Genomic DNA, 72,089 nt, shown 5'->3' with positions numbered 1-72,089 from the left:
ATAGTATAATAGACACTAAAATCTGTATAATAGGAAGGGTGAGTTGTACAGTATCTCACACACAATGTGCATGCGTCAAAAGTGGGACCTACAATGAAAAACAAAAATTCCTTTTAAGTGAAAAAAATTCTTCTGATATAAATGGTGCTTCTATTATTTTTATTGCAGACACATATCTCTCAACTCTCACACTTTTTCATTGGACCATATTAATGTTACACTTACAGGAGATTGGCGATTGGTAATATTGAACTTGTGGGGGCACTAGTTAGGACCTGCAATGTGCGATTCAAAGGTCAAGTAAAAAAAAAAAAAATTCAATATTTTGAATAGACACAAGCCTGATAAGCTTGCTTGACTAATTGAAAATCTAGGCATAAACCAAACTAGGCCCACCAGTTGCCAGTCCTATAATTAGGTGGAATAGTCCAAATAGCTGGTGATTGAGCAATCCTAACTATCCCTATTTGATTATACTAAAATAAGTGTTTTTTTAAGTCACTCTTTTAAACAATGTGTTGTGAGTTTTGCTGATTGACTGACGTTGCTCTATTTTCTCCTTCTTATGGGGCCATGATGGGATGGGTACCACAACTTATTTTGTGGTGGCCCACCAGATCAACAGTGCCAGTCATTACCATGTTTGACACGTGCAACATGAGTGAGCTGCATATCACTTGCAGAACCCTATCCAATTACAAAAAAGGCCATTGGGGAATGCAATCATCCTAATCTAGATGTGGTGGTGGCGGCGGTGGTGAATCCCTGATCGTAGGGCTCATCATGATGTATGTATCTTATATCCATGCCATCCATCCATTTTTCCATAAGGTATAAGCCCAAAAATGAAGTAAATCCAAATCTTAGGTGGACCACACTACAGGAAACAGTGGTGATTGACCATTAAAAACTTGGGGCCACGAAAGTTTTGGATCAAGATGATATTGTGTGGTCCTTTCGTCCAGGTCTTAGCGACCTTATCAACAGGTTGGATGACCACTAAATATTGGGTGGTCCCCAAAATTTTTTAGTTGTGAGCATTCAATCACCATTGTATCCTGTGGTGTGGTCCCCCTGAGATCGATTTGGATCTGCTATATTTTTTGGATCATACCCTAAAATGATATGGGGAAGTAGATATGAGACACATATTAATGTGGGCCACACAGTTAGGGATATATCAACTGTGGATCCCGGACGCTGTTTGGCTAGTGACGTTGCCACGTGGCTAGTGGTTGGTGCTCTGTGGGCTACACCATGATCTATGTGTTTTATCCACACGGTCTATCCATTTTTAAACATCATTTTAATACTATATCTCACAAATTAGGCAGATCAAAATCTCAAGTGGACCACACCATGGGAAAACAGTAGTGATTAAAATGTCTACCATTAAAAGCTTCCTAGGGCCCACTGTAATGTTTATTTGACATCCAACCGATATATTAGGTCATACAGACCTGGATGAAGGTAAAAAACAAATATAAGCTTGATCTAAAACTTTTGTAGCCCTAGGATGTTTTTAATGGTAAGAGATCAATCAACACTATGTGGCCCAGTTGAGATTTTGATCTACCTCAGTTTTGGGTTAATAGCACGAAATTATCAGTAAAAATGGATGGACGTCATGGATGCAATACATACATCATGTTGGGGCCCATAGAGCATCCACTGCTAGAGGTGTATGCGAGTCTAAATGAGTTGAGCTTTGGCAGAGCTCGACTCGGCTGGGCCACTGACCCTAGCTTGAACTTGACTCGGCTCAGTCCTCGAGATTGATTGGCTAGCTCGGCTCGGTTCGATCAGTAACTTGGGCCAGTTTGAGCCGAGTTCGCCCGTGCAGCATTTTAACAAACACATGGACTATATTTTCTAATTCTCACTTTATGTAAAATAGAAGCAGTGGTTTTACCGATATTTCATCAAATACCTTATAGGCAACATCAAAATCTAAGGAAAAAAAGGTATTTGTTTCATATACATACCTTCCTTGCCAGCAGCCGGCACTTCATTGAGGCATTTCATCAACACTTAGTGAGCAACATCAATATCAAAGTAACTAAGTCACCGAATTGGTTCGATCCGAGTTTGATTCAAGTTAGCGTTTGATCTGAGTTGGTTGAGCTTGGTCAGGCTCGAACTCAGTTTGAAAATTTTTCAAGCTCAAAATATCAACTCGAGTATGAACTCAATTTCAAACGGAGTTGAATCAAGCGAGCTAACCAAGCTAACTCGGTTCGTGTACAGCCCTACCCACCACTAGCCATTGGCTAGTGGCAAGGTGAGTAGCCAATCCGTTTCCATGGATCCTGGGATCCATTGGAGCCACCTCGGACGCGAATTGGGTGCGAGCCCACCTGTCTCTGGCTAGGAAAGAACATGTCCTTTGAGGGGGCACCGTGATGTATGGGTTTTATCTACCCAGTCCATCCATTCCACCCCCTTATTTTAAGGAGTAAGCCCAAAAACCGGGCAGATCCAAGGCTCGAGTGGACCCACAGTGGAGATTGAATGCCCACCATTAAGAACTTCTTGGGAGCCACATAAGTATTGTATCAAGCTGATATTTGTGTTTTCCCTTCACCAGTGTATATAGCCTAATGAACAGGTTGGATGGCAAATAAACATCACGGTGGACCATAGGAAGGTTTCAACGGTGGTGTCATTATCACCCTGCGGACTATGGTGTGGTACATTTGAGCCTTACATTTACCTTATTTTTTATCTTCTCCCCTAAAATGATTTGGCAAAATGGATGGACAGTGTAGATAAAATCCATACATCAAGGTAGGCACGGGTAGTACCCAATCCGCCTCCTTAAAATTCATACCTAACAATTGTAAAAATAAGAATAAAATAGTACTATGCGGTGGCTATGCTTATGTTTCCTGCTGCCTATATTTCCTTAACAGTGATGGCTAAGAGACGTGGAACGAATGCTGCGAGAGAGAGGAAGTGGATTACGTACCGAGTAGTGAGTAAACTCTGTGGGGCCCATTGTGGACGTATGTGTCTTATCCACACAGTCCATCCATTTTTCCATATCAATTTAGGGCACTGTTTAGAAATTGAAGCACAATCAAAGTTCAAGTGGACCACATCATAGGAGACTGGGGATAATGATGTTGACGGTTGAGGCCTTCCTAGGCCTCACCGTCATGTTTATTTGTCATCAAACCTCTTCTAATGTAATATATATATGGAAATGGTTCTCTACAGTCGACCTCATGGGAATTTCCCATAAGGTCGAGCTGTGTGGGCCACTGTGATGTGTGTCTAACATTTACCCCATCAGTAGCACCATTCCATGGTGGGACTCAGGCTTAAAATCCAAGCCAATCCATGACTTGTGTGGGCCACACCACATGCAAAAGTTGAGAGGGGTTATCCTCCCATTAAAACATTTATAATCATTTGTTAGGCCCACCAAGATGTGTTTCACAAATCCATCCCATCCATTATGTGTGTCCCACTTGGATAAGGGGTTGGACCAAGTTTCAGACGCATCCAAATTTTAGGTGGATCCCACCGAGTGATTTTATATGTTTTAAGTATGTCTTCACATGATTTTAGATGGCATGGCCCACCTGAGTTCCATATACGGTTGATTTTTGGGATATCCCATAATTTAAAGGGGACCCATCAAATGCATGGTGTTAATGTTCGACACGCATCACAGTGGGGCCCAAACAGCTCGACCTCAGCATAGAACCATTTCCCACCCATATATATATATATATATATATATATATATATAACACAAATATAAACTTTCTCCAAAATATCTGTAGATTTTAAACCCTAAACCGTAAACCCTAAAAATGTTCAATAGTAGGCTTCCAATTCAAACAATTTCATATGTAGTCCACTTGAGCTTTGGATATATTTCAATTTTGGAATCTTGCCCTAAAATGATATGGAAAAACAGTTGGACAACATGGATAGACACATTCATTTTGGTGGGCCTTATAGAGTTTACTAACCAACAATTATTATCGTTATTTTGATAAAGGTGTACCGGTTTGGGCCACATTAAAATTCCCAACTGAAACCTAATTGGGTATGAGAGACTAATACAGCCTGGTGGGTCTACTCGTATTTCCATCCGTGTATATTTGCTCCTAGTGGGTGGTGTAAGGAAGTGTTGGAGAGAAAAAAGAAAACAAAGGGAAAGAATGTGGCTTCATGCAAAAAGAGATGTTTTACAAGGAATATATATTATTTAATGTTGGAAATTATACAGATTAATGTATTTCTGTATAATATGGAAACCGAAAAGTGCAAAATAATCAGAAATCAGGACAGGCTGAAGCACGTCTGAAACGCTGTCCTTAAAGCGTTATTTGCCCCTACTCAAGTGAATTGAGTATGCTGGTAGGTTACAGGCAAATAGCTTCTAGGATACGACGAGCCTGGTGTGGGTCTGCGTTCAACAAACACGAAGGCCCACCAAATGGAACTCAATTACTCGCTTTCTGGCAGTGTTACAATATAAAGGAAAAAATTCCAAAAGAATAAGAAAGAAGAGAAAAAATTTCTGCACTGGTCAGTTTAAATCTTCAGCTACTGGTTCAGTTGAACCGTTCTAGACCACACCGCTGGTCTGTTCTTCAAGCTAAGGTTTAAGCCTTGCTATGTTGCTGGAAAACACTAGAATATTTGAGTGGAGAGGGGCTGGCTGTCTCAGTTCGTATGGGTTTGCTGGAGTGAGTTGAGATGGATTGGAAACCCATCCAGGTGCTCCTTTTATAGGCTAGGATGGCTAGGGGGTTATGGTCCAGAGACTTAAATTCCATTAAGCCATTTCTAGCTGTTGGAAAACTAGCCGTTTTATGGCCGTTTTTTGACTGTTGTGCATGGGCCATTAAGCTGCTGCATGCTGACTGTTGTGAGACAACAGCTAGCCGTTTTCTAGCTGTTGGGCTAGCCATGCAGCAGTTACAGCTGGACCCTACACTAATGGCTCAGCTGTTACAGTTTTTGCTGCAACAGCTCTTTTCAGTCCCTCTATTTATACTGAGAGATTTCTCTCTCAGTCCTTTAGTCTCTCTACTAACCAGCCACCCGCCATAGCCACTTAGTCGCACCGCGACTCGCACACGTCTCGCTCCGGTTCGCTCAAGGTCGCGAAGGAGCGACCCTCTGCGACACGATGCGGACGTGCGAAGTGCGCCACTAGCGCCTCTACAGCCACACTGCCTCACATGCCCACGCCCTCGCACCGAGCCCGAGCCCATGACCGAGACCGAGACCGAGACCGAGACCGAGTCCGAGTCCGAGACCGAGACCGAGCCCGAGCCCGTGCCCGTGCCCGTGCCCGAGCCTGAGCGCGTGCGTGGGTACGCACTGGAACACGCAAGGTCCATAGTCCACGGACTAGGTAAGTAAATATTATAATACTCCACTTCCTTCATATAAACCACAGGTTTTTCTCTTCTCTTTTCCATGTGGGACTATTCCAAAAACCCGTAGAAAAGTGTTTTTCAAAAAACAACTTTATATATTATATTATATTTTATTATTAAAATATTTTTATTAAAATCAATATTTTTGCAACAATCCCCCATTTGATTTTTTTATTAAAATATTTTCTCGGTTAAACAATACTGCCAGAATAATTTGTTTATATGCATAAAGAAAGATATCTTTCGATTTTAATCTTTCCTTAGTGTAAGTATTTCAAAACTCTGTCGAAATGACTGGTAGCCGCAGCTTTGAACCAGTTATTCCTAGATAACAGAATTGGAAATACCACACACATATTCGCTATGTGTTTGTTAGAGTTCCCACAATCTTGCTCAGCACAATTAATGGCCATGTGCTTATCCTAATTCATGAACGATCCCGAGAGAAAAACTCCTAACTCTCATGAGAGACGGCACCATCTCTATGTTCATATAGGTGAAATCCTTCCAGTATCTCCGTTACTATAAGATACTTGTCCTTATAGACTGGATTTCATTAAGAGTTCTAAGACTCAACCCTCTATCGTAACGCTCAGCACTTATCTATTATGGATGAAGTTTGTTAATTTTAGTATTGAAAAACTTTCCACATATCAGTGACTTGTTCTTACCCATTAAACTTAACATCAGAGATTTTCTGACTTTAGGTTGGGTTACCATCACTGGTGGAACTTTGGTTGAAGAGTTTCAACCCCATCCCTCTAGATGTAGCCTTTACTATCTCTCTCGGTAGAGGTTTAGTGAAAGGATCTGCCAGGTTATTGCTTGATTTCACATAAGAAATAGCAATGATTCCATCTCGAATCAATTGTCTGACATAATCATGTCGAAGGCTAATATGTCTAGACTTACCATTATAAGTCCCGCTATAGGCTCTAGCTAATGTGGCTTCACTATCACAATGTAGTGACACAGCCGATATAGGCTTTACACAGAAAGGAATTTCTAATAGAAGATCCCTTAGCCACTCAGCCTCTTTGCCTGTTGCAGCCAGGGTTATAAATTCAGACTCTATAGTCGAATGCGTTATGCAAGTCTGTTTCTTGGATCCCCAAGATACAGGTGCACCTCCTAGGGTAAATACCCACCCTGTAGTAGACTTGTTGTCCTCTGCACTCGATATCCAGCTCACATCGGTATATCCTTCCAATACGGCAGGAAACTCTGAATAGAATAGTCCTAAGTCTTTGGTTGCTTTTAAGTAACCAAGGACTCTACTTATTGCATTCCAGTGTTCAGTACTGGGGTTACTAGTAAACCTACTAAGTTTACTTACAGCATATGCGATATCAGGTCTAGTGCATTGCATAGCATACATAAGACTCCCTATAGCACTCGCATATTCTAATTGTGCAACTATTTTTCCAGTATTTTCTTTTAGTTTGATACTTGGATCAAATGGGGTCTTTGCTTCTTTTATATTTAGATGGTTAAACTTGTTTAGTATCTTCTCAATATAATGAGATTGACACAAAGCACAACCCCCACAATATTTTTTAACTTTGATACCAAGAATGGTATCAACTTGTCCAAGATCCTTCATTTTAAATACGGAAGATAGAAATCTTTTTGTTTCAGTTACACCTTCCATTTTATTACTTATTATTAACATGTCATCAACATACAGACAAATAATAACGATGTAACTACCATCTACTTTAGAATATATGCATTTGTCAGCTACATTATGCATGAAACCATAAGAAAGTATTTTAGAATCAAACTTCTCATGCCACTGTTTTGGTGCTTGTTTTAATCCATACAATGATTTGACTAATCTACATACTTTGTTTTCATTATCCTTTGACTCCAAGGATAATGAGTTCTCAAAGAACTCAACATCTCTTGATTCTATTATTGTATTAGACTCTATGTCAAGAAGTCTATAAGCTTTACTATTTTGTGCATACCCTACGAAGGCGTACTTAATACCTCTTGGTCTTAACTTAGTTCTTTTTGGATCAGGGGTTCTGCAATATGCAAGACACCCCCACACTCTTAGATATCCTAGGTTAGGTTTTCTACCTCTCCATGTTTCATATGGAGACATTTTATAATTTTTAGACGGAATTCTGTTTATTATATGGCATGCTGCAAGCAGTGCCTCTCCCCATAGACTTAGTGGCAACTTTGCTCTTATCAGCATTGAGTTGATCATTTCTACTAATGTTCTATTCTTCCTTTCAGCTATTCCATTTTGTTGAGGTGTATATGGTGCTGTACATTGATGTATCAGTCCATGTTCTTCACAGAAGTTATCGAATTCATTGGAGAAGTATTCTCCTCCTCTATCGCTATGGAGAATTTTTATTTTCTTATTCAGTTGATTCTCCACTTCTGCTTTATATATTTTAAACATGCTTAATGCTTCATCTTTACTTTTTAATAGGTACACATACACATACCTAGAGCAATCATCTATAAAGGTTATGAAGTACCGTTTACCTCTACGAGTAAGAATGCCGTTTAACTCACAGATGTCACTGTGCACGAGATCCAATATTAGAGACGATCTTTCAACACTTGGAAAAGGTTTCTTTGTCATTTTGGATCTTATGCACACTTCACATTTTTCGGTTTCATTATCTGTGTATGAGATTAAACCATTCTTAGCCATGAACTTCAACGTACTATACCCTATATGGGCTAGTCTATCATGCCACAGTCCAGCGGATTCAACCATATACGCAGAAGTGCTACTTTCATTCAGAGAAAACTTAACCATTCCATTACAATCATATCCCTTTCCGACAAAATTTTCATTTTTGGACAGAATCAGTTTACCTGACTCATACACCACCCATATGCCTGGTTTTCCCAGAAGATCCCCAGAAACTAAGTTTTGCCTCATGTCTGGGACGTGCAGTACATTAGTTAGAATCACTTTCTTTCTAGAGGTGAATATTAATTCGACAGTTCCTTTGCCGACGACCTTCGATCGCACTTCATTACCCATTTGGACTTCTTGACCATCGGTCAATTCCTCATAGGTTTTGAAGGCTGATTTGTCGTAGCACACATGTACAGTAGCGGCAGTATCATACCACCAACCTGGAACTTTGCCTTGGATGGTATTCACCTCAGTGATCATAGCCACAATATCGCCTTCTTCTACTGCACTTGCCTCTTTTTTAGATTTGCGATAGCGGCATACTAGAGCATAGTGCCCGGTTTTTCCACAGACATGGCATGGGCCTTTGAACTTTCTGTTCTTCTTTTGGGTGTTCTTCTTGAATTTCTTTTTATTAGGTTTCAGGGAATCGTCCTTCTCGGGATGTTTGTTATTAGTGTTTTCTACAGCATGTACCTTGGACGAGGTATTCCCGTTATCATTTTTTCTATCGCGATTACGGGATTCTTCCTCAATCCTGAGGTGTTTCTGGATTTGTTCCAGTGTATAATCCTCGGTTTTATGCAACAACTTCTTTCTATAGTCTTTCCACATCGGTGGCAATTTGGCGATTATAGCCTCGACTTGGAATGATTCAGGAAGATCGATTTTTATCGCTTTGATTTTGTTTACTATTAGCTGCAATTCTTGGATTTGGGGCAGCAACGGTTTATTATCTACCATGCTGAAGTCAAAATACCTAGCGATGAGAAACTTGTTGGTGCCTTCTTCTTCAGCCTTGTATTTGAATTCCAAAGCGGCCCAGATCTCCTTTGCTGATGACGTCTGTTGGTACAGATCGTACAGGCGGTCGGAGAGAGCGTTCAGAATGTGTCCTCGACACAAGAGTTCATCTTCGACTCTTTTAATGCGGGCAGCTACTTGTTCAGGTGTGTCGTTGTCAGATGCTTCAGATAGTGCTTGCAAATTTGGATCTAATATGTAATAGATCTTCAGTGCCGTCAGGAGAAATTTCAGCTTGTCTTGCCATCTTGTAAAATTGGTTCCATCGAACCGATCAAGACGTATCAAGTCCTGATTCATCAACTTGATGGATGAAACACTGTCGGCTTCCATCAGTAAAATAACGCTTTAAGATTGTTGGAAATTATACAGATTAATGTATTTCTGTATAATATGGAAACCGAAAAGTGCAAAATAATCAGAAATCAGGACAGGCTGAAGCACGTCTGAAACGCTGTCCTTAAAGCGTTATTTGCCCCTACTCAAGTGAATTGAGTATGCTGGTAGGTTACAGACAAATAGCTTCTAGGATACGACGAGCCTGGTGTGGGTCTGCGTTCAACAAACACGAAGGCCCACCAAATGGAACTCAATTACTCGCTTTCTGGCAGTGTTACAATATAAAGGAAAAAATTCCAAAAGAATAAGAAAGAAGAGAAAAAATTTCTGCACTGGTCAGTTCAAATCTTCAGCTACTGGTTTAGTTGAACCGTTCTAGACCACACCGCTGGTCTGTTCTTCAAGCTAAGGTTTAAGCCTTGCTATGTTGCTGAAAAATACTAGAATATTTGAGTGGAGAGGGGCTGGCTGTCTCAGTTCGTATGGGTTTGCTGGAGTGAGTTGAGATGGATTGGAAACCCATCCAGGTGCTCCTTTTATAGGCTAAGATGGCTAGGGGGTTATGGTCCAGAGACTTAAATTCCATTAAGCCATTTCTAGCTGTTGGAAAACTAGCCGTTTTATGACTGTTGTGCATGGACCATCAAGCTGCTGCATGCTGACTGTTGTGAGACAACAGCTAGCCGTTTTCTAGCTGTTGGGCTAGCCATGCAGCAGTTACAGCTGGATCCTGCACTAATGGCTCAGCTGTTATAGTTTTTGCTGCCTTTGTAACACGATGCGACGTGCGAAGTGCAAGTGCGCTACTAGCGACCCTTTGCGACACGATGCGGACGTGCGCCAATAGCGCCTCTACAGCCACACTGCCTCACATGCCCACGCCCTCGCACCGAGCTCGAGTCCGAGCCCGAGCCCGTGCCCGTGCCCGAGCGCGCGCGGACACGCAAGGTCCATAGTCCACGGACTAGGTAAGTAAATATTATAATACTCCACTTCCTTCATATAAACCACAGGTTTTTCTCTTTTCTTTTCCATGTGGGACTATTCCAAAAACCCGTAGAAAAGTGTTTTTCAAAAAACAACTTTATATATTATATTATATTTTTTTATTAAAATATTTTTATTAAAATCAATATTTTTGCAACATTTAATTGTTGCAATCAGAATCTAGGTACGGCCCACTCTAACGTTTGTGAGAAATCTACCAAAATCATTTGCTTTTCCAGCTCATGTTAGAATATGAGTCGAAAAATGAGGCAGATTCAAAACTCGAGTGGGCTGAATGATATCAAAAAGGGTCTTCCATGATGTGTTTATATGCCATCTGTATTGTTAATAAGGTCATTCCTACTGGCTGGATGAACTGAAATAAAAAATATTAGCCAGATCCAAAACTTCAATGGCCACATGAATGTTTCAATGGTGGATGTTCAAATCATGTCTTTTTCCAACTCATGTTAGAATATGAGCTAAAAAATGAGTCAGATCCAAATCTCAAGTGGGCTGAATGATAGGAAAAAGTGAGTAAATGCCTAATGTTGAAAGCTCTCTGGGTCTACCATGATGTGTTTATACGCCAGCGTGATCCAAAACTTCAATGGCGGCACGAATGTTTCAATGGTGGATGTTCAATTCATGTATTTCTCAAACCCATAGGTGGTGAAATCCCACTGGGTGTGTGGCGGGAGCGTGTGAAAAAAAAAAAATCATGTATTTCTAATAAATATCTTGCTGGGCTCCACCTAACTTCCGATCGCAAGAACGCACCCCTTTATAGAGGGAGTTATTGATACTCAAGTAGGATATCATGGCATGTATCAATTCAAATTAAACTAACCAATTTGTGGGGTCCATTACTGCCTGAGTCACAGCCACAAAACCAGATTGGTTGATCGAACCTAACCTCGGTAGGAATGTTGGATACATTTAATTTTTAACCATCCATTTTCACGCTGTATCTATATGTTACAATCATATAATTATTTTATGATCACATACAATTCATGTAGACCTACCTATCAAATGATTTTATGGATCAGTGCACTAACTTGGGCCCGCATTAAATTTCCCGCAGAACATTTAACAAGGCAAGAAAAACCAGTACTATATGTGGTGGTTCTACTCATGTTTCATGCAGCCTACATTTTCTAAGTACCAACTCCTAGTAGGTAGTGTGGGGAAGGGGAGAGAGAAAAATAAAATATAGAGTAGGGAAAAGGTACGGCTACAAATAGGGAGAGTTTATTTTATGGAGGAAGTTCTTTTGATACTCTGGTAGGATGCCATGCTTGATGCACAAGGGCTCGGGAATTAACAAATGGTATATATTAACTCAAATTAACCTGACCCATTTGTAGAACCATTGTCTGAGGGACGTATATTGCCTGGGGTGGGGCCACTGTGATGTTTGTGAGAAATCCAACATATTCATCCGTTTTTTTCATATCATTTTAGGACATGGGCCAAAAAATGAGACATTCAAAACTCAAGCAGGCTGCATGATAGGAAAAAGTGGGTAGGGAAATGGCTATGGTTGAAACCTCCCTAGGGTCCACCATGATGTTTATATGCCATCTATACCATTCGTAAGGTATTGGGATGAACTGAAAGCACACAAAAAATTAGCCTGATCCAAAACTTCAGTATCCCCACGAATATTTAAATGATGGATCTTCAATCCCTATTGCTTCCTGTCATGTGACCCACTTGTGTTCCAGATTTGCTTCATTTTTGGGCCCACTTCTTAACATGCTTTGGAAGAGCAGATAGAGTGGATTTCTCACTCGGGTCCTTACTCTCACTCCGGTGGTAGACTCTTTGGAGTTTCAACACCTGGTCAAGGGTTCCAGTACCCATAGGTGGTGAAATTCCGCCACAGCATGAGTGTGTGGGGGTATGTGTGTGTGTGTGTAAAAAAAAAGAGGGTGAATTTCTCATAAACATCACGGTGGGCCCCACCTAGCTTCGTATTTGTCCTAGAGTCACATTTGATCAAACCTGACCTCTAAAGGAATCTTCCATATATTTCATTTTACACTGTTCATGCGTTTATTTGTATGGTTCTGATTAAGTCATCTACCAAAAAATTTACAGTGGACCCACCAATAAGATGATCTTTATTAAAGGCGAACCAACTTGGGTCCACACTAAAATTCCCACCTAACACCAGATGAGGTAACAGCTAGTAGTATGTGTTAGCTCTGCTCGTGATTGGTGCAATGCATATTTCCTCAGTGCTAGGTACTGTCTCTCTCTCTCTCTCTCTCTCTCTCTCTCTCTATCTCAAATCTCAGGTCTCTGTCAACCATTTCTTTAAGAAATGTATTAGGAGTTTGCTACCATTATCTAAATTTTGGTTATCCGCGGACATGTATTATCTATGTAGGGAAATCAAAACCATACAAATTATAGGCCCCAAACATAACCCAAAAATCACATTAAACACACAACACTAACCATTCGAGCAACACATTGACTTGGGATCGCTGGCCAGTCATGTTACTATTTTAGGGGCTAAAACATAAAAGACCTTAGGGCCAGTTTAGCTGCAAGTAGAGATTTTATACAATTTCGTACGAATTGTCTGGGTTATGTTGTCTTATTCAAGCCATTATATTCGTTGTTATGGTATATGCAGTGCACATGAAGATTAATGATGGCACGTATGGCACCATTGGATGCTTGAACATGGATAGTTGCACATGTAGTACATTTAGCTATGTCCCGTGTATAAAACGCTATGTTCTTGAGCGAATTAGACGAGGGATAACCTTTCCTGGCCTTTTTTTTTTTTTTAAGAACATAGATGGATGCACATGTAGCACATTTGACTGTCACACGTGAATAAAACATTGTTCTTGCTCTTGCTCGGGTGGTAGACTCCCAGGAGTTTCAACACCCGGTCAAGGGTTTGAGTATCCATATGTGGTGAAAGTGTAACGCCCTGAAATTCGGGGGTCGAGCAGGAGCCCAACTCTCGAGTTCCAACACATCACTTATGCAACATAGATAATGATGATTAAGTGTTGTTTGTATTAGTGCCTTAAACATGAGTGAGATTATACCAAAATAGCATATCATATTTCAGAGACAGTTAAATGTCGCAAGCGGAAGACTGTGATAGATATATAAAGTATATAAACTAATGTAGGTCTTCAGAGTGTGAATATGTTACCAGGTTAAGTATATACATGTATACTCCAAAAAATGCACAAAATGAATATACATGGGTGTTCCAAAGTGCAAAAAAAATGACAAGTGTAATGGGGTCTAATCAGCATCCTTGTAACCCCGTCGATTAAATTACGGTCTATATAGACCCGCCTGATAGCTGCATGTAGGAGAACTCCTCCTCGTTATCGTAAAAGTCCGGCTCAGCCTCGAAAGCATCGCCATCATCTACATCTACAACAGGGTCTGGTTGGTGTTTAAAACACCATACCAGAATGTGAGAGCAAGTGATCAACTCAATGGAGCTATAAAGCAAAAGTTAACATGTTATCAATTCAGTCAAGCAGTAATGATAAAACAATTCAATAATCAGGTCCTAAGTACTTTTATTAATGCAAGGATGGTATGTGATAATGATGCATGTCCTTGCCTACACTCCCTCTACGACATCATCTTATGATCGCGGCATGCACCCCTTCCTCTATGCACTTCCTTGCCAAAGCACCGTGTAATGCGATGCATGGCAGTGTTAGCCAAGTTCTTAATTAGCCACATTCATACAGTAGGATTGAGAAGCTAAGGCACCTCCTTTTATATCATATCCCCAAACATTGATCCTTCTAGGGTCGTCAATCCTAGTAGTCACATACAATAGGTAGTTTCTAGGTCGCTACGGAGCGGCTTGTCACCTCAGCGCAGGCCTGGTTTATACTCGAGGTCACTACGGAAAGGCTCGTCACCTTAACGTAGTCCTAGTGTATACTCGTAGTCACTACGGGCTCATCACCTGATCATAGGCCGACAGCTCGAATACAGTATCCCATACACCACTATATTCAGCTCATGAGTTTGGGTTGCTCACTGGTCACTACGGGGAGGCTCATCACCCTAGCGTAGGCCGATAGCTCGACCACGGTGTCTTATACACCACCATGTCCGGCTCATGAGTCTTATCGGATCGAGGTACCAAGGTTAAACGGGATCTTCACTAGTAAGTTGGTACCTTAGATTCAAGCAGTAGCGTCCATACATGGTGAACATAGATTTGGCCAATCGGGTTGCTTGACAAGCTCGACTGGTACGAGCGTACGTCGAGCTGATTGACATGGAGCACGTAAGCACTCCGCGTGGCCTAACCACTGTCGACTAGCAGTGTACGACTCGGATTCCTCGAACCTATCTGGTGTGGCGAAACGACCTCGACCACTAACTCAGAAATCATTACCGATTGCCTGGACTACGTCGTAGCCCCAAACACATCCCAAGTAGTTGTATACACATGTAGTAGCCAAAGACAACATGTGACAACTAAAATCAAATATAGATCTTACTTAAGCAATTCGACACAACACATACTACACATGTTAACGTACATAGGCATTTCATTCTTAATTCACATAGTAGTAAGATAGGTTATATAAAGGATACTATAACCATAGTTAAGGGAATTGAGAATCCTATCTCAATACCCTCATTACATGCGTTTCAACAAGCATTTTCACATTCAGGCATTTTATCAAACACTTAGGCTACACATATCATATGCATGTAATAAAGTAATTATAACGGGTATTATAATTCCTTTACAAAGGGTTCACCATACATACAACAATCAAGTATTCTCAGTCAATGAACATGACAAGCATAAATCATAATTTCATACTCATTCAATCACTTAAACAAACACGTGGAATGCATTAAAATCAACATAGTCTACACACACATATATAGTATATGGAAAACGTCGTATCTACGCATATGTGACAATAATCAAGTCAGTCATAAATCATTACTGACATTGAAAGCCTTGAAAACCATAACCTAAACATTTATAGTCCGCACCTTTCGCCGGTAGACTCGTAACGAATTCAGTTTAAACCCTAAGTCTTTGTCTACAGCATGACGGCAACCTATAGCATGAAATAGATTAGCTATTTCATCATTTACTCTATTTGGATTCCTAAAACAGATTAAGGTTAGGATTTCTTACCCAAGTACGGAGTTAGAATCGCTGGGATAGCGATATAGACAAACTGATTCGGCACGTGGAGTGATGGGGTTGAATCTCAGGAACTCTCTCACTTTCTCTCTTTCCTTCTCTCTTTGCTCTCTTCTCTCTCTTAGGGTTTTGTAAATTCGTATGGAATAGGAGAGAGAGGGTTTAAGGCCCTTATATAGGCCCAGAACTAATGGGAATGGCCCTAGGGCCATGGTATCCTTAGGTTATAGCCAAAAGTTGGCTATTTTGATCCAAGGGAGCACATTTGAAAGCCCTTTTTCTGCATATGGTCCCAGGAAAGTCCCTTGCCATTGGATTTTGGTTAAGTTTTTCGGTCCGATTGGATCTACAGATCGATCGCGGAGGGTCAATTTCAGTTCAACGGTCATCGACACTCGATCAGGGTCTTAAGTACACTGACATGTGTTGGGAAATTTTCCTGATCCGAGAGTGTAATTGGGTCAGAATCTGACGTTCTAAATCCTTAGATTTGGCCTGCAAGCGAACGACTCAATTCACTTAAGTTTCAGTTCATTTCCTAAAGATATTCGCATTTCTCACACACTTCGCTCCGGGCTTATGTTATGCGTTTCCGGATACCTTTAGGACTTGATTTCTGAGATGGTTGCCAAGTCCAGCAAGGCGGTCATAACCGTATAGATTTGGAAAAATCGGATTTTCGAGGCGCGATCCAGGTCCGATATGGAGTTTCGATGCGCTCCCAAGAGTAACTGGGTTTTGAGATGGATCCTAAGTTTTTAGGCAATGTAGCGTTAGCGATCCTGCAGATTTTGGGTCATACAGATCGTATTTAAAGTGATTAGTGCTAATTTTATAGATAATCTAGTTTAACACCTAATTAATCCACATTTAATTTCTAAAGGAATTTAGTCCTGAGTGATTTCTGCCTGAGGTGGTACTCGAGTATTTGTACGAATTTTTTCGAGAGGTTACAGAAAGCGTGTGTTAAAAAAAAAAAAAAAACATTGTTCTTGCAGGAATAGAAGAGGAATAACCTTTTCTCATCTTTATTCTATCTTTTTTTAAGAATATAGATGGCTGCACATGTAGCGCATTGTTGTTGATGTCTTAAATCTATAAATAACAGGGTCTGTTTATACTATCGAAGTGTCATCGAGCAAGTGTCAATGCCATCAAAGTCCCATCGAGAAAATCCATGTTGGTTGGTGGAACTTTTTAGTGTTGCTACTCGATGTCATCGAAGTACGTTCAATAACATCGACAGATCGCCGATACCATAGAAGAAACAATGAAAGATGAGGATCAAACATGTATTATGTTGAATTCTCTCATGACATCGTATGAGTCATTCAAGGACTCATTGTGCACCAGTATAATGACCATCAGTGTCGAGACCGTTATCTTAGCCCTTCAGTCGAAAGCGATGAGAAAGAAAAATGATGACATGAGTGCTTCTACAGATGCACTAGTTACGAGGGGGGGAAATTCTAAGCAGGACGGTGGATCTTCACGATCGAGGTCCAAATCCAAGTGCAGGGGCAAAAGAAAGTTTAAGTGCTAAAAGTATGGCATGACCGGACACATGAAGAATGATTGTTAGAATCCTAAGTCGAGGTAGGAGAATCCAGGTAGTTCTTCTAAGGAAGTCAACATTGTGGAATCCAGTAAGAAAGCGAATGATAATGATATACTGACAGCATCAAAATTCGGATACTTCAATGAAGAATGGATTTTGGATATAGGGGTTTTGTACCACATGACCCTTCATCAGAGTTGGTTCACTGGTTATAGTGAGTATGATAGTGGTCGGGTGTTTATGGGTAATGAAAATGCATATAAAGTGGTAGATGTTGGAACGGTGCGCATCAAGATGTTTGATGGTATGGAGTATATCTTGACTAAAGTGAGACACGTTCTTGATTTGAAGAAGAGTTTGATATCTTCGAGGGCACTCGAGGCACTAGGGTGCAAATTCACTAGGTTTGATCATATCCTTAAAGTTTCAAAGAGGGCATTCAGAGTCATGAAGGCGTAAATGAATGGAAACCTTTACAGGTTTATCGGGAGCACTTCATTGTGTGGAGATGCAACATCTATAGTAAATTCCACCTCTGCACGTATGTGGCATGCACGTTTGAGCCATATGAGAGAGCGGGGCACGAAGGTACTCTCTGACCGTTATTTAGTTTCAGTTTTTAAAAGTTTTGATTTTAGTATATGTGAGCATTGTATATATGGTAAACAGTCAATATCATCTTTTAAATCTAGAGAACATGTATGTAAGGGAGTTTTAGATTATGTGCATTATGATGTGTGGGGGCTGGTACCCGTAGTTTCTGGTTGAGGGTCGTCATACTTTGTCATATTCATTGACGACTATTTCAAAGATGGAAGGCGATGATGGAAAAATAGTCAGGGTGAAAGGTTTAAGTGTTAAGGACAAATAATGGTGGGGAATTCACTTATGGGGAATTCAAAAGGTATTGCAAAGATAAAGGGATCATGAGGCACAACACAATGCATCACACACCATGACAGAATATTGTGGCTGAGCAGATGAATCAGACTCTCTTGGAAAGGGCCTAATGCATAATCAGTAATGCTGGGTTGGGCAAGGAATTGTAAATTGAGGCCGTTAACATGACTTGTTACTTGGTGAATTGGTCCTCTTCTATGACATTGAATGTAAAATTCTAAAGGAAGTGTGGAGTGGTAAGCAGGTAGACTACTCGGGACTGCGTGTATTTGGTTGTGATGCTTACTCTCATGTACTGTCAGTTGAGAGAGATAAGCTAGATCAAATGGCTAAAATACATCTTTGTCGGATATGGTGGTAGTGTGAAAGGTTACAGGTTGTATGACAGGGTCACATGGAAAATTATCCTCAGTCGTGACGTCAAATTTGACGGAGGATCCTTGTTTCGTAAGGATGAACATAAGGAATGAAAAAAATTAGTTGTGGACGTTTAGTTAGACAAATATGAGACACAGGCTGATACATAGACGTAGACAAAGGTACAGGAGCAGGTGGAGTAGCCACCTGTGAGAAGGAATCCGCCAAGGGATCATATGTCACTGGTGAGATACAAGAATGACTCAAATATCGCATTTGCCCTCATTACAGATGAGAGAAACCCATCTTTTGTCTTCATTACAAATGAGGGGAACCCGTCTACTATGCAGAACGCTTTTAATGAGCCATATGCCGAAAAATGAAAAGCAGCGATGGATGATGAGATAGACCCATTTTATAAGAACAAGATGTGGGAGTTGGTGGAGCTTTTGGTCGGCCAAAAAAAAGCGATTGAGTGCAAGTGGATCTTCAAAAAGAAATAGATAAGTACAAGGAAATGTTGATAGCGAAGGGATATGTTCAAAGAGAAGGTGTGGACTTCACTCAGATATTCGCACATGTGGTGAAACAAATATCTATGATATTCGTATTGACATTGGTTGCCCAATATGATCTCAAGCTAAAACAAATGGATGTGAAGACTACATTCCTCCATGGAGAATTAGAAGAACAGATTTACATGAAGTAACCAGAAGATTTCGAAATACAAGGGGTAGAGAACAATGTCTGCAGGTTAAAGAGGTCGTTGTACGGCCTGAAACAAGTTGCTTAGGCAGTGGTACGGAAAATTTCATTCTTTTATGATGAATCAGAAGTTTACTAATAGTGAGTATGATCATTATGTCTATTACAAGATACCGAGTGATTGAAAATTCATTATTTTGATATTGTATATTGATGACATGCTTATTGCAAGTTATAACATGTCTGAGATTGACATACTAAATACTCAGTTATCAATGACATTCAAGATGAAAGATCTGAGGACTGCAAAGAGGGCTCTTAGCATTGACATACATAGAAATAGGAAAATCAGCAGATTATAGTTATCTCAGGCTAAATACATTTGGAAGGTATTGATGCAATATGGGATAGACAAGGCAAAGCTGGTCAACATTCCTCATACAGCTCATTTTAAGCTTTCATCTAAACAATGTCGTAAAACTGATGAAGAAAAACATGATATGTCTCATGTGCCTTATTCGAACGCGGTTGGTAGCTTGATGTATGACACGGTGTGTACAAGGCCGGATATTGCACATGTCGTGGGTGTTGTTAACAGATACATATCTAACCCTGTTAAGCAACACTTGGAGGCAGCGAAATGGCTATTTCGATACATTCAAGGTACGTAAAACTATGTCTTAACATTTGAGAAATAAGAGGACAAGCTAATAGGCTATGTAAATTCTGATTACACAAGCGGTGTGGATAATATAAGGTTGATTTTCGATTACTCGTTTATGCTAGCAGGTGAAGCGATTAGTTAGATGTTGAAGCTTCAATCTAGATAGTACCCAATGCAAGAACCTATCAGTAGTCCTTCAGGCATATGATGTCCGACGGGCCGATTATGGATGGACCATGTCCTAAAATCTCATTGGTAGTGTATTCCTATTGGTTTAATTTGGATGTATAATCCAATGCTCTGGGGCGTTTGCACAACATCATTGAAGTTTCAGTTGGAGTAGAAGAGGGACCCATGATTTAAGTGTTCTGAATAGTTCATATGATGGGCCTGATGGCCCATGCACTGAGAATGTCCAAACTGGAAAATCTAAGCTATATTATGTTTGGCCTTTCATGGTTGAATGCCTATTCATTCGGCTACTTATTTAAAGGATAGGAATTTTCAACTGAAAGATTATTATTTTTTCAATGTTTTGTTGGTGCATGGACCACCAAGAACAGGTCCATGATACCAATGCTTTGAATGTTGAACCATGGGTGCTACTACAAAATGAACCCGAATGGTCATGTACTAAGTTACTGTCCAAGGAAACATGTGTTTTCAATTCTAACGAGTGGGGTCCATCGTTCGATCAAGACCATTGGTCTATTGCCTCCCACCATGGAAGGACTGCACATTAGATTTCTCCTCTGGAGGAGAATCTTAACCTCTCTATTTGTGACCTACAAATAGCAGGTCAAGAAAAGTTGCAACAATGATCCACATTCAGCCGAAAAAGATCTCACCAAAGGATGTTGGAATCTTCCCATCTAGGAGATTTTTGGGGCATCCTCAATCCAATGTGGACTTCAATAAACGGTGACGAGCTTATTGAATAGATGCTCTGAGATGATGACGTGAACAAATTTTATCTGCTTGATCTTGACTGCCTGCTTTCATCCTATTTAATCAATGGTTAGAATCATTCAATTGGTATGATTTTTGCATCATAAATGGCTAGCAGTGGTACAAAATGAGTGGACGGTCCAGATTGATGGGCCACCCATGTGTCATTTAAAGGCTCTGGGTTATTGCTAAAATCCCCATGAAGGTCGGAAATTAGTATTCCCCACAAATACACACATATCATGTCTTTGGACAACTTAACAATGTGGGCCAAAATGACACATATTGGTACTTTGTTTTGGCTGGATTACACATATTGGGTCAACCAAGTTTTCTTCAGCCATGGCTGTGAAGGACGTAAGAAATCCATATTTTTGTATGGTTTAAGAGGATCTGAGCATCTTGCTCACAACTTTCTATTGTATATTTTTCTAGTGAAGAAGACTTATATTACTCACAAGCTCACTTGCTTACAACTTTCTGACGTTTCCTGAGGTTCTCCCTCAGTGTCTAGTTTTCTAGCTACCATACATCAATGGTTAGGATAAACACATGTAGCATTCATCCAATGGTTAGGAATATTTTAGAAATTCCCCAAATGATTCTGCACAAGTCTGGCTCCCAACGGTGACTAAAGAGCTCTAGGAACTTCACATGATCTAATCTTCTCTATAATTCTCTGCATGAGAGAGAGAGAGAGTAGGTTCATGAGTAAGCCTCCACACCTGTCACAATCCAGACCTTAAAGAAAACAACAAGGGCGACGACAGCAGATTTAAACCCGTCTAAGGATGACACAATAATGATAATGACACAATTCTCAATCATAATAGTTCATGCATTATAGCGGCAGTTAAATCACGTCTCTGTCAAAATTCTTTGAGAAAAGCTTACCAAGGGTGAAATCTTTTGCATCATGATTTGTACACAATCCTTCCAGTGGAAGATGGAAAACCATGAACATGTCTAAATTCTACATATGACGACTTGATAAAGTGTCGGGTGATGTTATTATACTTCGAAAATCTGCCAAGGTTCACAAGAATCACCACCTGTTATTTAATTGTAAGAAATTAATAGCCAAGGAAATTCAAACTAGACACAGCTATGATATTGGGGGGAAAAAAACCAACAATTTCTAATGCAGTAAGGGAGTGTTTGGATGCACTATCAACTCGAAGTACAATTTTTTTTTTAAATGACAATAGCGTGTCCCTGCCCCCTTTTAAGGTGAGACTATTCCTCGTGGATGCACACAATCACCTGCCAACCATGTGCATCGGGAAATCCACAGGTAGGGGAATCGAACTCGTATCTGTGGGGAGCAAAACCACAACCCAAGCTGTCTGCCCAAACCGTGACGGGTAACTCGAACCACAATTATTAGTTCAATATAGTGAAAAATGAGAAAATTGTAGCATTCTTCTTTAGCATGCATATTGGTGGTCTGGGGACCATATTGCAATTATTCTACTTTCAAGTTGTACCGGAAAGACACGTAACTACAGTTTTGAGGGCTACTTTGTCACTATGAAAGCTAGGAAATATCATTGTTTTACCATTTCCCGGTAATTAGACTGAACGTTTAGCAATTCAATCAGTTGCACTCCCAATAAAGCATACGCATCGAGTCCTGGAAATGAGAGGTACACAGTTTTTGAGCAACATGAAAAGTATTCATTTGATTCTTAATCCAATCAAAGCCTGGTGTAATTATTTACATTTTATGTACAGATTTTATGCATAGCTGACAAGCAAATGGAATTATCTAGTGATGAGTTGCTTCTTTTTCTAAATTATTATAATATTCATTTCTTTTTCTTTTTAAAATGTTAATTTATTAAGGAAGATTACCATTACCAAACAACAGATAATTATAGGACTACCATAAACAATTGAAGAAACTAAAGAAAAGCTTACAGAGATATTTCTTTAAAATTCCAAAATGTGAAAAAAAAAAAGGTATTTCTCTAGAAATGGAACAATTCCAAGAGGAGAAAAAAAATGGCAAGGACCTCCTGTAAAAGAAATTGTTTGACCTTATGCTTTAAAACTAAAGCACAAAGAGGCCCACAAAGAATTCTTACAGTTTTGAACACTTCAAAGTGTATATAAATTGGCATAGTGTTCTATCCTCTCCAATTTTATTTTATTTTTTCTACCCTCTCCAATTGAATTAATGAAAATCAAAATTCATCTTTCTAGCTAAATCAACTGGTTATGATGCCTACTCTGCCAGGGAAAGACCGGGTTAGAGTCTGGTCAAGGGTCTCCTGCTGGAACTGTGTAGCAGGTTATGGACACCTATTCTCTGGGGACCCCATGTGGGCCCAACCACAAAAAAGACCAAAAAAAAAAAAAAAAACCTCTAATGAAGCAGCTCCACTTTCAAAAACACGAGCTTCTTTCAATAATCAATGAATTTTAGAGATCAAGAGTAAAAGAAGGTACAAATATCCATCACGGAAGAATGTGAATTTTGAACTATGTTAAACATTTCAATGTATTGGAAACTTTAAACAGATGCATTGCCATGGTGGAAATTGTTCACAGATCGTATTCAAGATTTTCTGGTGAGAAAAGTAAACTATACCTTTCACAGCTCCATAGGGCAAAGAGGATCACTAATAGCCGACATTTATAATTGGAGTTTCTTCAACATGGCCTCAACAGAAGCCTGAACCCTGTGCATCTTCCTCCACTGATTCTGTCAAAAACTGGAAATTTGAAACTCTGCAACAAAAATAGGTTTCGAGGGCTCCTTTCACCAGCCTGTCCAGTTATGCAACATCACAAATAAGAAATTTCCCCGGAAATTGGAAACCAGAAAATTCTAATTATATTCAATCTAGATGGAGATCCTGCAAGGATGGGAAAACTTATTCTACCCCAGAAGGAAATTGTGGATGAGCAGCTATCTTAAGATTAAAGATTTTTATGCACCGACGGTAGATGGCAAATCTTTTCTTCATGTGGCCCAAATTCACGAGTATGCTTTACATGTTTGGGCTTCAGTTATTTGTTCTTTAGGCTCCAATCCTGGAAACTGCCCAATTTCATGCCCATCAATTGGTTGAAACTCATTCTGTAGACCAATAGCAAATTCATCCGGCCGCAATCCGCCACTCTGCAGATAATCTGCAATCTGCTTTCAAATCCAGTCAGTAGTTTGAAGAGTGCAATCATGGGGAATATGCAAGACCCTCACATCAATCTCCCTTCTTTGAAATATTGAAGTAAAGAAGAGATTCGAAGGTCAACATCGATTATGTCAATACATAGAGATTAAAACATTGAAGATATATTACAAAGGGAAACTTCAGATATTCATCAAAATCATAACAACAGATCATAAATGAGCCAAGATTGCCACTTTAATGAGAAATGAAGATAGATTATAAAGGGTCCTACAAACTGCAACTGACCAATACGACTCTCAATTCTGAAAGATGTTTTTATGCTCAAGGAAAAAAAAAATGACTTCCATATTATCTTCTATATTCATTTATTTCACATAATTTCTTTGCAAAAATCTAACATTATCTGAACAGCAGTGCATGCATTTTAAATGTACATGATTTTGTTGTCAATCTGTGAATCTTTAAAATTACAAAACAACAGATTCCTACAGGCTGATGTCAGTTTGGAAATTACAATTACTAGAGCTATGTTTAACCTCATCAGAGGTATTTACTTTTGCCCTTTGTTAGTCAAATATACTGTTTATTTTTTAAGCATTGCTTTGCCCTTCTTTCACCTTACTAATGACGTCATGACAAATTCAAGAAGTCACAATAAATACCCTGTCAACCTGATTGCCAATTCCATTTTAGCAGAAGTTTCAGGAAATTCATAAACAATTTTAAAATGAAAACGATAGGAAAACCTCTTTTTCCTAAAATAGAGAACGTCATGCTTTCTAAAACAACCATTCCCTTGCAACTCAAAAGAGGTATGTAACCTAAAAAACCTACAAATGCACAGGAAAATATAGACCAATTGCTGACAATAGAAAACATGTTAAAAAAAGAAACATTGCAGTGAAAGCATTCTAGCCAAGAGGATCCTTACTCTTGCTCCGTGGTAGACTCTCAAGAGTTTCAACACCCGGTCAAGGGTTCGAGTATCCATAGGTGGTGAAATCCCACTACGGCGTGAGTGTGGGGGTGTGCGTGCATGTGTAAAATAATTAAAAAAAGCATTCTAGCCAAGAATGGTACATTTAGCTACCTGTATCGGTGTGAAATGTTTCGGCTCGTTCCCAAAACAGAACAAAATTCATAACTATAATGTTGCCAATAATGAGCCAAATAATTTTCATTTCATGAACTGCCAAAAATTAACCCAGAATTTTTCAGAAGTTTCTACATTCCGTCACTGCATCTAGTGTTCGTTGCATATATTAACATGACTTCTACAAGATAAATTCTCAACTTCCTTTTCCTAGGAAATCATCCAATGCGTTTCTTGCCTTGGACAATTCCTAAAACCACCACCCCACCAGATTACATGCACAGCCATAGTGCATCTTTCTTTTTGGCTTCCGTAGCAATAAGTAGGCAGTTGTTAGTGGTACATTCTTATTACTAGTGTCCTTCCACTATGAAGTATAGAAATCCATATATAGAGGTTTGAGCCTGTAGCAGAAAAGTAGGTGTGGCATGTCTCAGTATTGAGGTCTCATACATACATAGACATAAACAATGTTCAGAGTATCGGCATCGGTACATGTATCGATGACTAGAGATACGGAAACATGTATCAGCTTCATCGATATTATTGCTGTCTGATACAAACATTGGGGAAACATTATGAAAAAGGTTGAATCTTTCAATGCAACTTCAAGAGATGTTGAAAGACATGTTTACATATGTAGGAATCAAACTATTGCAAAAAAAAAAAAAACAAAAAAAAACACTATGCATAGTAAGTTTCCATTTTATAAGGGTCTAACCATTTGTTGTCGAAAAAAACAAAATAAAATAAAATTATAAAATATGTAGCCTATCAATAGATCAGCCGACATTCATATATAAAACTTCCACATTAATAAACAATGAAAAACACATATTTTCCAATATAAAAATGGAAAATTAAGATTTCACCAATTTCCCCCATTTTTCGCTTATTAAATTTTCGCCACAAATCCATTGCAATCCATGTTAATATTTGAAAAAGAAGAAGTTTCTAATAATTTTTTGTCACTTTGAGTTCTAGCTCATCTTTGTTTTGAGTTGAGATTTCTCCCCATATCAAACTTTGATTTAATAAAAATTACGAGTGATCGAAATCACACCTAAGGAACAAAAAAAATAAAATTTAAAAAAAAAAAAATGAAGATCTTTTGGAATTTGGGAAAATTTCCCAATTTTCTATTAATTTTCACCTATGTACGAATGTTTTACCATTTGGAGATATTATTAACATTATCAAGGATATCATCGACACCTATATAGGGACCTTTTATAAGGGATCCTTCCTGAAAATATTACTAATCTTGATAATATTACCGATATTATCAAAAATATAGGTGATATTTGGAACACTGCATATATATATATATATATATATATATATATAGAGAGAGAGAGAGAGAGAGAGAGAGAGAGAGAGAGAGAGATGTATAGATGTGCGTATGCGATGTATGTATGCCTCTGTGTATGTATATACAGTTATACACACCCACCAATCTACTCACACAAGCATATAATAAGGGTGTCTCTAACATCCCCTACATTGGTGAACTTTGTTAAAGTTCACCAAGATGATATTTTCATCCATTTAGACTGTCCAACACATGATGGCCGCTTGGATAAGAGAGTCCAAAGTTCATACCAATTGGATGCTCCAAAATCTCAGTAGATGGACTTCAAATCAGTGCCCTTTGTGAGCTATAATACAAAGAAGAGGTGGGCTATCAACCAGACAGTGCAAATGTCATCCTTATTCACCCTCTTGAGGGATGATAGCAGGCCATCAAAGTTTATAATGTGCCCCATCACACAAGCATGCATGCAAGATCATTAGCATCCCTACGAACATGAGAACAAGGAAATGTTCAACACAAAGCCAAATGCCAAACTTCAACACAAATGAAGAAACACTGAGCTGGGACTGACCAAGGAAGCACAATTACTGATGTTGCTAGGGTCACCTTCAATAATTCACCCTTATATAGTATGCTAGAAAAGATGTAAGACCTTAACAAAGAGCAAGCCTATCCACACCTCAAAACCCTTTTCTATTCATAGCAGTAAATAACAAAAATATCAAAAATATATTATGCAGAGGCAAATATAGCGCGTACGACACTTACATGATTGGCAAGAGCCATGCCGCTCAAGGCTGCAGCCTCTAAACTTGACCCCAGCAGCCAATCCCCACATATTCCAGCACGCCCATGAGGGTCAAAGATGCATGGAATGTTTGGAGTATTAGTTGGAAGAGCTGCACCCCTGTGCGTTCCCAGAGCATAGGAAACAACAAGTTCATTATAACCATATCCAAGAAGCAATTGACAATATCAATTAAGAGTGCTTGCACACCATAATTGGACTCTTGCATAGAAGGGTCGCTGAAGTGATCCCTTTGATAGCCCCAGAGCCATCTCAACACCTCCAAGCATGCCTTCCTTCACCTTCTCTGCTGTGACATTTGGAATATTTTCCTGATGAAATACCACTAAATTAATCATACATTTCTTACAAAACCTAGCCATGTCAATCTGTCATCATCAAGCATGATACTCCTATTTGGCCAAAGTATCCGAGGGGCAGCGACACAGCGGTCAACGGCCACATACTCTAGCTGTACCATGTTCTATGGAAACATCTAGGGCTGTCAACAAGTGGGACTCAGGTCAGGCCATCCCGTTAAAATTTTGGGCCTGAAAGTTAGGTCCATCCCTCACCCTGGCCCACGGGCTTAGAAATTTAAACCCAAGCCCCACCCCAAGCACCATGGTGTGCCGTAAAGGCCATTATGTAAATGTAATGGTGGCAACCGTTACATGTTACGGGGTCGTAATGCTCGAAACAGCCATTATGGAAGAAAATGACCTATAACTGCCGTTAACGGCCCATTAAACCCCCTATAAAGGCTGTAATAGCCCCGTAATGTTCTGTTATAGGGCAAATACAAGTTTTTCGGATTTTTTTCAATGTTACGAGGTTGATACGGGTTTTTTGATTTTTATTTTCTTTCAATAATAAAGAGACAATAACGGCCGTTACGGGGGCCGTAACAGCCGTTACAACCCGTATCATAAAGGTAACGGTGGTGGCCGTTATGGCCACCATTACCGTCATGGAATGCCTTGCCTCACACCACATGCTCTTTGAGTTGATTGGGCTCAATTGTCAATAGTAATGTGTAATAAAATCTTATATGCTTCTAGTTTGATTTCATCCTCCGTGCTACATTAATCCCCTTATCTCCCACATGTTTTATTAATATTAAGTATAAATACCTTCACTTTTTTCTTTTTTGAAAATGGCTAACCACATACAAGCATCATATTCATAGGCCTGAAAACTAACAGGTGACCCAAGGGAAAAAAAAAAAACTACAGCTACCGAATGGTGGATTCTTCTTATTAATATGGAAAATTGAAATTATATATAGTCACAATGTTTTCAAAATCGTTATTGTATTGCAAATCATAATAGGTGTCGGATCGTATTGGATCGCAAATCATATTGTAAATCATAAGATTTTTTATGGTCTTCTTAAAAATATAAATAAATCAGGAAAAAAAAAAAAACTCAGCAATCATCCATTTGCCATCAATATGCACCAAGCAATACCACATCATGATAGTGTTAAAGTATTCTTATCTTTAAGTCTTTCAAGATTTTTTCCTTAAAACATGCAAGGATCCTTGAATAATTATGTTCTTGTTAACTTTCTCAAATGTAGAAACACGTTGGAAAAGCGGCATTTGATTCCGTAGACTCGTGAAAAAAGATATTTTGGTTTCAAACCATCATTCCACAATACATATAAGTCAACATGACTGTAACCATCCATAAAACTATTCCAGGTAAGTCATACATCAATATGGTGTTTCGACTAGTTAAGAAGTAAGAAATCATTAAAACAACAAGGAGCTCTACAATTTAACGTTTAAGAGAATATATATCATTTAATTTCTTATAAAGAACAAAATAAAGTAATATACCTTTTCTCAATGATTCTGTTTTTTATTTATTATTATTATTTTTTAATTGAAAGGTTATTTTCTAAACGATTCTTAAAGCCCCCACCAATTCAAAATCATAAAATGAAAGCCACGTGAAGCTTAAAATGAAGAGAACAAGTATAGTTTGATTTGTAAATCGGGATTTAAATCGTAAATCGTAGGATTCAAATCATAAAATCGTAAGATTCATATAAAAAGGGATTCAAAGGTGGCATTCAAATGTTTTGCTTAAGATTCAACTCAAATTGTATATCGTAGGATTTTGACAACACTATATATAGATGCCCATCTCTCCAACATGATGATATCATGTTGCAGTTTATAGGTAGCTAACCTGTGGAACTTTGTTTCTTTTCCCATAAGCAGCAGTGCTGAAAAAGGTCCAGCAATGAGGGCCCTTGCTCTGGAAAGGAAATAGTTTCTTTGTGTTGTTTGCCATCCATGAAACAGCATCGACCCCTTTTACAAAAGCTCCTTCAAAAGGAGTTGTATCTGTGCTGACGGAAATAGGAAGAGGATCTTCAAATGCTGCAAGAAGTGCCCAGATAGAACTCAGTTCCAGCCTCTGCAAACACAGAGAAACAAGATGAAGCAAGAAACCGTTCAAAGCTAAACCTTAGATGGTGGAAGCCAAATAAAGTAGAGGGTCGATTAAATTTCATCAAATCATAGCAAGCTTGAAAGGTTTGGGATATACCTTCATCTGTCTAGCAATCAGAGGTAAACCAGATGATGCAAGCAACCGATTTGCGCATTTTCCTGTTGGGGACAAAAGGTACAGCAATCAGTTAATTGATCACTGCAAACTAACAATAAGCCCTCCAAGATAGATTGATGTGTGAGAAAAGGCACCGATCAAGAAAATATACACTATGAGAAAAGAAAACAAGCATATTACAGAGGAAGGATGATTAATTTACTCCCGTCTTAGCAAACCAAGCTCAAGACTGCAAACTGATGAAACCAAGATTCCAGATCTGAGCACCGCAGAGACCAGACCAAGCTTAAAGGTGCAGTGAGATGCTCGACATTGGATTTCTGACAGGAGTAAAAAGTAGTTGGACAAAAGCAATGATAGACAGAGATAGATCCAAGTTCGATGAAATAACGTATAGGGGCCATTTGGATTGAGGTTATGTGAATTACCGACAATTGAGATAACCACTATCGTAAGGATTTTGATGTTTGGGGGATGTGGGGAATTGTAATAACCAGTAATTTAAATTACTGTTGGGCATTACAGTATTCATCATGTGCCAGTTTTGTTTTCCAGAAAGGTGGAATTTCACCCCGATTTCCACATCGTTTCCCTGAATCTCTCCCTGTGATTTGCGTAACTCATCTTGCCCATCGGACACCACCACTGTGCAACAAAAACTTTGGGAGGCCCATCAGTGAGTCTGTGTGACATCCACTCTGTCCATCAATTATGACGGATAATGTTAGGCCATGAATCGTAATCCCAGATTCATGCACGTCCAGAACTCAAGTGGGCCACATCACAGCAAGCAGTGGGAATAGGGACCCACCACTGAAACCTTCACTGTATTTAACGTGATTTTTATAAGACATCCAAACCATTCTGAAGGTGAGTCCCACTAGGATGAAGGGAAACACAGTTATGAGCCCAAATGAAAACTTCTTTTCACCCCAAGAAGATTTCAATGGTGGATGTTCCCATCTCCATTGTTTCCTCTGGTGTGGACCACTTGAATTTTGGATATACCTAATATTTGCACGCATTTATTAACATGAAAAGGAGAGACGGATGGATGGAGTGGATGTCACACATACGTCATGGTGGGCCCCACAGAGCTCCTTGATGCACAGGCTCCCTACAAAAAAAAAAATCTTGGTTCTTCCCCCACCGTATTTTCTCTCACACAGAAGAGGCCATTGCTTCAACAACTTTGTACAGTAAGCCTATTCTAGATCCATATGACTGGGTCCACCAAGATATAGAGCTCATCCACTCTGTACATCAGGTGTGCCCCTTCCAGTTCATTTTATATTTGTAAAATCAGACCGATCCAAAGAACAGGTGGGTAAACCATAGGGAAGAGTTAGGATGGAGACAACCCACATTAAAATCTTTTACATTGTATGTGGGGCCCACTTTGTTTTTTATATGCCATCTAATACATTCATAACATTTTTCCCTTTAGGATGAATGGAAAATTGGGGTCATTCCAAAACACAGATGGGCCATGCCACATGATTTTATTGGTTTGAGGCATGATTTTACATGGTGTGCGCCACTTGAGTTTTGGATCGTCCCAATATTTAACCTCCAAAGAGAACATGAGGGGGCAGACATGATGGACAAAGTGGATTTCATGCAAAAATCACAATGGGTACTACACACTTACTTGTAGAGTAAGCTTATTCTACACATGTTATAGAGGAACCATGTGTCAAACTTGTACAAATCCAGGGCCTAAGGATGCAATGTGGATCCTATGTGTCCATGGATGAGCAATTCGAGCTATTTGATTTGACGGATGCTATTGTTCAGTGATCCGACCCCTATTCATGTGTGACCACCCAATCAGACTAATACTAGTAAACAGGTCTGGTCCACCTGATAAAAATCATCTACCTGATCATGCATGGGCTACCTAATCACGCATGGGCCAACCACTATATGCACGTGCAAGACAGAAAAAACCAATATACACGTGTAGACCAACCAATATACACATGTGGCCACTTGATCATAATCATCTCATATTCATATGTGGGCTACTGATCATTCAATATATGTATGGGTGGCGTGTGGATGCCACTAATTCATATCCTATCAATCAGATAAATTCATGCCCATCTATCTGGACGCCGTGATTCATACCATTCTATCAATTCATTTGTACTCATGCATCACATGTGAACAAACTTTGCACACGTGGACTGCATCCAATCCGCTCATAATGTTGATCACACAATTTACAATTTGAGTTCAATCATGTGAAATGGTGGCCATACTCAATTCTTCAATTTGAATTCTTCTTGAAAAAAAAGAAGAGAGTATTAATTGTAATTTTACTTAATAAGCGAGCCGGGATGCAAACAATCCAATTTCTTGGATTCACAATGCCCTGCTACAAAGTGTCAACCGAACAGAGAAATCACAATTGATAGCAATGGCAATACCTAGGTATTAGATGCATGGTAAATTAAAATATCCAGGTCATTCAAATATCCCCAATCAAAATGACCCATAGAGAACTCTTGAAGGGGAAAAAATATTGAAAATCCCAGCTATTAGGATTGACCTGATTACTGAACCATCACAAATCATCACGACTCATCTGAGGCTAAAACATCACCAAAATTGTCCTTGCTAAAATATACTCCAGTGCAAACCTTACCTCATAATAAATGGTATTCTATTAAAAAAAAATTTAATTAAAATTAAAAAATGTTTCTTCTGTACAATGAGTGAAAATTTTCTTTTCATACCCAAGGAGGCGATATTTATCATAATTCATAAAAGATAAACCTATTTCTGTCTATCTTGGTATTGTGCATCTACGGTTTCCTTTTTTGCCCACTATACATGCATTGGTTGTTTCTACAGTCTTGAGGGCACTTGGTGTAATTTATCTCTTTATTTTAGTGCAATCCACTCATCTCCCTTCAATTGTGAGAGAATACCAAACCTCTACATGCTATCAGAGCAACCACAATTTCTGAGGCTAGAAATCATCTGATTCCTTCAGGTACACAATCAGCCATTCCTATCATTCCTCAGTCTTCTTCCTCCTAGTCTGTCTTCCTAGTATTCCTCTTCTCATCTATTGAGAGCTTCTTTTCAATCCTCTCCTCTTACCTTTTCTCATACAAAACAATCCAGAAAATACTTTCCCTCTTTCTCCTCTTTTCTCCTACAAAATATCGCCAACCATCAAAATCTGTTTACCATTTTCTCTCCTTTGTTCTTTTCTCCATGAAAAGAGGTGCACATTAGCAAGCGGTGCATGTGAAACAAGTTAGGGGTTCCATCTCTTTCACGGCCACACTTAAAGAGGAATGATAAGAGATAAACCTATGCCTGTATACTTGTATTTCTGTATTTAATGTTTCTTTATTTGCTATCTGTATGACTGTATCTAATGTTTAGTCTTGAGGGTCTTGGTATAATTTGTCTCCTTATTTAAGTTACTGCACCAATCATATACTTTTATCAGTGGTCCAAAAAACATTACTCATGCACCACAGTCATCTCTCATCGATTGTGAGAGAATGCCAAGCTTCTATAATTTACCTGCATAACTCAAGAAAATAGGTTCAGTTTGATAAAATCATATGACAGTTACGCAAAAGAAAATATTCAAAACCAAAAGGAAGCTGAGGAATATAGTTTTTTTTTTCAACAGCAACTGAGGAATACTGTTACCATTGTGTGCAATAACAATTGCATCAAACTGGCCACACGGTTTTCCATTCTCACTCAAGTGCCACATCCCATTAAACGGCTCGAGTTTACTAATCCAGCAAGGTCTCACCACATTAACCATACAAGTCTGCACTAATGATCAAACTTTTATTCAGCAATGAGGCAGGCGCATTACCATAGCTAGCCACAGTGAAAAAAACAGAAAAATCAAAAGATAACAACAAAAGGTAATGGGCTATGTCACTAAAAGAGTTGAACAGCTTTGCCATATTAAAAAATCTACATCAATCAACTCAATAAGCTTATTTAATCATTGGATCCTCTAATCAATGTTCTGTGTATCAATGATATTGGCACATATATCGGCTGATACCATCGGTATCACAGGTCAGCGATACAACATCTCAAGGGAATACGAAAAATACATTCTGTCAATGTTGTTTTTGTTGATACATACCAATATATCACAATATTAGAAGGCCCCATGTGCTAAACTTGCACTATATCAATTGAGTCGACAATAACAGTGTGTATTGCTTGAAATTCTGGAAGAAAAATCAAGAAAAAAATTTAAGCATCTTTGGGCCAATTTTTTGTGGTGCAATTTGTTTTTTGTTGAGGTTTAACAATTCCATTCAAATTGTTTCGCTTCAAAACATTAATTTGGAGTATCACAATCCAAGAGTGGGTTCAGGCCGAAATCCCAAAGGTGAGGGAAGTTTGTTTACGATACCCTTTCCCAATCATCCGGCTAAGGCCATTGTGTGAGTACACTAACAGATATGGATAGGGGAATGGCTATAGACAAATATATCTAGGATGAGGATATGGCTATGAAGGTCTCCACACTCCAGCCATACCTACAAACCCAGCCACAGTCAGTGCCACTAGATGAGACAGTAACAATTACAGTGACTGCTCAACATCCAGTTATCCACAAGCATACTAGTGTAGGGGAGAATCAGTATCATCAATATGTTAGAGAGTATGTGGCATGGCATCCTCACCTCATCAGCTGGGCACATTACTACATTAATGTAGAGCAGCAGCCTGACAACCGCCCCAGTTCAGAAAAGGATGACAACTTTGAGCCGCCTTGGAACTCCATGTGGATTTAGGCCAAACTTTATTTTTTGTTCTTTTTAGTATTTGGTTGTATTGTTTGTGTTTTATTGCTTGTAAGGTGTGACATTTGAATGATATGAACTCATTTTTTATATTACTGCATCATTTATGCCTGACAAGGCATCACACATGCTATTCCAAAGGAAGCAAACACTTTGTTCCACACCTTCTAAGAGAAAGGACAGTGAATAAACAAATGATTCACCATTGTCGCATACATCCAAAACAACACAGCAATTGTGCAACACTATAGTGCTCTTCTAAAGGTTATCTAACGTTAACACACAATTCCTTCCCACCAACCACATGAATGCCGTGATCTTAGTAGGGGCCCTGTAAAACCACACAAAACGCAAGAAGGCTTCCTTGCACCCGACATGGAGGAACCAAGCAATTATTAGAAGAGTTGGACCAAGAACTGACTCGACTTATCCAATGACCAAACCATTGCGTCTCTTGCACCCAGAATAGGGGAAAAACCATGAAGATGCTCCAGCATTTGCGCAAACTCATTAGCTTCATCATCCATCAAATTCCTTCTACAAGGGGGAGCACAAACCATAGCATTACCAACATAGGTGAAGCGCTGATTTGGGGTGACACCCAAATCTAGGGCCAAGTTGGCGAGTCTCAGAAAAACATTTCTAAGAGGACGATCCCCAAACCATAAATCTTACCAAAAACGGATTCTCTTGCCATCAGCACATGAGAAGCGAACAGCTTCCTTGACCTTATTAGTCAAATTGGTCACCCCTCTCCACCTCTCTGGAGAGCTTTAGCAGGGTCAGGGCCCCTCACCTTCCCTTCCTTTTCCCAGAGCCATCTTCCCAGCCCACCATCCCCATCGTGGGCATCGTTGCTGGCCTGGTTCTCCTTGGAGCTGTGGTCACTGGAGCTGTGGTCGCTGCTGTGATGTGGAGGAAGAAGAGCTCAGGTGGGGAAGGGGTGAGGAGTGGAGTCTGAGTTTTCTTGTCCCACTGAGATCGGTTGGCGTAACGGTGACCTCCAAAACCGATACGGATACGGGGTCGTAACAACGATACGGGGGCGTAACGGCCCGTAATGGCGTAAAAAAATTTTTTTGCCAAAAAAATATAAAAAAATATGTATTAAATCCGGAATATTCTAAGCATTCCAAATATGCATTCATTTATAAATTGGAATATGTTTATGGTGGTGTAACGGTCCACTCTTTGGTGAGAAGCTGTATCGGACTGTCTGATTAATTTTTGAACCAGGTAACCTGAATTTGACTACAAAATGTATATATTTAATTTTCTAAATATCTAATTTATATACTTAACAATTTAATATCTTTCTCCCAGTAGTTCTTTAAAAAAATGAAATTAAATTCAAGTAGATGGCGTTGCCAATTTCGGGCTGACTTGGAGGACCAATCTATGTCCCAAATTAGCCTCAAATTCATGCAATTTATTGTTATTATCCCACTTATGTATTAGTGGACATTTATTGGATAGTGAATCATGAAAAAAATCAAAAGGCCCTATTTTAAAAAATAAGAGTACACAAGATAACAATTAAAACTATTCAAATAATTTGATTTTGGCATTGTGAGTTAGCAATTGCAGTTTATAATTTAATTGGTAAATTTTAAGTTAATATATGTCTTTCGTACAAATTTTTAAGGCCCCAAATTAGGCAGGACTCGGATTGTGAAGTGTAGCACACATGTCAAAGTTTTTTGGGCCCCACCCATGATGAATATGTTATATCTAAACCGTCCATTCATTTGACGAGATCGTCTTAAGGCTTGAAACGAAAAATAATACAGATCTAATTATCAAGTGGACCACGCTGCAAAAAGCAGTGGGGGATTGAACGTCTACCATTGAAAACTTTTTTGGGATCACAGAACATTTAGATCAATATTATGAAATTTGTTTTTCCTCTTCATTCAGGTCTTTTTGACCTTATGAACAGATTGGATGGAAAATAAATGTTACGGTGGGCCTACGAATTGTTTAACGGTGAAAATCATCATCTCCGCTGCTATTTTTGGTGTGGTCCAGACGATCTTTGGATACGATTCATTTTTTAGGTAATGCTCTAAAATAATATTTAAAAATAGATGAACGGTGTAGATATAATAAATACATCACTGTGGAGCCCATAAAACTTTGATCTCTTTCGAACCGTTCGTACAACTCGGAGCTCGAGGAGTGTCAGCGCTCGTCTCAGCGTGACACATACCTACAGCAGCTTACGCCTGCAAAAAAAAAGAAAAAGAAAAGGAGAGAGAGGGAAACCGAAAAGAAAAAAGAGGGAAAGAAGAGAAGAAAAAAGAGGGAAAGAGGGAAAGAACAGAGAGAGAGAGAGAGAGAGAGAGAGAGAGAGAGAGAGGAGGAGGAGGAGAAGAAGAAGAAAAAGAAGGAGGAGGAGGCCGCAGCCGCAGCCGCAGTAGGGCCATAGCAGGCCGAGAAGAGGAAGAAGAAGAAGAAAGAGAGAAGACGAGGAAAAGAAAGGAAAAAGGTAAGGTTTTTTTTATTTATTTTTTTATTTTTTTCCAAGGCCCGTAATAGCCGTTACAGGTCAGTAACGGCCGTTACGCCCCTAACGGGCCCGTAACGGCCGTTACGTGTACAAAAACGGGACTCGGGGAGACCCGCTTCAAAAGAAATCTAATTGATGTAGAATTTGTTGAATTTATGGGTCTTATGGAGAAGTCATACGGTCCAATTGTTACACTATTGGACCATGATAGGTGGTTGTGGAGTTAGGGCAAGTTGAGCCAGTTCTCCTTCGAGTCTTTCAATTTAATTATCTTCTCACCTCTTTCTAGAAACCCAAATTCCATTTATCAAATATGGAAGTTCCTGGGGCCTCCTTGGGGCTTTTTCTTGGGTTTTTTTTTTGCCAATGATGGCATCAACTCCTCAAACCCTTGACATAATAGTGTGCAAAGCCATTATATAGGGCCCCATTGTGGTTTTTGCTTGGTTGGTTGGTAAAAACGGAGTTCCTATGATTGACCACTTGAGAAATAGAAATGCAATTATTCATAATGGTTGCGTTCTTTGCCTAATCAATACAGAAACGATAGATCATTCATCCATGCATTATTCCTTTGCATTGGAGATTTGATAGAATTCTTCAAGTTGTTCAATGTGGAATGGGTGATGTTGCGTTCAATTGGGGATTTCTTCCATGTACGGCCATAGGGTGTGATGCAGGACGAAAGTCCTAAACTAGTATGAATGCATTGAGATCATCAAACAAGTTAAACTAAAGTAATTAGAACATAAAATCAGGCTTTCCTTCCACAATTTAATAAAATTCATATTTACAACTAGCATGAAATTCAGACCATAAAAGTTCCCACAAAGAGATGATCATAAGATAAAGAGGAAAATGGTCCTATGGGAGATGGAACTTAATGCAGGGGCATTTTCACACCGGGCTTGAGTGGGGTAGCCTGTGGGATGCGGAGACACACTCGAGGCAGGTGGCCCGTGTGAGGCTCATGTGAGGCGGGCCCACGTGAAGTGAGGCTCACAATGAGGGTTCAGCTGACGTCCTAATCCGTGGGATGTGGGGCCTGAGCTATGAGATAAAGGAATTGATTCACCACACTCTATCAGTTCGAGCTTTTAGAGCAAGCGGCTAATTGTCCTACATCAAATTGGTATCAGGGAGGGAGGTCTCGTGTTCGAGACTCCTCGCCGGGGATAATTAATGCGGGGACACAGTCGAGGTGGGTAGGCCCATGTGAAGTGGGGCCCACGATGAGGGTTTGGCCAACGTCCTAAACTATGGGATGTGGGGCTTGGGCTATGAGATAAAGGAATTGATTCGACACGAGGGTTCGGCCCGACGGGCCAAAGAGAGTTGATAAGGACATCACTTCATGTACACCCTTGCGTACGTATCGGAGAGTTAATGAAGACATCACTTCAAGTATACCCTTGCGTACGTATCAGAGGAGGAAGCGGGCCGCACTGATTTTCCTGTGGCTAGGCGAGTACCCATGATCATGCTGAAGACCCCATATGCATGTGCGAGCATCTGGAAGACCCCACATTGAGAAGATGCACATGAGCTACTTTATGGAGTGATCCAGACCGTTGGTTGGAGGAACGTAACGATCGTGCTATTGGATCACATGATCGGGCGATTGATGGTGAATCGTTCACATTAGTTTTTCTTAGATTTTATCAACTTATAGGATTTCGTTTTGTTTATGTTATATTTGGATATCATTATGAGTGTTTTTAGTTGATTTAGTTAGACTAGGGTTATTTTTGTCAAAATTCACAAAACAGAGTGTTTATTGTAATTTTTGAACTTTTTTGGAGCTACAAAAGATGGTGAGCGTGTGACCTCTCCTTCATTGGATTTTGTGATAGAGAGAGAGAGAGAGAGAGAGAGAGAGAGAGAGAGAGAGAAGCTCTTGCTTTCTTCTTCCATCTTTATGAGATTTGAAGATACTTTCATGTGATTTGGAAGGGAGATTGGTGTGAGGCTAATCAACGGATGTACGAGGTTTCCATCTATCCCCACATCATCATCTATTTTCCCCTCCATCAAGGTATTTTCTTCAAATTATTCGATTCTCCCATCATAAGCCTACATCCTCTCTTAAATCCATCTTTCATTTGCCCATCTATAATCCCAAACCCTAAAAGACCTAAATCCATCCAACTACGACACACGTGTGACCATAAAATTATAAAATCCTAACTTTTCCCATTCTTCAATTCACACAAAATCCCTATACCGTTCTATCCAAAACCCTAATTCCCACATCCTAACCTAAAAACCCTTTTCTCCCTTCACCCAATTTGATCCCATAAACCTCAATTCCTATATTTCCCCAATTCCCATAATCCGAATTTTACCCTAGGTTGTATTAGGCCTTCTACTTTGAAATAGACTATACCTTATGTTAATTGGATGTCCCTACATCCATTAGATCCTAGTTTTCTTTTATTTAATGATCTTGTGTGACGATATTGGTAACTTGGGCTAGGATTATGCATGGTGTTCTTTGGTTTTCATGGTATTCGTGATAATTATGGCAATGTTTTGTTTTGTTTTTGTTTTTGTTTTTGTTTTTGTTTTTTTGTTTTTTTGTTTTTTTTTTTTTTTTTGTTAATTATCTTAATTCTGCTACTTGATCTCACATGTTATTTGGTTCATACATCGGTCCCAATTCAGAACTCCCATCTAGTGTAAGCAATAACTTGATTCACATGTAAACCCTGCATGCAAATTAGGAATTCCACAATAACAGGGCTGTTTTGGATGGGAGGAATAGTTTGTGTTTTAATAAATTCAAAACTATGATTAGGATGATCAAAATTGAAGGGCATTAAGGTTTGGATAAGCTAGAATTGGGGGATTAGACATTTAGGGTTAGGGTTTGAAATTAGGGTTGGGAAATTTAGGGGTTTTGGTGTAGAATTGAGGAATTAGGGTTTTGGATAGCTGAGGGTTAAGAATTTGGAAGATGAGAAATTAAGAATTTAGAGGAATTTGGGGATTTGGCAAATTGGGGAAAATTGGAATCCTTGGTTTAGGTTTGTTTTTTATTTTTTTTATTTTTAAGGGGATTTAAAGAGTAAGGTTCATGGAAGAAATGAGGGAAAGAGAAGGAAAAAGGGGGGGGGGGGCGGCGGGCTAGCTGTACGAACGCAGGTGCGGGTGGGCATGTGGGATAGCTTAGATGTGGGTACAAGGACGAAGAGATTGGATTGGGTTGGGTTTGGCAAGAAGAAGAAAGAAAACAAAGGTGATGATAAAGAAAGAAGAGATGAAATGGGGAAGAACAGATGCTTACCTTGGAACGAAGGGAAAAGAGAAGAAGGATAAAGTGGAATCACTCCATGAGGGTCTCGTAGCCTTCTCCAATCACTACCGGAGATGTAACAAGCTTTCTCACAAAGCTAAGGAAGAGAAAACTCCTTTTTTTTCTCACAAAATAAGGCATGGGAACCTTGAACGCCCACCCCATTGCTTTTATACTTTCAGAAATTTTAATTACAAAATTGCCACTACACTTGAGTAAAATGTGGCCCACTCTAAAATAAGCAAACCAAACCAAATAAAACCAAAAAGTATCCATCATGTCCAAAATAAATAATAACTAAGAAATAAAAAAGGGACCCATAAGGTCTAAAGATCTTGTGGTCCAAGTGGTCCAATGGCCTGATCGTCATGTTGGCATTGTCTACATACTAAAATTGAATTGTTTGTGAAATATCATAAACGCCTCTACTGAAAAGTATACATATACAATGCCAACATTTAGAAGTTCCAAAAACACCCTGAATCCCTAATACAATGAACTGCTAATAATTGCAGAATATTCCAAACCAGCAATTTTTATCTCCATCCAGAAACAAGCATAATTACAACAAAATTAAATAAGGTCTTAAGGAAATTGAGAAAGGAAAATATGAATGGGTGCTTATTCTCATTCATATTCAACGCAAATCCTTTTATTGTGCATCAACATGTGTGTTCTATGGTAATCCCATGAGAACCGGGCCTAAATGAGGTGGGCACCACCGTGATTTGTTGCCAACATCCAAACCAACCATCAGATGTGCCCATCAAGAAAGGTGTTTCGTATCATAAAGGCTGATATGTATAGGTAACGGCCATGACCGTTACCGTGATACAGGGGTGAAACGGGACAGTTGGTTTTTTAAGACTGTCTCAGCCGTTACGATGGTCGTAAGGGCCGTTACGGGGGCATAATAACTGTAACTCCCATAAAGGTCAAAAAACGACCACTTTTTTTTTTCTTATTTAAATAATTATTTATTTATTTATTTTTATTTTTTTTGCTTTTCTCATTCTAAAAACTCTCCTAGGTCATTTTACAACTAATTTCGACCACTCTTACTATAGTTTTTAATATTAAAACCATAGATTCAAGTGATTCGAGCGAATAGAACCTCCAAGGGCCATTTTTTTTAAATTGAAAAAGCAGTATTTATGCCTTTTTTTTGATTTCTAGTTCTAGTGCTTGATTGTGATGTGTAAACATTAGAGACTTTATAATCATGTTCACAAATTCACTAGATAGCCCGATACAACACTCTCACCAAAGAGTGAACCGTTACACTACCATAAACATGTTAAAAAATAAAAATAAAAAATGAAGACATATTTGGAATATTTACATTATTCTGGATTTTCTAGATATTTTTTTAGAATTTTTCGGACAAATCTAAATCTTCAACCGTTACGGCCGATATCCGTATCGGTAATGGTGGTGACCGTTATGGCCACCGTTACCGATATGGAATACCTTGCCATGGCAAGTTAGGCCCAGGGCCCAAAAATCAGATTGATCTAAAATTCAAGGGGGCCATACCAAGGAAAACAGTTGGTAGGGCGGATGCCCCCCTTGATTCCGCATGGGCCAAGGATGTTTTCTATGTTGAATTTGGACCGTTCAATCCTTGATCTACCCTGGATAAGGACGAGGCCAAAGAATAGGCCATTTTGCACATCAGGTGGGCCACGGCGAAATCAAGAGCGGGCATTCCCACCAACTGTTTCCTTCATGTGGCCCCACACCCCCACCTGAATCAAGATTCAACCTGAGTTTTAGGTCCTTGCCTTAACATGATGTGACACATCTGATAGTTGGAGTGGATGTCAACAACACGTCACAATGGGCCCACCCAATCGGCCACATTTGGTGCACATGAGTCTCCCCTGCCCACCAATTCACATGGGAGCATCTCCCTACACATAAAATAGAACGAGGTTGGCAGACTTGGACTTGACTCATTCCAACCCCAAACTTTTGACTCGGGCAAGTCATGCTCTGCATAATTGGGGATCATTTTTCCTTTCCAGTGACTTATACCATTGATATAATTTGTCAATTGTCAATACCACTGATATGATGGGCATTGTTGGGATGGTCATACAAATACCCCAGATTGGAATATCTTGTAGTTTGGCCCTTTTTGAGAAATATTAAAGAATTGTACATGTGGCATACAGATTAAACTGGCCAAATCTTGGCACTCTATTTAGATGCACTAGAAGTTAAAATTCACATTGCTTTTTTTTTATTTTTTTTAACAAATGCATATTGGAGTTTTTTTTTTTCCCTAAATGTCCAACTGGTGGAAGTCAAATGGATTATTGAAATGACAACTATTCAATGGCCCAATCTGGTTGGGCAAGGACAGTGCATCCATGGAGCAAATTTAGACCGTCTTGGTGATAGTCGTGTCTCCTTAGAACACCATTCAGTTTTTATAAATGGAAGCACAAAAGGTTTCTTTAGGAGCTCAAGAGGTATCCCTCAAGGGGACACACTGTCAACTTATTTGCAGTGATCGCAGAAGCACCAAGTAGAATAATGTCGAAAGCAGTGGTTGTGGGTTTGATAAGTGGCTTTAAGTTTGGAAGGGGCAACATGCAAATATCTCATCTTCAATACACAAATGACATATTAATGCAAGACGTGAAAATTAAATATGATATGCAAGATTTCAGGCTTTAGATCACACTAATTTTAAAACAATCACAAAAAATTCTACATCCCACATAAAAGTCAAGCATTCAATAAGAGGAATCTATGCGGGTCCAAGCCTACACATGTTAGGGCTGGATCAATTAAAAATTATAGACTAAACAATGTTCAAAAGAGAGTAAATTCATCCACACATGCAAAGGATTACTTTCCAATCCAAGAGATTCACATGTTTCAAATAAGGAAAACCTAGGGTTTGCAAAAGTGGAAGAGGACTTGGGTTTTAGGATTATCTAAGATTAAGGTCAAGGAAATAAGGCGAGAGAGGAGTGAAATAGAAGAGAGAAACGAACCCAAGATGATCCACACGTGTGGACAACGGCCCGGGCCTGATGCACGTGCGTGGGATCCTACCCGCACGTGTGTGGGGCCCACGAATCTGAAATCAGCCAGCTAGGTGCTGGTCGGCCAGGGGAGGTCCACCTTCACACCAAGTTTCACGCCGATCGGATGTCTAGTTTATGCACGGTGCTCTGCCGAAGTTTCAGCCCTCTTGCAGGGCCAGATTCTGGAAATCTGCTGTAGTGGAAAGATTAGCTGAAAACGTGTGTGGATTTAATGAGGGGATGGCTGTAGGAGAAAAGGAATATGGATGGTACGAGATAAGGGCGATTTGGGATGGATGTGGCTTCGCACTACGGTAGTTTGCCCTTCGAAGAATGGAGGGTTCCGCATCCAATTAGGCTTCACAACTCAGAGAGAAGCAGGAAAAAGCAGAAATTTTATTCAATCTTCAATAAGAAAAATGACTACAAGTGGTGCCTATTTATAATAAAATCTTATACCCCAAAATTCGCGCTATGTGCGCACCTTATTACTTGGAGACGAAGTAATAAAAAATAACAATTAATCAAAGTAATCTAAATCGTCCATGATATTCCTAAAAACAACAATAAGCAAAACTCAAAGTACTAGATCGTTTGGAATAGTGGGCCACGATCAAAAGAACTCATGGTGGGATTCACATGACGATCGGGTCCACTCCAAGGAACCAAAATGCAGTCCTCTAACTAGGGGGTCTTCCCTGGATGTCGTCATTGATTTAGATCGATGGTGGGGCCCTCCTCCTTGCGTACGCGCGCGCGCGCGTGTGTGTGTGTGTGGGGGTGGGGGGGGTTGCATGGGCGGGACATCTCCCCATCACATATTGTTATTCTGTGATACCAAGGAGGAGCAGATTGCTAATATGAAAAAATAGCTTCATGGTTTGAAATTGTGTCAGGTCAGAAGATTAATCTACAAAAGATTGAAATGCAGCAATTAAATGAAGAAGGGTTGTAGGAGCTTGCGGGTATTTTTTGTTGCAAGGCAGCGTTTTCACCGGCTTCAGATCTTGGCCTACCCCTATGCATCGGCAAAGCAGCTAAGAGACTATGGGATTCAGCAATAGAATGCATCAAAAGAATGCTATCAGTGTGGAAAAGTAAGCACTTAGGTTTGGGTAGCTGCCCCACTTTAATTAAGGCGATGCTATCAAATATGCTGGGTATATTCACATCTATATTTTAATGCCCAATCCGGGTTATGTGTTGAATCGAAAGAATCCAGAGGAATCTCCTCTGGGAAGGAGGGAGAATAGGAAGAAATATCATTTGGTCAAATGAAGTACGGAAACCAATAGAGGAAGGAGTATAAAAAATCCGTCAGTCATGAATCGGGCACTTCTAAAAAAATGGCTGTGGAGATTTGGGATTAAGGATAATTCCCTACGGAAGCAAGTAATAGAGGAGAAATATTGTAACAAGAAGGGGAGTGGTTCACAAAAGAATCATCAATTTACTGGGAATCGGGAATTTGGAAGGTGGTGATGGAAGAAATCTAGGAATTTCAGAAAGAGGTATCTTTCGTGGTAGGTAACGGAGCTCAAGTCAAATTTTGGGCGACCCATGGTATGGACAGAGGCCACTAAGTGAAGAATTTGGAAGCCTGCTCAGTACAACAATGGACAAACACACTTTCATATCTTATTGCTTTGATAGAGAAAGGAACGGATGCGCATGGACTCCACGATTCCGCAGGAACTTATGTGGTGAGGAGATTAGGCGTTTCATTCATTTGCAAGAAAGAGAATGAAACTGTAAATCTGTAACTGAGGGGAGGCAAAGACTGGAGGTGGAACTTCGAAAAGAATGGTCCTTTCTCAGTCAAGTTCTATTACAAGGCTATCAAATGTGGGGAAGGGGAGGACCGATTAATCCTATGGTGCATATTTAGCATTTTCCAAGGCCACCAAGAGCCATACTTTTCATATGGTTGGCTTCTAAAGGAAAAATCCTTACTGTCGACCAACTCCAAAAGAGGGGAATGACCATCACAAATGTATGCATCTTATGAAAGAAGGCAGGGGAATTGAAGAAACCTTCTAGCGGTCTGTGTACATGACAAATTCCTTGAGAAGTAGGAGATGCCAAGGTGTTCCGTAACGGTAATGGTGGCCGTAACAGCCACCACCATTACCGTTATGATACGGGCCGTAACGGCCGTTACAGCCCCCGTATCGGCCGTTACGGCCATTTTTTTTTTTTTTGAAAAATGTTCTTCCTGGACCGTTACGGGACCGTTATGGGGTCGTTACGGTCCTTTACGGGCCGTTACAGGACTGTTACAAGGCCGTTACAGGCTGTTACGGGACCATTACGGGCCGTTACGGGACCATTACGGGGTTGTTACGGCGCGTTTTTCTATAACAGCTGACCCCGTAACGCGTAACGGTTATGACCGTTACATAACCGATTTAGAATACCACGGTAGATGCCTCCAGTGCTTCAAACACCAATGCATACAAAGAGTTCTAGAATCCTTCTCCAAATATCACAGGAGAAGGCACAGTGGACAAGGAGATGGTCTAAAAGCTTAAAGGCTTAAAAGGCACTGTCCTCCCATGGAATAAGGAGGTTTTTGGTGACTTTTTCCAAAACATCGGGCAAGCTGAGGATGAGTTTCTTAAACGTCAAGTTGAGCTAGAACTGTCTTTGACTTCTAACAAAGAAAAGACTGACATTGACTTAGCAAATCAAAACCTAGATAAAGCTCTTCTTCAAGAATCAATCTTCTGGAAGCAAAAATCTTGTGTTCAGTAGCTAAAAGAGGACTTCAAATACAAAACTATTCCATGCTTCCACTAAAGAACGAAAGTGATCGCCCTTAAGGATATGGGAGAATAGTAGAGAGCATCACCCTTTATAAATTTATAAGTAACCCATGCCAAGCAATATAGGTTAGGCTGATGGGTTTATGGTCAACGTCAAACAATCCGGTAAAAGGTGTCAAACTTCATTTATTATACCTAAGCAATATTGCCATGGAGTATAGTAGGAAGTAATGGGTTATGGCAGAATCAGTCTCCTCATTGTTGCAAATTCGGAGATGGGCATGAGGAAGAAAAAGGTGTTCTTATGGAACTTGCCCATTCTAGTGACCTTTTGGTCCATATGATAAGACAGCAATGATAGAAGCTTTAATAACAAACCAGAAAGGGTGAAGATGATCTCCCATATAGTGAGAGGGAGACTTACCTACTGGGCTTTGAATCCACTCTGTTTAAAGGAAGTCAGTTGGAAGAAATAGAGGAAAGTCCATGGGAGGATGAAATGGACTAAAGGGAGCGGTGCTCATGCACCAAAATTTTTTTATTTTTTATTTTTTGTATTTTGCCAAATTTAGGATGTATGTTCTTTGTTTAAAAAAGATAGTTTTGCATGTTCCTGCTTTTTCCAGTTGAGCGTAGCTCAGGTGGTTTTGTTGGAAGAAATAGAGAGTTAACTCTCTCTCTCTCTCTCTCTCTCTCTCTCAAGCAAAGGATGATCTTTTTTACTCAACCAATCAATTGTATGCATACCCCATATTAACTCAAAATAGCCAGTGGGGGGTGCATGGTATATGTATCATATTCGAAAAGTCAGATCAGTTGATCAATCCTAATTATTAATTTGTGAAGACTTGTTTGTTGTATTCAGGCCATTGGATATTTTTAATTTCAGCCGTCCATTAAACTTCCACCCACTGGATATTTAGGTAATAGAATCAGTACAATGCTTATTTTAAGGTCCATCTAGGTTGTGTACACATTTTGGAAGGTTTGATTTAATTCATTTGTGTGCGGTGTGCCACATGCAAAATTTCTTAGTTTATGTGCTGAAAGTGAAAAGTAGGAGGAGGCAATGGGCATACACGACTCACTTGGGTTTAGTGATTCGTCCAAGTCATCCAAAAACCCGGGGAGACTCACTCGATTCATGTAACGCTTCTACCCCCACCAAGTCTACAAATTATTAAATTGGTGGGGCACAAAAATCAGTTCCACCTGGGGAAGTCCCAAGTCAACTCTCTAAGTCAGCCAACCTCATAATGAACACTACATAAAAGAAAAAGAAAAGGATCAAATAGCAATTACCTGAGACATAATTGAATCTGCAAGGGGGCGCATTCCCTCCATACCAATGTATCTAGAGCACGTGGAAGGAATCGGCACAAAATGACCACCAACTTCCAACTCCCCAATCAGCCCTGTCCATTCTCGAACAAGTTCCTTCTCCTTCCATCCATCAACCAACTCATGAAAGTGAGAATCATTCACTGTGAAGAACTGAGCAGCATGGTCAAAGACCAACGATTGAGGATCAATAATTCTCGTTCCCATTCTCCCTCCTAACCCATGCACCCCCTAAAAGATATATCAGGAACCCATATTAGAATATTCTTATTAACATGGAACATCAAATTATTTAATCATCAGATCCAATGGCTCATCAAAACCACATAATCTGCCACAAATGACAACAAAGAACTACTGGTATAAACACACATCAGAGACTCACAAGATAAAGTAGTAACGGAAAAAAAAATTCTTATGTGCATAGATATGAACCTCCTTTCTTGGATAAATGATGAAACTTCATTATTGAGCAAAAACAAAGATGAAAACAACTATGGGAGAGGCAAAAAAATAAAAAATAAAATTTCCAAATACAAGTGTTGCTCCATCTTAAGCAAATTGTCTTTCTCAAAACCTTAGTTGCACAAACTGCAAGGGGAAGCAGGAGAGAATTCAGGCAAGAGAAAGGGAAAGTGTTTGGTTCAAAATGTTAGCAATATAAAAAGATAAGAAGTGGGACTGTGGAGATTATATATATATATATATATATATATAGCGAAAACACTACGTAGCATAGCGTAGCGTAGTGTGTAGCGTGGATTGCGTAAGCTACCTGAAATCTCATTTTTTCAAGTGTTTTTTCTATGTTAGTTAAACACCTATTTTAAAATAGTGATGATTTATACCTATGACACATGACGCTACATTAAACTAATCCGGACCATCCAAATTGTGGTCCATATCGTAGATAGAGCACTTAGATCAATCCGGAGCATCCAAATTGTGGTCTATATCATGAATTTGTGATGTTTCAATAAATAACAAAGAAGTCATACTTAGAGATGTCTAAAGGCAAAGAGAGAGGGATTTTGCATGGAAATAAGTGGTTGATATAGAGAATGTGTATGTGGTTAGTGGCCCTGTATGTGATTAGTGGAGATAATCTGCAAGGGGTTGGATTCAAGAGACTCTATGCCAAGAGATGAGGGCCCTTTGTCAGCCATAGGAGAGTCTAAGAGAGATAAACCTATGCCGAGAGAGGCCCTACGTCAAGAAGGATTGATTCAAACAACTCTACCTCACTCAATCCTTCAAGATAATAAGAGATAAACCTCAAACAAATAACAATCATCCAAAATACCATGAAACTCGGTCAAAAAAGGCCCAATCGAGTGAAAAACGGCCTAGCCGCACATTCGTTTGAGGTTAAAAACCTCTCAAACATTGATCTTAAGTAAAAAAATCCTCCATTGGTAGCTTGGGAGGAAGATTTCGGTCCATCTTAAGCAAAGAAACCAAAGAAAAACTTACCGATTTGAGGTAAATAGAAGAAAAACAGAAGATGGGCCCAATTTTTGAATTTCTCTATTTCGCCTAAAATACCATGAAAGGAGGTACAAAAAATTCTGGAAAAATTATAACAACTCTTCTAAAATCAAGATTTATCAAACCCCCAAACTTTTAACTCAAACGGAGTCCATGTGTCTGTACAATGCTGACGCCAGCCATACGGCTACTGACGTCAGCAAGGTGACGTGACTTCTGACAAAGAAAAGACTGACGTTGACTTAGCAAATCAAAACCTAGATAAAGCTCTTCTTCAAGAATCAATCTTCTGAGAGCAAAAATCTTGTGTTCAGTAGCTAAAAGAGGACTTCAAATACAAAACTATTCCATGCTTCCACTAAAGAACGAAAGTGATTGCCCTTAAGGATATGGGAGTATAGTAGAGACCATCACCCCTTTATAAATTTATAAGTAACCCACACCAAGCAATACAGGTTAGGTTGATGGGTTTATGGTCAACGTCAAACAATCCTGTAAAAGGTGTCAAATTTCATCTCTTATACCTAAGCAATATTGCCATGGAGTATAGTAGGAAGTAATGGGTTATGGCAGAATCAGTCTCCTCATTGTTGCAAATTCGGAGATGGGCATGAGGAAGAAAAAGGTGTTCTTATGGAACTTGCCCATTCTAGTGACCTTTTGGTCCATATGATAAGACAGCAATGATAGAAGCTTTAATAACAAACCAGAAAGGGTGAAGATGATCTCCCATAGAGTGAAAGTCCATGACCTACTGGGCTTTGAATCCACTCTGTTTAAAGGAAGTCAGTTGGAAGAAATAGAGTGAAAGTCCATGGGAGGATGAAATGGACTAAAGGGAGTGGTGCTCATGCACCAATTTTTATTTTTATTTTGCCAAATTTAGGATGTATGTTCTTTGTTTAAAAAAAGATAGTTTTGCATGTTCCTGCTTTTTCCAGTTGAGCGTAGCTCAGGTGGTTTTGTTGGAAGAAATAGAGCTCTCTCTCTCTCTCTCTCTCTCTCTCTCTCTCTCTCTCTCTCTCTCTCTCTCTCTCCTTGTTTTGTTCTCAAGCAAAGGATGATCTTTGTTACTCAACCAATCAATTGCATGCATACCCCATATTAACTCAAAATAGCCAGTGGGGGGTGCATGGTATATGTATCATATTCGAAAAGTCAGATCAGTTGATCAATCCTAATTATTAATTTGTGAAGACTTGTTTGTTGTATTCAGGCCATTGGATATTTTTAATTTCAGCCGTCCATTAAACTTCCACCCACCGGATATTTAGGTAATAGAATCAGTACAATGCTTATTTTAAGGTCCATCTAGGTTGTGCACACATTTTGGAAGGTTTGATTTAATTCATTTGTGTGCGGTGTGCCACATGCAAAATTTCTTAGTTTATGAGCTGAAAGCGAAAGGTAGGAGGAGGAGGCAATGGGCATACACGACTCACTTGGGTTTAGTGATTCGTCCAAGTCATCCAAAAACCCAGGGAAACTCACTTGATTCATGTAATGCTTCTACCCCCACCAAGTCTACAAATTATTAAATTGGTGGGGCACAAAAATCAGTTCCACCTGGGGAAGTCCCAAGTCAACTCTCTAAGTCAGCCAACCTCATAATGAACACTACATAAAAGAAAAGGAAAAGGATCAAATAGCAATTACCTGAGACATAATCGAATCTGCAAGGGGGCGCATTCCCTCCACACCAATGTATCTGGAGGACGTGGAAGGAATCGGCACAAAATTACCACCCACTTCCAACTCCCCAATCAGCCCTGTCCATTCTCGAACAAGTTCCTTCTCCTTCCATCCATCAACCAACTCATGAAAGTGAGAATCATTCACTGTGAAGAACTGAGCAGCATGGTCAAAGACCAACGATTGAGGATCAATAATTCTCGTTCCCATTCTCCCTCCCAACCCGTGCACCCCCTAAAAGATATATCAGGAACCCATATTAGAATATTCTTATTAACATGGAACATCAAATTATTTAATCATCAGATCCAATAACTCATCAAAACCACATAATCTGCCACAAATGACAACAAGAACTACTGGTATAAACACATATCAGAGACTCACAAGATAAAGTAGTAACGGAAAAAAAAAAAATTTCTTATGTGCATAGATATGAACCTCCTTTCTTGGATAAACGATGAAACTTCATTATTGAGCAAAAACAAAGATGAAAACAACTATGGGAGAAGCAAAAAAATAAAAAATAAAATTTCCAAATACAATTGTTGCTCCATCTTAAGTGAATTGTCTTTCTCAAAACCTAGTTGCACAAACTGCAAGGGGAAGCAGGAGCGAATTCGGGCAGGAGAAAGGGAAAGTGTCTGGTTCAAAATGTTAGCAATATAAAAGGATAAGAAGTGGGACTGTGGAGATTATATATATATATATAACGCTACGTGGCATATGCATGTAGCGTAGCGTGGATAGCATAAGCTACCTGAAATCTTATTTTTTTCAAGTGTTTTTTCTATGTTAGTTAAACACCTATTTTAAAATGGTGATGATTTATACCTATGACACATGGCACTACATTAAACTAATCCGGACCATCCAAATTGTGGTCCATATTGTAGATAGAGCACTTAGATCAATCCGGACCATCCAAATTGTGGTCTATATCATGAATTTGTGATGTTTTAATAAATAAAAAAGAAGTCATACTTAGAGATGTCTAAAGGCAAAGAGAGAAGGATTTTGCATGGAAATAAGTGGTTGATATAGAGAATGTGTACGTGGTTAGTGGCCCTGTATGTGGTTAGTGGAGGTAATCTGCAAGGAGTTGGATTCAAGAGACTCTATGCCAAGAGATGAGGGCCCTTTGTCAGCCATAGGAGAGTCCAAGAGAGATAAACATATGCCAAGAGAGGCCCTACGCCAAGAAAGATTGATTCAAACAACTCCATCTCACTCAATCCTTCAAGATAATAAGAGATAAACCTCAAACAAATAGCAATCATCCAAAATACCATGAAACTCGGTCAAAAAAGGCCCAATTGAGTGAAAAACGGCCCGGCCGCACATCCGTTTGAGGTTAAAAACCTCTCAAACATTGATCTTAAGTAAAAAAATCCTCCATGGGTAGCTTGGGAGGAAGATTTCGGTCCATCTTGAGCAAAGAAACCAAAGAAAAGCTTACCGATTTGAGGTAGATAGAAGAAAAACGGAAGATTGGCCCAATTTTTGAATTTCTCTATTTCGCCCAAAATACCATGAAAGGTGGTCCAAAAAATTCTAAAAAAATCATAACAAATCTTCTAAAATCAAGATCTATCAAACCATTTAGTGAAAATTCTACCCAAAGCTGCTTGAGACCTCATAGTGAAATTCGAAAATCAATATAATTAAATGATGTGCTACAAACGAGGATCTTCACAGTTAAAAAGCACCCATGTTGTGCACAAACTGCCCATTAGGCATGTAATCTCCACCATCAACTACCAACGAAGCCGAAGAAGACACACTACAAACAAGGATCTTCGCAGGAAATTATGACCACCTATTTAAACTCAAGGACGAGTTTCTTTCAAAGCCGGGGGGAATTGATGCAACCAAATGGCCACACAAGTTCGAATGATTAAGATTTGAAGAATCCACCTATTTAAATTGTCTTAATTGATGATCTAGACCCTGCGGTCTGATGATTAATCGGATGGGATCAACGATTATATTACATTATGGGGCTGGGCAGAGCAATCAGATTATATATCTAGAATTTATTTGTTTTGGTTAGTTATTAGAGTTTGAATAAGTATCTAATAATTTATCCTTTTTATTTTTGTCACTTTTTTGTGGGCCACTTTTGGGGTACCAAATAATGTACGAATAACATAAAATTGGTCCTATTTGATAAGCAATTGAATCAGCTTTCAAATGAGCCCAATATCATGTAATTCTAACTACATTTGAGCAAGGTGTTCCGTATCCGTTACGATACCCCCGTAAAGGCCGATACGTATAGGTAACGGCCATGACCGTTACGCGATACGGGAGTGAAACAAGGCAGTTGGCGACCGTACCGGCCGTTATGGTGGCTGTAAAGGCCGTTACGGGGCAAAACAACCGTTACCCCTAGAACGGTCAAAAAACAACTTTTTTCCTTATTTAAATCCATTTTTCTTCTCTCTTTTTTTCACTTTCTCATTCCAAAAACTCTTATAAATCATTTTACAACAGATTTCGACCACTCTTACTATAATTTTTAAGATTAAAACTATAGATTGAAGTGATTTGAGAGAATAGAAACTTTGAGGGGCTTTTTAAAAGATTGAAAAAGTAGTATTTATACATTTTTTCTAGTTATAATACTTAATTGTGATGTGTAAACATTAGATACATATTAATCATGTTCACAAATTCACTAGACAGCTCGATACAACACTCTCACCAAATAGTGGACCGTTAAACTGTCATAAACACGTTCAAAACAAAAAATGAATACATTTTTGAAATATTTACATTATTCTGGAATTTCTAGATATTTTTTCAAAAGTTTTCGGGCAAAAGAAAATTTCAACTATTACGGGGGTCGTAATGGTTGTTACAGCCGATACCCGTAATGGTAATGGTGGTGACCATTACGGCCACCATTACCAATATGGAATACCTTGTATTCGAGTGAGCTATAAGTCTATAACCCATTTATATAAGGCCCATATGGTAGTGACGGGATTCAAGGGCATTTTAGTAATTTTCTGTTATTAGGGCTACTCTGCTTAGCTGAAGTCTATATAAAGCCATGTTATGGAGGTGCAATGCATTATTATATTGATTTGAATAGAACTTCTTTGGTTTGCTTTTTTTATTTGGTAGAAGATTTGGAGAGGAGATTTTTTGCAACCTCAAGTATTTGACTACAGGATTGTTGGGTTCTTTTCCATGATCTCTTTCTTCTTTTCTTTGATTTATTTTCATCCCCTTTCATTAATTAGTACCAAAGCAAGTTCTGCTCTTGGAAAACTGAAAGAAGATAATTTTCCCATCTCAATCCTTCTCTTTCATCTTTCTCTTCTGCCTTAATCATTTATCTTCCATTTCCTTTTCTTTTCCTTTTCCCTTTTCCTTTCCTTCTTAAATCTCCAAATCTTAAACCTTACATCTTCCTTTTTTTTCCCAAACTCTAACCGTACCAAGTATAATATAAATAAAAAAATAAAAAATAAAAATCAAACACATCAAAGCCTAACCATACCCCATTTCCAATCCTACCAAATCCTAATCCCATTGCAATCCATCAATTCCCTTGCTGTTTTTTTTTTTTTTTTTCCTTCAACCCATCCCAAAACCCTTAGATCTAGAACATATGCCTAAAGTTCAACATATATTCTTTCATATTCTGTCTTAAAGATGTCGTGGATAGGAAGATGTTCATCTGCCTAGTACAGTGATCCCTATTCAGACTCCGTTCATATCCATCGCATTATTCTTATCCTAGTTACTTCGATGATCAAGATCATCCTTCTTATCACCCTGAGTCATACCCCTTTTCATATGTGTCTTATGGAAATTCTTTTCAACACCCCTCTTAATGTTATGAATGATGGTAGCCATAAGTCGGCTATTCAAAAGCATCCTATCGCACAGAAATGTCAACAATGGCTAAGAATGTTCAAAAGATGAGGCAAGAGAATCCGTGGGAACTAAAAAAGATGATTAGAGCGTTTGAGGAAGATATTGCAAAAGAATTCAAGTGATTCAAGGAGGCGATAAAAAGTTGCTTCGAACCCTCGATTGAACAAAAAAAAGCTCTATTGACTTCAATCCATTATCTATGGAGTTCCTAAGAACGACATGGTTGAAGCAAGTGTGAAGACTCAAGAGGAATCTACTATCGGCTTTCTCAATGGATCCTTGGATACCTCTACTAATGGATCAACAGGTCGATCAAAGAAAGCGCCGATGACAATGGATGATCATCCATCAAATGACATGGTAGAGGAGACTAAAGGATTATAAAGTATGGACAATTCAATGGTTGAAGAGATGGGATAGTTTCACGATCACCATAGCACCACATAAAAGTCTATCAAGACCTATAGATTGAAAGCCAGCCATGACGAAGGGGCCACTATCAATGTCTAGAACATGGAGGACCACCATGAAGCGAAAGAAAAGGTGGCAAGTATTTAAATGTCATGTTATGCACAGATTGCCCATTAGGCATGTAAGCCTCCACCATCAACTACCAACCAAGCTGAAGAAGACACGCTACAAACGAGGATCCTCACAAGAAGTTATGATCACCCATTTAAACTCAAGGACGAGTTTCTTTCAAAGCCGGGTGGAATTGATGCAACCAAATGGCTACACAAGTTGATTACTCAAGATTTGAAGAATCCGTCCGTTCAAATTGACTTAATTGATTATCTGGACCAACTTCGTGGTCTAATGATCAATCTGATGGGATTAACGATTAGGTTACGTTGTGGGTTTGGGAGGAGCAATCAAATGGTCATTATATTTTTAGGATTTATTTATTTTAGTTAGTTATTAGGGTTTGATTAAGTATTTAACATTTTTTTTTTCTTTTTTCGTGGGCCACTTTTGGAGTACCAAATGATGTCTAAATGATGCGAAATTGGTTCCATTTGGTATCCCATTGAGTTAGCTTTCTAGCGAGCCCATGATCATACAATTGTAACTTCATTTGAGTTGAGTTATGGCCCATTTATACAAGGTCCATATAGTCTGTAATGCATTATAATATTGATTTGAATAAAACTTCTTTGGTTTTGTTCTTTGGAATTCCTTTGGCAATTGGTTTGCTATCCTATTTGCATCCCCTTTCGAGATTGCATTAAGAATTCAATAGAGAGAGATAATGGGGGAGGTGTGTGCAGTTCTCTCTTACATAGAGATTTCGAAGAATGTGATGGTTGGGATGGTTTCAATTCCCATGAATTTGAAATGCATTGTTACAATCCCAACGGTTTAAAGAGCCTAGCTTGAGGCATTCCATCAGCCTTGGGCTTTTGGCATATTGGTTAGGTTCTTAACAATTGGTATCAGAGCCAACGCTACGTCCTGTGTTCAAGTCACTGAAGGGCCAACCTGTGGAAAGGGCGACCTAGACCAGAGTGAAAGCTGCCACAGCCTGGAAAGGACTAGCTGGACAGCTAGAGTGCAACCACCAAGTGGAAAGAGCTGCCAAGATAACCAAAGTGCAGCCGCCATGCCCCAGAAAGGGCTACCTGGAAAAAAGGCCAGAGTGAGTGCTGCCACAGAGTGGGCCGCCACAGTTTGGTGGAATGTTACGATTCCAATGGTTTAAAGAGCCTAGCTTGATACGTTTCATCAGTCCTGGGGCTATTGACTTATTGGTTAGGTTCTTAACACTCACCCTCCCAACAGGAATTCAAAAATGGCCTTTTGCTGGAATTGAATTTGTTACAGTTGGCGTTTGGGGGAGGAAAGTCACAGGTGACTTTCTCTCAACCTGTAACTAAGTTACAGGAGAAAGAGCCGAAAATCTTACAGGTGCTGGAGTCGTTTTTCAAGTTACCTGTAACTAAGTTACAGGTAATGGTTGAAATTTTTGAAATGAAAATCGTTGGGAAGAATCGCAGTCTTCATCTCCCTCTCGCCTCCGTTTCCCTCTCTCAGTCGACTTCTCCCTCTCCCATCGAGCTTCCACAAGGTACGAAACCCCTTTTCTCTCTTCTGCGTTTTCCTTTCTTTCCTTTATTTATTAATTTTTTTCCTTTTGCGTTGACGGAGGCAGTTGGGTGAGGTGGCGTGGCTAATGCAGATGATCTGTGGGGCCCACCATATTGTATTTGTTTTATCCATGCCGTCCATCCATTCTTTTAGATCGTTTTAGGGCTTGATTCCAAAAACGAGGGATATCTAAATCTCAGGTGGACCACACCACCGAAAACAATAACCATTAAAAGTCCACCATTAAAAAACTAGTAGGGCCCACTGTAATGTTTGTTTCAAATCCAAGCTATTGATTAGGTCATAAAGACCTGGATGAAGGGAGCAAAACAAAGATTAGTTTGATTGAAAACATTGGTGGCCCACGAAAAGTTTTTAATGGTGGGTGCTCAATTAACATTGTTTCCAGTGATGTGGTCCACCCGAAATTTTGATGTACCTTATTTTTGGACTGATGACTTAAAATTTTCTGGAATAATGGATAGATGGTGTGGATGAAACAAATACATCATAGTGGGCCACCTTAACACGTTTAGTCCCTGATCTGTTAGGTAGTATTTTGAGGGAGGGGCCCCACAGAAACCATTTTGGCCCCTGATCTGCCACTGGGTTTCATGTAAATTGTCTCCATGACATGTTAGAACATGTGCTGTGAAATGCCTCTTCAATGGATCATTTTATCACAGCACATATAAGCACATGGGAAGTGCTAAAGCATTAACAGTCATTTGTGATGGTGTATGCAACCATTCGGCTGAAGCACTTCTCACGGGAGACGTACCCCAGTAGTTAACCCAAATTATTTTCTAGAGATTTTGATAAGGATTGAAAATTTTTGATTGAATATGTTACTTCAAGTTTTTTGTTCACATTACTAGCATTTTGAAAATATGGGCACACTTTTATGGTCTACCTGTTGATTAGTTTAGCCTAAGAATCGGCCAAACTATTCATTTACATGGGCTTAATAAAATGGAATAATTTTATCCCAATCTTTTTAATGTGTCAATCTGGTTTTTTAACGATTCTCTATTTCAAACTCTATCTAGTGTGAATATCCAACTTATTACCTGTAAAAAAGTTACAGGTTATCCAAACACAAAAACAAAGTTACCTGTAAGTAAGTTACAACTTACATCCAAACAGGATTACCTGTAACTTACTGACACCTGTAAGTAAGTTACATGTAACTTACTTCTATTGACTTATTGGTTAGGTTCTTAACACTCACCCTCCCAACAGGAATTCAAAAATGGCCTTTTGCTGGAATTGAATTCCAACTCGAATTCAATTCTCAACTTTTCCAGCCTACCAAACACAAAAGATGAAAGAAGATGAAATCCACGGAAAATCAAGACAATGGACCGACCGTGTCGAAAACCGTCGACCGGATCCCCCTTTTCTCGAGACCGAGGGCGCAGAGCATCCCAGACATCCCACCTCCAATAATGGCAACGATCGGGTTATCGGAGATTGGAGAGGTGAAGATAAGCTGCTCCTGGGCGAATGTCTTCTTGATAACAGACCTTCTAGAAGACCCGTACGAGTTCTTCTTCCTAGGGTTTCTGGAGGGAGTCGGCCTACCGCTGCTGCCTTGCATTGGATTCTGCTTGCTGGTGGGTTTGGATTCGGATCGGCAGATTAGGGTTAGCGTTTTGGGGTTTGGGTTGAAGATTTTGGAATTTGGGGATTTGAAGGGTTGGAAGAGGAAGGAAGAGGAAGAAGAACTGAGAAAGCCAGCAGTAACGTTCATGGCGTTTTTGGAAGGATGGGTTTTGGTGGGAAAGAAGAAAAGAAGAAATGGGTGAAGTTTAAGAACTCTACGCACCCCTCTTATCCTATCATTAGCGAGAAAAACTTTGATACTCGGATAGATTGTGATGGATGATACGCATGCACTAAAAAATTTAGTTAAAATTTGCATATTTTGATTCAATTAAGTAAATATTAAATTTTATAAATTATGGATCCCAGCATAAATGTATCTTGAAACTAAAATTAAGATTATTTAGTCATCTAAGAAACGGATTGGTGGCATTTGATTGGACGGTTCAAATAAAAACGTCCAATGGTTTGATTTCACGGTACAGGTGTCCACGGATCAGAGATTAGAATTATTAAAGAAAACGTATTTTGGGACTGTGACGTAGAAATATCGACAGATTAGTCGGTTTTGTTTCAATTAATGCATGCTACGTATATGCATGTATATATATTTATGGATCCATGCATATAGAGCTTTATAGGCGGCCAGGGTATCAAACAATTCTGCATCTCTAGGGTGTGCGTCTGCCATAATTTTTATTAAATGGGGAAGTCATACGCTGTGCCCTTGGTGTGCATTTTTAGTCGATCCAGAACGTCCAAGTTGTGGGTCCCCTTGTGGATGAGGAAGTATAAAAAGTTTGATTGGAATGGACTAACAGTCTACTGGTAGCCATCAAACGGACGGGTGGGATAAGATAACGATTAGAGATTATAATCTGATGTGCGAAATCAGAGTTCAGGAGGGAGTAATGGCGTTGATTTGGATATTTTAGATCGTTGCATGGTACGCCACGTGTACGGTGGATGAGCTGCCACCGTCTAACAAACGTGGGAACGCACTCTGTTGCAAATCGACAAATATAGCCGAGATTTTGAACATATCACGATAATGTCACGATAAATACACAAGCAATATTATAATGGTATTCCTGTGATATTTTCAAAATCTACAGATTTTCAATATCGCGTTGTTACAGGCCAAAAATAATAAAAGCGTTATGGATTTGTTATATAAATGTATTTAAATTTTAAATTTATTTAATATTTTAAAATAAATATTTTATTTTCTCCAAAAGTTTGGATAATATCGCGAGAAGACATCAAATTTGAAAATCTCTGGAAAAGTTTCTTAGCTGAGAAATTGCCCACAACGAGATTTGTTACTACGTTATGTAGTGTGCATGTAGTAAAGAGAATTAACTGCCAGTAAGGGCAGCGATGGCGAGAACGGATTGGCTACTTCCCCTGGTCGGTGCTCTGTGGGCCCCACTATGATGTATGTGTTTCATCCATGCCGTCCATCTATTTTTATAGATCATTTTATGGTATGAGCAAATAAATGAGATATATGCCAATCTCAAGTGGACCAAATTACAGGAAACAGTGTTGATGGAACGTCGACCATTAAAAGCTTTTTGGGGGCATAAAAGTTTTTGATCAAGCTGATCTTCTTCTTTTTTTTTTCCCCCTTCATCTATGTCTGTATGACCTACTCAAAAGATTGGATGTCAGATAAACAATACAGTGGGCCTTAGGAGGATTTTAATGGTGGATATCCAATCACTATTGTGTTTCCTGTGGTATGGTCCACCTGAGATTTATATCCCTCTAATTTTTGGGATCAAGCACTAAAATGATCTGTAAAAACGGATGAACGGTGAGGATAAAAGACATACTTTATAGTGAGGCCCGCAGACCACCTACTACTAGCCACCGGTTGGTGGCAGGGCAGTAGCCAATCCGTTTCACTTGGGAGCCTGTATTCGGAATACATTAGATTTCAAATCACAAACCAAGGTGATTCCAATCTTAAATTGTGTCCGGCAGCTCGTAAAATAAATGTATTGGAACCTAAATAATGAAATGCATATTGAAATTTTGTAATATATTTATCGAAACTTGAATTTGAATATTAAATTATTTATAAAATCCTGGATTAGTGTACACATGTGATATTTAACATAATGTTTATAAGTCCGTTGAAATATATACTTTGACAAAAAAAAAAAAAAAAAGGAAATTCTAAACCTTAGGTGGGCCACAAGTATAAGATCTATAGACGAGCCACTTGCTAACATTTTTTAATCATCAATTTACATAGGCAATGTTTGGACTCAGATAATTCTATTGATGTAATTTTCCTGATGTAACTGATAATTTGATTATTTTAAGGTATTATTAGCATGCCACATGGACAATAGATTAGTAACGTAGTGACACCTTTGTCATATGTGTGACTCCTGTGCTTTTAAAAAGGAGCTAAAACGGGTTTGTGCTTTCAAATCACAATAAAAATGTGAAATTTCAAAACACAACAAATATATGTATTTCAAATACCTCACAAATCACATTGTTAAACAACTTTTGGATTCCAAATTCACTCAAATGCACTTAAATCCATGCTGCCAAATGACCCATAAACCCTAATCTGGTCAAGCCTTCTCCCTGTGGGACCAAGACAAGCGGCTTTAGAAGTTAAAGATAAGTAATGTGTATGAACTGTGTACAACTAGTGGGTGCATGTTTATGAACCATCATGCTTTTTCGAAGAATTAAAGTTTTTCAGTGATATATCATAGAATCAAATAAGATCATTAGTGAACTAAGCATATGCCCCACCCAATTATGCATCATATGCATGAATTTAAATAAGTGCATCAACATGTTATTGACCATTTAAAGTGAGGTTTATAATTTGAATAGTTTTATAAGTGCTTGTGTTGGGATTTTAAAAACATGACAATTAATAAAAGTTATAAAATTTTCAAATTTTAATTTCGTATAATCATATGGAGCCCCGTTTAAATATTCTCAAGTTTATAGAATTAAAAAAACTCAAGTCCTGCTGCTACAATTTACTTAATTAATTTTACCATTTAACTGTTGATTTTGTCGATGTTGTTTCTTCAAATATAGGTCTCTTCTTGATCTATCCTGGACATGTGAGAGGATGAGAGTCATATGTCAGCTCTTAAAGTAGACTAGGGGAGACATTAGAGCCATCCACACAATGAACCTCACACATGTGAATAGAGGTGTACACGAGTCGAACCAAGTCAAGCTTGACACAACTCGACTCGACTCGGCCACTAGTTGACCCCAGCTTGAACTCAATTCAGCTCGGTCCTCGAGCTTGACTAGCTAGCTCAGCTTGGTTCGATTAACAGCTCGGCCCAGCTCGAACCAAGTTCAAGCCAAGATCGAACCGAGTTTGTCTGTGCAATATTTTCACAAACACATGAACTGCACCTTCAAAATCTCATTGTATGTAAAACAACAGCAACAGTTTTACAGGTATTTCATCAAACACCTTGTAGGCAACATCGAAATCAAGAAAAATGGTATTTGTTTCATATACATGCCTTCCTTACCACTAGCCAACACTTCGTTGAGTCATTTCATCAAACACTTGGTGAGCAACATCAATATCAAAGTAATCGAGTCACCAAACTAGTTTGATTCGAGTTCGATTCGAGTTAGGGTTCGATTTGAGTCGAGTTGAGCTCGACCAAGCTCAAACTTGATTCAAAAAAAATTTCGAGCTCAAAAAATCAACTTGACTTGGCTCGAACTCAATTTCGAGCAAAGCTTTTTTTAGTCGAACCGAGCTTTTTTTAGTCAAGTCGAGCAAGCTAACCGAGCTAACTCGGTCCATGTACAACCCTACCTATGAAATGTGTGCATGAAGAATGAGAGAAATAAAGTAGTGATTAAATCTATTTTAGTGTTTAAAACAAAATCAATGATTGAAAACATTTGTAAGTCTTTTGATACTTTTTCAATATTTAGCGTTGCAAAGAAATCACTTGATAAACATCTGATATCCAAGATTTAAGTTATAATTGAGTTCCTAAGTGTTGGGTCCCTAGCATACAAATGTAACAGAATATATAAATTACAATTCTATCATGGGACCCATCTCAAGAATCTCTATTTGCAACAACATCAAATCTCTACAATATAACAATATATAAACAATGGAGATTGTACATGCACACAATGTGCACAACAGAAATACATGTGATATCAATCTATCGATGTTGATCTCCTAAACTAAAGAATATCTCCTTGATTTATCCCAGCATCGAAAGATCGAGATAGCCCAACGTCTAATACTCTGGTAGGTGCTAAGGAAGACATACACCATTCATACAAGTGTACTACTTATGAGGACAATAAAAGATGGAGTGTATTTCCACTCTCTCTCATACTCTATTTTTCCTCACACTCACATGTATCATGGGGTGGAGACATCCAGGGATACATCTTCCTCTCCTTTAGGATAGGATCATATAAATAAGGATGGGTTAGGGTTTCAGGGGTGCACCCAATATGGTGCTCCACCACCCTACGAACTTTGGTGTAACCTACATCAGTCTGCCTCATTCATATATATATATATATATATATATATATATATATATATATATATATATATATATATATATATATATATATACACACACACACACACTCATGATTCAATTCCTCCACTGTCATGGCATATCTAGTAATAATAATATCAAAAGTGGACCATCAGATATGGATCAACAGGTTATCATCAAGTGCGTTCAAAGAAGTTTTGCCAGTTAAAACAAAACTTTGATGGTTAAAAACCTTTGAAAAACTAATTAAAATATTCATAGTATTAGGCTCAGCAGCAAAACCACTTGATGAGTCCTTGATCTATCCATATCAAATCCATAAATATGTTCCCAGGCAAATTAGTGGATCGCAAGAATCAATGGCTCTTGATGGAAGTATCCAGCTATGTCCACTTTATTGGCCCCTATATGGACCTCATAAAAAGAGCTAAAACTGACCAGGCAGTATTGTAACATTTACACGCCACCAGGTCTAAGGATAAAATCATATTTCATGCATCATCAAGTCCTGATCTCATGATCATAGTCTAAGCTAATTGGCTTACAAACTGTTGACTTAATCTCAATCCACCAATGTGAGTGACCAATGGTCCAAACCTGGATCCTTTGTGCATGGCACACTCACACTCATGTGCAAAGTAAGGGCAATGCATAAACCGATGCTAAGTTAGCTTCTGATGGTGAAGACTGTTCATCTTGACCCAAGTCAATCCCCTCACACAAGATGACCGTACATCTTATGAATCAATGTCCACAAGTATGTCCAATGCACTTGTGATAGTAATGGTCCAACAGGGGTATTGAGATCCATGGATCAAAACTCTCCCATATCAATGATCATCATGTCCAATCTCAAGTTCCCAAAGATTAGTATAGGAATCACTCATTGACAAACCCAATGAATAAGAGCAACACTAAATCTAAGGCATATCATATATCCAATCTAGGATCCACGTTCACCACGATCAATGACTAAGATTCACCCAATCACATCCAAGTGGCTAGCGGATAAGGGTATAGATAGTTTTCTGTGGCACTAACTCCAACACTAGGAAACCAATAGATCCCTTGTGTGACCCATGTGAGTTTTAATGGGCTTTAATGGATGTGCCCAGCTATACTTACTTTTATTAGTCATATGATAACCTTGTAAAGTTAGCTAAAGTACTTGTAATTAAGACATTGATTCCTTACATGTCCTCGGGCTGAGAGTTAATTAGACTTAATACTTCTTTAAGTCAATCATAATCCAAGCATCATATGCATTTTGATATAGAGACTTGGCCTCGAATCACCAATGTACATGTCCAACTGGTCCATACTAGGGTCATATGTCTCCATGACATAGTTAAACTCCTGTGTGGGGTAGGGTAAAGACGCACTAACTCATCGTCAAGCCTAACAATGGAGACCTTTTATCCAAACTTATCAGTAGTCCTCTCACAAGGATGGTCGCATACAAAGTAATAATCACAAAATTGTCTCATAACTTGTTAGGTGATCATGGTTCAACAAGGTATGAGATCCATGACCTACAATTCCCCATTATTCAATGATTCTTATGTCTAATCTCAAGTTTCTTCGAACAATTATAAGAATCCCTTTCTTTTTACCCATATTTGTGTACATTTGCAATACTCTCACATATTAATTATGTCATAATCACATGCACATCTTTAACCCATCGTCATCATGGAATATGGTTAATGTTGGGATTCTAAGATAAACCCTAGTTATTAGAAAATTGGATCTAACACCACCGTCAATCTGCACACTTTGTGGAAGCACATATAACAAAGATAGAATAAGCATAATGAAGCAGAATAACCAATAAACCAATTGCATATAGAACACAATGATATTTTTATATGAAAAAATCATTACGGAAAAAATCACAGCATAAATTGACATAGATCTCAACTATAATCAAAACCTTAGAGTACACCACTCACATTCTTCAATTATAAGATGGCCCGATCTCCCCTTGCAATGTGCAACCCTAGGAAAACCCTAGTCCCTTAAGAAAAAAACCCTTATAAGTATCGGAAACCCCCTCACCTTGCGAAAACCCTCTCCCCTTAGAGAAACACTCATATTTTCCCGATAATACAATCCCTAATTCAGAATTAGGCTCATATATACCTTACGAAAAAATATGTAAACCATCGGTCGAACCTTCAGTCGACTAGTTGATCGAGCTATCAACACACACCCTCGTTCGACCGAAACAATCTTCAGTCAATCGAGAACATCACAATGTGGTTCAGTCGACTCCTGTGTTTCTCACTCGACTGAATTGCATCCGCAACCTAATAAAGCCAGAATGCAAGGCATACTGCACAAACAATCTCCACCTTGACTTGTATTTTGCCAAGTCACCTTGAAGATCTCATGCGCAACCTCCACCTCAAGCGTAGACTGTTCCCTGCATTCTTCACTTGAAATGCATCTACATCCACACCATTGTGCATGGGTGCCCAATCTCATCAATGGCTAATGAGATTGATCAAGCCTAAGTAATACTTAAACTTCTTTGTGGTCACTAGCTTTGTCACATGTCTGTGGCATTCTCGTTCATATGAATCTTTTGTAACTGAATTTTAATGAGCTCTCGTATTTTGTGGAACCTCGCATTAATGTTCTTGGTTCGCGCATAATATACCTAATTTATCACGAGATGGATAACACTTTAACTATCGCAGTGCAACTGAATTGTCTCTTGCTTCAACCTAAGTTCTCCTATCAGACATTTCAACCACAATACCTCATTTGACGCCTCTATCGTAGGCATATATTATGTCTCGGTTATAGACAATACTATCATAGATTGTAAGATAGTTCTCCAACATATCGGTCCTCCTACTAATGTGAAAACATATCCCATAGTGGATCTCCTGTTATCTATACCTCTTGCATAATCCAAAATCCACGTAGCCTACAACTACACGTGAAGCACTGTGTTCCCTAAACATGATTACAGTATCGACTATACCCTTGAAATACCTGAGAATCTATTTAATAACATTCTAATGCTCATTCCCTGGATTTGCCATATACATGTTAACCACACTAACTGCTTATGAGATATCTAGCCATATGTAAACCATTTCATACATGAGCCTCCCCACTACACTCGTGATTGACACTTGTGACATTTTTATAATATCAACTTCTATGCTTGGACATGACCTGACTAACAACTTAAAGTGACCAACTGGAGGTGTGACAATTGGCTTAGCACCTTCCATGTGGAACCTCTTTAGCACCTTATCCATATAACCTTTCTAAGAAAGCCATAACTTCTCATACTCTTTGTCCCTGCGTATCTTTATGCCTAGGATCCTCTTCGCAGCGCCCAAAACCTTCATGTCAAACTCATTTCTCAACAGAGACTTAAGCAAGAGTACCTCCTTTTGTCATTCGCAGTAATCAACATATTATCTATATAAAACATTAGTAGAATGTAGGTGTAACATCCCATATTTTTGTGGCCAGAGTTTATACTCGTGCCCGAGAAAATCGGGTGTTAATAATGTAAAACTTGAATGCTTTAAAAATCGCACTATATATATATATATTCATTTGGATCACATCCAGGTACAATCATGAAGGTAATCATTCACGAGAATAAAATCAACTATATTGATTATTTCATTATAGTAAAAGAATTAATTAAATAATTAAATGCTTTCTCAATGGAAGCTTATTACATTATCAGAGTTCGCAATAGAAGTATAAAACTAAATCATAAAACTGTCTTTTTATTCTTTCAACATAATCTTTCTTAGGGGGATTGTTCATTAGATCTTCAATCTGTACGTCACCTACATAATCTATACGGTTGGGAGAGGGTTAATGCCCTACTTATAGTGATGGTTATCCTTTAAGATTAACATTAATTCAAGATATTCATAAAAGAAATGTAAGGGTTCTGATATGTCCCGTAGTCCACTGTTACGAGGATATTAGAATGCGTAAACAACCTATATGAGATGCATGCTTAGCAAATTGTGTGGGTCTCATCATACAAAGTGATCATCATAATGTGAAATACGATTTATAGAAAACCCAACTCGACCTACATCTCATAAGTACAGATATTCGCCTGCATGGCTAACACTAATGTGGATTTATGTGACATGATTTGATCATGGAACGACTATTTACGACATCCAACTTGGAAAGTGATGTGACACTATATTTGTGAATCACATACATCGATTTGTGTACCACTACCCAAAGGCCCATGGAATTACGTGACGACCAAGAGGATCTCGACCAAGAGCGTGTTACGTCCATGATAGGATATTTAAATCACTATTTATGATATATCTTATACATCACTTACACTTCTAGAGAGATAGATTGAATTATGAGAGTTCTGGAATATCAAGACACATGCACAAGCCTTAAAGATAAATAACACAATGCCAATATAATAAAGAGAAGAGTGACAATGGTTATCTCAAAAAGATAAAAGTGGCAATAGCCAAAATAATATAGAGGAGAGTAGCAATGACTAACTCAACAAATAGAGGAGAGGCAATGGCCAACTCAATAATAAGGAGAGTGGTAATGACCAACTCAATAAAGAGAAGAGTGGTAAGGGCCAACCCAATAAATTGATAAAGGCAAGGGCAAGGCTTGTTATAGGCAAGATAGAAAAATCATGAAGGCATGTAAAGGCAAGATGAAACAACATGATAACATGTAAGGTAAGAGAAATATAATAACTTAAATTAATGTAAGCCTAAAGGATAGAACCCTCACCTTAGTTTGATCTCAACTTGACGTTGCTAGATGTGTAATATTGTATTCAAGCCTAGCATAATTAGTATGTTTCCTTAGGTTGTAACACTAACAAGGCCATGTGATCGAATCAAGTTAGGTCTGGTTCCTACTACAACAATAAGAAAGGGATTTAGACGTAGCTTGGACGGAACAAGCAAATATGGAAATCTAGCGACTTTTGGGAAGGTTTCAAGAGGTTGTTACTTCACCTCTTTGGTTTGTATAGAACTGATTGAACTCGCTGGCCTTGGTGTGTTCCTGGCAGCTATAGCAACCGGTTTTCTCCCTTCTCTCTCTCTCTCTCTCTCTCTCTCTCTCTCTCTCTCTCTCTTTTCTTTTCTTTTCTTTCGCTTTCTTTCTGTTCTTTCTCTCCTCTTCTTTTTCTATCGTGTGCGTCTCCTAGTGGGAGGGCTGGGATTTTATAAGCCCTCCCATGCGTCTAGAGGCTTCCTGCGTAGAAGGCATGTCGGCGGTGTGTGTATGATCGAGTAGTGCCCGCTGTTTGGAAGTCCTTGGCTTCCCTTTTTGGGTAAAATGCTTCCTCTTCCTCTCTAAGAGGTTGGTCAGTTTTGGAAAGGCCCACAAGAACGGTCTTGATTGTGTTCTTGGGTGTAAGAATGCCTTGTTAACTGATCGAAAGGTGGCCCTGCTTCAATGATGGATAGGTCCCTTGGCCATTTCATCTCGAACAGGTCTTTCTAGATGGTCTGGGATTATCATCCGGCATCCTCTGGCCCACCAGATTCTTGGTCTGAATGCTTCTTGTGAAGCGTTTTAAGAAGATACAATTTCCGCGTGCTGCGGTTTATTTCCGTGGAAAATGGTGGAACGCCACTCCTGCTACTTTCATCTCTTTTCTGCCAGCTTGGGAAGAGTCGGAATTCTCCCCCCTGAAGCGTGGATGGTTCAGATTGGAGCCCTATTTCATGGTGTGCTCGTCTTGCACGGCAGAAGTTCGGGGTTGCGTCCTGGTTTCTCGTTAGTTACGGCTACTGCAGAAGAGGTTCGGTTTCAGTCTTCAAATTGGAATTGGTGTGGCCCACTTATGGCAATCCTTTGCTGGATCCGTCCGTTCCGCTATTTTGTTGGGTAATGTTAGGCCACGGGCCAAAATATAAAGTATATTCAATTCTCGGGTGGGCCACACGATCAACGTGTGGAGTGAAGTTTACGTTAAAAACTCCTTCCGTCACACTTATTCGTGATCCGCTGTTGTAGTTGCCAAATTTTCTTTTTTTTTTTTTCAATCCAAATTCTGGTGATCGACGGGGTCCAACATGGCTATTTTCTGGAAGATTTACACCCTTCATCATCTTTGTCTTAATGTGTTGGCCCATTGGTCAAATTATGTAACACTCTGATTCTCAAAACCCGAGGATAGTCACTCCTCATTGAGAACCTGAGTATTACGTCATAAAATGGACCATCATACATCCAATTAATAGTAAGTTTCAAAGCCTGAAGTAAAGAAATCACTACATAAGCCAGGGATATCAAGAGTAACAAAAGGAAGTTTAATACATGAAAATGGAAACAAAAATGAAATCCCATAGAAGGGAAATTTTTATTACAATTCAAATATAACGCGAAGTCTGAAACATGAAAATATGTAAATCCTAAAATATCAGTAAGCTCCAACAGCCCGACTACATTCACATAAAGGTCCTCATCGTCAATCTCCACCTCAGCCGTCCCTGGGATCCTGTCATAGGGGTCTCCACCTGTCATCAAACCTGTGCCTATTTGGTCCAATTGCACGATTGGGTGAGTGAAAACTCAGTGGGAATTTCCCGCAAGGATTTATGCATATCATGTTATTCCAAAAATAGTTTAAACCAAACATAATTAACCATGATGAGGATAATATGAACTTGAATGTAAATGTATGGATGTATGAATGTATGCTCAAGTCACAGATCTGGGGATGCACATCCAGCTGTCAAAATAAAGGGTCACCTGCGGTAGTAGACTACTTGGAAAAGACCATACAAACCGCCCGCGATAGATTAACTACCTGGAATAGGCCATTTAGACGAGTGTGCCCAAGGATATCTCCTGAAAAAACATACGGTGTACGCCCGAGGACAGTCTAATCCCGGAAAAGTCTCATGTAAAGAAATAACACCCAAAGTGGCACAAATGCACATGCTCTAGGAGTTTAACTGAAGTAACAGGACTTACAACAAATTAGACAGAGTGTGACTTACATTGAGCACTCGGAAAAGCTCATGTATCATGCGTGGATGTCATGCGCCATAATACTCATGCATACTCCATATGATTAACAAGGTTGCTTTCATAGACGTTGTCAAAGATCACAATATATTAAACATCCAAGCATGATTTCAATCATAGATTCATTTACATTTTTCTAGGTCCAAATGAGGGCCCATAAATGTAACATGTCAAGTACGATCAATTGTTGGTAAATTCTGGCTATGTTCCTTATAGAAAATAACATTCCACTCACAATATTCATTCTACAATATGTAACATAGAATGAAATGAAATTTCATTACTCTTATCATTACTAATTGAGATATGAATGTAAGGGTTCAATTACCATCCACATTATTCTATGCATATTAGATTTAAAGTAAATGAAGTCTAGCACATGTAAGAAGCAACAATACAGTTTATAAGATGGGTGGAAATAAGATCCTTTACTTCATATTATACTATTAGGAAGGTACATATAGCCAAACCATTTCAAATGTAGCAAGAGAAGTATATTACTAAAATCCTATAAACATGAATTAGAGTAATATGCTTTGGAACATCCATTAGTATTTATCAATGTCAACTAGGCAAAAGGAAGCAAAATTAGAAATTATTCTACTCATTCGGGTTAAAACCAATTTGGATTAAAATGAATGAAAGAAGCCATGTGGGACATCCGTCACATTAATTGAATGTTCCTCTTGATTTGAGATGTTCTTATGAGGTGAATGTAGAGATCTGGGTTGGATAGGGTGAAGGAAGGAGTGTCTTCTAAGATAAACAGTTGTTGGTTGTACCTAGAGAAATTGATCATAAGACACTAGTGAGTTACAACCGAGTCGACTCGGTCGGGGTTTTCAACTAACAACTAGTTGAGTTATTTTTAAAAGATCTACTAACTACAAGATTAAATTAATGCTTCATTGGGTCTAATGCTTTTCAAATCCTCCTCAGATGATTTTGACATTGGAGGTAACTTGACTCAGTTAGGAAATTGGCTGAGTCAACCCACTACCGAGTGTAGGGTTGACTTAGGGCAAATCTGAACCGGCCTTGATTGGGCTTTAGGTTCACTGGGGTGAGTTGCTTCCTAGGCCCAACCGAGTTAGGGTTTATCTACCTGAAATGAAATTGATTCACTGACTCAGTAGTGACTCGACCCAGTCGATTCTTTCAACAAGTAGCATGGGGAGCTGTGAAGGTATCCGAGATCGGTTCGAGGTGCTGATCCTTGCTCGAGGCAAACCAATCTCCACCATGGATTTCGATCGGGGTTTTCGCCTTGAAATGCGGATCTGAGTCACTCAACTCGTGATCGAGTTGGGGTGATCATGAACCCAGTCTGTTGAAATCCTTCAACGATAGAGAGGGAAGTAGACATGCTACCTAATCAGGTGCGTTGCTTGGATGCTGAAATGGGTCTGGATATGGCGTCATCAGCTCCGGGTTCGACGGAACGGCGGAACTCACACCGGCAGCACCACTCTCCCTTCTTCTTTCTCTCTCACGATCTTCTCCTTCTCACTTTCTCTTCTCCTCAGCTTTCCTTCTCTGTTTCATCCTTCTTCTTTCTTTTCCAAAACTCCGGAACGAGTTTTGGTCAGTGATGACCAACATCATGGTCTGGCCAAGCGCAGACCCAAACCTGAGCTGAAGGTTGGGTTGCTGGCTCGGCGGTGAGCTCATAACGCACGACCCCTTTTCTCCTCTTCTATTTTCTCTCCTTTCTGATATTCCTTTGCTTTCTTCTTCCTTTCAGCAACCACCATCCAGTAGCTGAATTCGATCAGACTCGACTTGATTCGAACTGAGTCGACTCGACCGGATATGGCACACCAGACAGCCCTTACTCTCTCTCTCTCTCTCTCTCTCTATCTCCTTCCATTTTTGGAAAGGATGCCCTAAAAGAAGCCTTAAATGGGCCCCACTAATCCTCTTCTAGAGGATTCGAATCATAACTAATCAAAGGATTAGTTACGATCTTTAGTCGTTTGACATATGACGTTTTGCAATGATGAAAGTTAATCCTGATTGCGTGGCTGTGATCGCATGGTAGGAATGGACTTCTGGAACCTAGGCCAATGCATCTAACGTCTCAGATTAAGTGATGGGACCCACTTAAAGGAAATGAGTTTTTCGAATGGGTGGGGAGGATGATCCAACCACCAATGATGGATCTCTATTCAATGGCTAATCTTGTAATCTGTTGCACATGGATGATTCTGATTGGGCCATTGGACACTGTGGGACCCATATTTTGGAAGGCTATGATGAATTCCAAGTGATTTCATGAGTTATTCCCCTTGCACATGAGATGACTTGCGCCGCAAGGAGATCTCACCTGAGGTTTTCTTTAG

General features: G+C 39.2%; 1 protein-coding gene across 9 annotated transcripts; it reads right to left on the bottom strand.

The window, feature by feature from the left end:
- Positions 1 to 21,005: 21,005 nt before the first annotated feature.
- On the bottom strand, positions 21,006 to 58,391 carry LOC131248993 (uncharacterized). 9 transcript variants are annotated; one of them, XR_009172576.1, is made up of 10 exons: positions 57,939 to 58,391; positions 50,558 to 50,827; positions 33,336 to 33,462; positions 29,637 to 29,698; positions 29,274 to 29,504; positions 27,285 to 27,406; positions 27,056 to 27,194; positions 23,333 to 23,511; positions 21,634 to 21,765; positions 21,006 to 21,418 (listed from the first exon to the last, which is right to left on the bottom strand). XR_009172576.1 is itself a non-coding variant. In XM_058249533.1 (9 exons), the coding sequence occupies exons 1-8, from the start codon at positions 58,320 to 58,322 to the stop codon at positions 23,723 to 23,725; spliced, it is 1,497 nt and encodes a 498-aa protein (XP_058105516.1). In that variant the 5' UTR covers positions 58,323 to 58,390; the 3' UTR covers positions 23,372 to 23,511; positions 23,687 to 23,722. The 9 variants fall into 9 exon arrangements, 5 of the variants coding, with proteins under 5 accessions (XP_058105516.1, XP_058105514.1, XP_058105517.1 ...); XR_009172578.1 differs by lacking the exon at positions 21,634 to 21,765; XR_009172577.1 differs by lacking the exon at positions 21,006 to 21,418 and having other exon boundaries at positions 21,509 to 21,791.
- Positions 58,392 to 72,089: the final 13,698 nt, after the last annotated feature.

This window comes from Magnolia sinica, chromosome 6 (assembly GCF_029962835.1).
Source record: "Magnolia sinica isolate HGM2019 chromosome 6, MsV1, whole genome shotgun sequence".
NCBI classification, from domain to species: Eukaryota; Viridiplantae; Streptophyta; class Magnoliopsida; order Magnoliales; family Magnoliaceae; genus Magnolia; species Magnolia sinica.
Note: the sequence above shows the minus strand (reverse complement) of the source record. Positions and strands in the feature narration are given on the sequence as shown.

Bases quoted from the DNA above. Each gene is read 5' to 3' on its own strand.
- LOC131248993 (XM_058249533.1), bottom strand. From the start codon at position 58,322: ATGAACGTTACTGCTGGCTTTCTCAGTTCTTCTTCCTCTTCCTTCCTC. The intron at 27,195-27,284 runs GTGTGCAAGCAC...GGGAACGCACAG, and splicing joins TATGCAAGAGTCCAATTATG to GGGTGCAGCTCTTCCAACTA. The intron at 23,885-27,055 runs GTAAGTGTCGTA...ATTTGAAAGCAG, and splicing joins GCATGGCTCTTGCCAATCAT to ATTGCAGATTATCTGCAGAG.